General features: G+C 40.6%; 1 protein-coding gene across 1 annotated transcript; it reads right to left on the minus strand.

Annotated features, from left to right (window-relative positions):
* Nucleotides 1-14,152: 14,152 nt before the first annotated feature.
* Nucleotides 14,153-49,927, minus strand: LOC148522699 (alpha-1,4-N-acetylglucosaminyltransferase-like). Its single transcript, XM_088473855.1, has 2 exons — nucleotides 49,418-49,927; nucleotides 14,153-14,731 (listed from the first exon to the last, which is right to left on the minus strand). The coding sequence occupies exons 1-2, from the start codon at nucleotides 49,925-49,927 to the stop codon at nucleotides 14,153-14,155; spliced, it is 1,089 nt and encodes a 362-aa protein (XP_088329981.1).
* Between the last annotated feature and the right edge of the window lie 22,162 nt (nucleotides 49,928-72,089).

Raw genomic sequence — 72,089 nt, forward strand, 5'->3', positions numbered from 1 at the left:
TAGTGATGGAGATCCGGAGCAGAGTGAGCCCTGTGATGCTGTGAAAGATGGAGCAGGGTTGAGCCCTGTGATGCTGTGAGGTTGAAGCAGGGTTGAACCCTGTGATGCGGTGAGGTCAGAGCAGGGTTGAGCCCTGTGATGCAATGAGGTCAGAGCAGGGTTGAGCCCTGTGATGCTGTGAGGTTGAAGCAGGATTGAGCCCTGTGATGCGGTGAGGTAGGAGCAGGGTTGAGCCCTTTGATGCAATGAGGTCGGAGCAGGGTTGAGCCCTTTGATGTGATGAGGTCAGAACAGGGTTGAGCCCTGTGATGCAGTGAGGTCGGAGCAGGGTTGAGCCCTGTGATGCGATGAGGTTGAAGCAGGGTTGAGCCCTGTGAAGCGGTGTGGTTCCGGAACAGGGTTGAGCCCTGTGGTGTAACTAGAATCCGGAGCAGGGTTGAGCCCCGCGATGCAATGAAGGTGGAAGCAGGGTTGAGCCCTGTGAAGCGGTGTGGTTCCGGAACAGAGTTGAGCCCTGCGATGTGACTAGAATCCGGAACGGGGTTGAGCCCCGCGAAATTGGTGATGATAACTGTAACGGTGCAGTTGACAACTGTAAAGAAGATGGGTTCGATGTCCACAGGTGTGAGAGGCAACAGGCAAAGTAATAGTGCAGCAAAAGGTGAAACCACAGCAATGGAGCAAAAAGTAATACTTAGGCAATGGCTATGCTGAGCTCTGTAGTGCGGCTGGTAACTGGCATCAGAAGTTTAGATGGAACATGAGCAGAGATATAGCAAAGCCCACAGCAACCCACAGGCACAGCAGGGATCTGGCAGGAGTCCAAGAAAGACCTAAAAGTAACGTTGAACAGACACAGACAGTTAGTAACAGGCTTTATACTAGAGGTCTGTGGGCCTGATTCAGAGGCGCTCGCAAAAAGCGAGCGCTCGCTCTGAATCAGGGCGGGCACAGGTTTTTTTAGTTGCGGCCTCTTGGCCGCTCGCATAGCTGTGGGTTACCACCCACAGCTACTGCGAGCGGCCATGATGATGGTTGCGATGGTCAAGATCATCGCGACCATCGGGCTTGCAACAAGACCCTTGTGGTAGGGTCCCGTGGCCACAAGCCCCAGAGAGCTTCTGGCTCTAACAGAGCCGGAAGCTCTCCCACTGGTGATGTCAATGGAGCTGTCCACAAATTGCAGGCGGTCGCATGGGAATGCCTCCATTTGTGAAGCCACCCCCCCGTCAAGCAAACAAAATGGGGTCAGCTGTCGATCAACATCGACAGCTGCCCCTTTTGTAGTGAGTCCCGGAGCGAGAGCTTTTTGCGCTCGCTCTGGGGCTCACGCACGCGCAGTGCACACACCGTGCATATGCACTAGGCCACCATCGACCCACTTGCGAGCGCAATGCGCTTGCGAGCGGGTCTGAATCAGGCCCTGTGATCCATAGGAAGTTCAGAACATGTGACTCTAGGAATCCCACAACCTGACAACACCTTGGAAACAGATGATCACTTTAACTCTCTATTCCCTGTATGTGAATAACGCCAGCAAGCAGGATAGCTCCTCCAAGACCACAAAGGAACTTTGGAAAAAGTAATCTCTCTTTATGTACTGAAATAGTCGCAGTCCTGACAGTACCCCCCCCCCTCTTTTTTGGGTGGTCTCCGAACACCCACCAGGTTTTAAAGGGAATTTATCATGAAAATTACATATCAACTTAGGAGCATGGACATCAGAGTCTTTAATCCAAGATCTCTCCTCCTCGCCATAACCCTTCCAGTCTACAAGGTATTGTAATTGATTTTGATGCTTATGTGAATCCAGAATCTTATCAATCTCAAATTCCAAACCTTGAGCAGTTGTTATGGGAAGTACTTTAGGCAAGCTGTCATGAAATCGATTAAGAATCAATGGTCTAAGCAAGGAGACATGAAAGGAGTTAGGTACACGAATAGTTGGAGGTAACTGTAACTTACATGCCACTGGGTTGATAATTTTTATAATACGAAAAGGACCAATATACCGGGGAGCAAACTTCATAGTAGGTACTTTAAATCGAAGATTTCTAGTAGACAACCAGACACAATCCCCAACAGAGTATTTAGGAACAGCCAAATGTTTTGTATCAGAAAAGACCTTATAATTATGAGAGGCTTTCCTAAGACACTTATATATCTGTCTCCAAATTCCAGAAAAATGTTGGAGGGTAGCTTTGGCTGCTGGAACGTCCACTGTAGGAATTGATTGAAGCTCAGGAACTCGAGGATGCTGGCCAGAATTGGCGAAAAAAGGACTTACACCTGTAGCAGACGAATAATGAAAGTTATGAGCAAACTCAGCCCAAGGCAAGAAATCCATCCAATCATCTTGAGAAGAAGCAATATACATTCTCAAGAAGGTCTCCAACGTCTGGCTCACTCTTTCAGTTTGTCCATTTGACTGAGGGTGATATGCAGAAGAAAACTGTAATTTAATTTGCAATGATGAACATAAAGCCTTCCAAAACCGAGCAACAAACTGGACACCCCAATCAAACACTATCTCAGAAGGAAGTCCATGAAGACGAAATATCTGTTTGATAAATATTTGTGCTAATTTGGGGGCTGATGGAATTTGAGCCAAAGGGCAAAAATGTGCCATCTTGGAAAAAGGATCCACCACTACCCAAATAACTGTACACCCCGTAGACTCAGGAAGATCTGTAATAAAATCCATGGAAAGATGGGTCCATGGTTGGGTGGGAATGGGTAGTGGATGGAGAGGACCAACTGGAGACTGCCGGGAGGACTTATGTTGTACACACTTAGAACAAGAAAGTATAAACTTTTGGACATCTTTTTTCATGGAAGACCACCAATAGGAACACTGCAAAAATGAGTACATTTTACGAACCCTTGGATGTCCAGAGAAATGAGAATTATGAGCCCAGGAAAGAAGTTTACCTCGGAATTCTGGTGCCACAAATATCTTCCCAGGAGGAGGATCAGGAGAGATGGAAATTGAAGAAAAAGCCATAGGGTTTATTATAGGGTACCTTTGATCCTCATTTTGTTCTTTCTCTTCCAACATTGAGCGTGAAAGTGCATCTGCCTATCTTTATGTACTGAAATAGTCGCAGTCCTGACAGTACCCCCCCCCCCTTTTTTTTGGGTGGTCTCCGAACACCCACCAGGTTTTAAAGGGAATTTAGCATGAAAATTACGTATCAACTTAGGAGCATGGACATCAGAGTCTGTAATCCGAGATCTCTCCTCCAATGACCACAAAGGAACTTTGGAAAAAGTAATCTGTCTTTATGTACTGAAATAGTCGCAGTCCTGACATAAGGAAACCACAGCCAGTGCTTGTAGTATTTAATAAGTCTTAGGACAATTCATTAACAACCATATGAATGCTGGTTTGGCAATATAATATAACTGAGTAAGCTGCTCCTTTCAGTATAAACTACAAAATGAAGTACTGCACTCATAGAAACAATAGATATTGGAATGGCAGATATATCAATTAGGTTACATAAAATAAAACAAATCAAGGTCATTTAATTACTGTGAATGTACAGTATACAATAAAAATATAGTATTGCAAACTATTAATAGTAATGTTCACATAAAAATATATAAAAAAATTATTATGTCCTTAGAAACACAACTAAAAATAAACGGCAATACACTTCACTAATTATCCGCGATGTGCTGGCCAGAGAAAAATCCAAATCACAGAACTACACTTAGCCTATTTCTATTGATGCAAATCATGTGCAAAGGAGTTTTAATTACTAGTGAATTGTCCGGCATTGATACAAACTCACTTTCGGTGAGGATCCATATGTGAATATTGCTACAGAGTAGAGATGAGCGGGTCCGGTTCTCCGACAGCAGGTGGTCCCACTAATATCAGGTTACATTAAATGATACAGTATGCTTACCAGGCTGGCTCTATCACAGGAATTTTTTATTAAAATGGGAAGCAATTTATGAGTAAACTATGTTTATTCAAGTGAATTAAACTCTATAGCAATAATAATAATAATAATAATAATAATAATAATAAAGCCAGGTGCTATACTGATAAATTATTACAAAATGGAAATTAATAAAATAAAATACATTCATATACATATAAATATAAAATCGGCCACTCAATACTCAGGATAGACATGAAATTACATTGAATCATTGTAAATATATGCCTTATTGTAAATATATGCTTAAACAATAAAATGTCCAATCACAAACTTGTTTATTGTGGCTATAATCCTCTCATTTATTCATGATTTATTCAGAATATTACAATATTTTAACACCAATAAATTTAGCTTAATTTTTACATTACATTATTTGTACCATGTATTAAACACTAGCAAAATGATTATACAGAAAATGGGAAAATATTTTATAAAGTATACAATGTGGTTTATAAATTACATTTCTATACACAAATGGCATTAGTTACTGCAAGCAAATATCAATAACAATCAGTTCTCAGAGTTTGGTGAATTCAGGGCAGGATTGGGCAAATCACGCACCTAATAATGAATAGACCAGTTACTAAATATATACAGAAACAAATATTTCTGCATGTTTAATGAGCCCATAAGAAATAAGCTGTGAGCTGTGACACTGCCATGGAAGCAGTCAGTGTATAGTATGTCACTCATTCATAATGCACCCTAAGCGACTGCCTAAGTTTGCCAAATGGTAGCGCGGGCCCTGAAAATTTCTTAAATATACCAATTTTTTGTTAAAAAAAAACTATATTGAAAAATGTAACTTTAATTATCAAAATTATATTCGTTAATGGATGTACAGTAAACTGGTGATGGTAATGACAGTAGACTACTACTTGATAATACAGCTTATGAAGTATATAAGGAAAAACAGCAACTGTAAAATAAAAAAAAAACATGGCAAATTGATATAATATAACGTTCTACAAACAATATTGTCTATCAGTGTCAGAACCGGATAAAGAATATAAATCGAAGATTTTGAAGTGACTTTTAATATAATATAGAAAATATATTTATCCTCTTGTTCACAACCAAGGTAACTATGATTTATATAGAGACTGAGTAATATGCAATGCATTAATCAGTTCATTTGACAGTGGTAAAAAAATGAGTAAACAGCTTAATAATATTAGCACATAGTAAGTTTTATCTTAATTTTTATATCAAATTACAACATGACAATTTTCATATGGTTTTCCTAATATCTTACATTTAGGAATTGTGTGGGTGTGCTGCTCCACTAGTGTTTCTGTATAAGCAAATAGCTGATTGTTCCAACATTCCAAAGTTTTCCTAAAGCTAATTCTGAAATATCATTAGGCTTGGTTTCATTTGCATCAAATGCCATCTCCAAGTAGATATATAACTTTGCATTATTGATATTCGATTTATTAAGTGTCCAAAGAAAAAAACAGGAAATTGATTGCAATGTAAAGCTAGACAACTAAATGGAAAAGTAGTCTATTTTTGGAAGCACTCTTGTTCTACCAGAGTATTGATTGGTAAAATTGGCTCATAACATTTAACATATATACTTAGGGACATCATCACTTAATTTTCACAAAAGCAGGTGTAAAAGCACATTTTCACCTGCAATTGTGAAAATTAAGTATTCAGGCCATTTATTCAGAAGGTAAAGCAGGAGATATCACAGATATCTCCTACTTACCTTCTGTTTGCGGAATGGCCCGCTGTCCCCATACACTAGTATCACAGATATCTCCTACTTACCTTCTGTTTGCGGAATGGCCCGTTGTTCCCATACACTAGTATGGGGATCGAATTCATCAAGCTCCAAAAATATTATACTTTTGGAGCTTGACTGCGGGAGCATTCGCCATCTTCAGATGGCGACTACCCCCACTAGCGGATCGCTACCCGCTGTTCCCTATGGGAAGAAGGTCCGGGTTATGAGAAGGGATCCTTTCAGATCCCTCTGCCCCTGTCCGGCTCCTTCTGCCGGACGTCGGGGCTCTTGTGCACATGCGTGACCTGTAGGTCGTGCATGCACACCGCCGACACTGCCGTCACGACGTCCGAAAGGAGCAGTGAAGCCGCTCGCGGGGGAAGCTGATTTGACATCAGCTGCCACCGCTTCGGAGCAATGCTGAATTGCTCCGGTAGTCGCAGCGAGTTAGAATGTTAATTATCGGGGTCCGTTCGGACCCCAATAATTAACATCATGAATAGGCCCCAGAGTGTGTTAGGCATACTTGCCAACTCTCCCTGATTGTCAGGGTTTCTCCCTGAAATAGTAACAATCTCCCTGACTCCCTGAAGAGTCGAGCAATCTCCCTGATGGTACCTTACCCCCATTATGTAGCTGTTATTTAAAAAAAACAGAGATATGTGAATTTAAATGAGATGATTAGTATAATTTCCCTGCATTGGATATAAGGCACAATGATCCCTATGGTTACATGCATTTACTCAAATGTTGCAGTGTGTTTTCATCAATATGTAGATCTTACTAACTGCTTTGGGGCTCATTTACATTTGGATGTACTGTAAATCAATTTTATGACCCGCCTCTCAGATGTAGCAGTAAACGCCCACTTTACTGCCGTGCTCATAGGTGCTGCTTTCTTAATCTCCCTGAAATTCTTTTTCAAAGTAGGCAAGTATGGTGTTAGATAAGTGCTGAAACAAAGTGATGGAGGTTAGGGATAAAGGACAGCTTCAGTGGTCCCTCCACATACTTCCAAAAGCATCAAAATATATAGATATAACAAGTGACAATAGATAATCACATATAAGAATTAAAACGTACCAGGTCAGTTAATAATGTATACATTTCTTATCATATAAAATGCTGATACTAATTACTGGTAATAACACCAGGGGCACATATATGAGTATATAGGGCCTGATTCAGAGATGAACGCAACGGCGATTACGTATGCAGATTAAGGGATTGTTTGCCATTGCACATGCCTATAAGCCGCGCTGCATGTGCGCACCGATTACATTGCAATTATGGACGACCAGAGCAATCCACCGCAAAGTTAGTGACAGGTAGTCAGAGTTTGGGGGTGGTAACTGGGGGGTGGTCAATAAAACACAGGCGTGTCTGACTGTTTAAAGACTGTTACATGGGAGTGCATAAATTGCCCATTGCGATCTCCTACTCTGCGTGTCAGGAGAGCTTCCGAGTCTGAGGCTGGTCAGACCTGCTACAAGTGCAAGATGGCCGCTCGATGTGAGTCGATGTTACTGATATTTGTGCAGGTAGGAAAGTCGCTGGCACATGATAAGGCAGCAGTGGACGTCCATATGTTTGGGTAAGCTTTGTAACTATTAGCATATTTTCACAGCTGCGTTGCATACGAAATCACAGCTGCGATCGCATTAGCGTCCATCTCTGAATCGGGCCCACCCATAATTGTACACTTCGTTAAATGAAGGTAAGTAAGGTTTACTGTAGAAGGATACGCAGGATTTGTTTCGCAAATTCTGCTGCTCACCATGTACCAATATGTAGTGAATGGTAAGTAAAAAACATGTATTATTTTTATTATTATTATTATTATTATTATTATTATCCTTTATTAATATGGTGCCACAAGTGTTCCGCAGTGCCTTACAAAGTACATAAACCAATAAGTGAACAATAAACCAGTGACTTACAGTACAATACAATGCAGGACAAGGACATGGTTTATACACATTGCTGCATTAGTGATCATAACACTCAAAATAAGCTGCAGAACATAAGCAACCAAGTGTTAGGTGCCCTTGTGGGGAGTAAGGAGTAGATGAAAGCATAAGTAAGGAGAAGCACATGAGGAAAGAGGGCCCTGCTTGTGAGAGTTTACATTCTAAAAGGGAGGGGCAGACAAACAGGCATGACACAGATGGGGTAGACAGGGCGGAAGTAGCATATAGCAGCAGGTTAGGATGAGAGCTCAAAGGCTAGTGGCTCTTGAGAGTCTGTTGGAATATTTGTAGAGAGGTGGTGAGTCTGATAGGGAGAGGGAAAGAGTTCCAGAGATAGGTAGCAGCATGGGCAAAATTTTGGAGGGGGGAGTGGAAGGAAGTTGTCAGTTGGCAGGAGAAGCGGCATTCATTTGTTGAGTGTAGTGGGTGGGAGTCTGAAGGGAGATGAGGCCCGAGATGTACACATGGAGTAGATTGGGGGCTTTGTAAGTGAGTGTAAGAACCTTGAATTAGGTTCTGAAGGGGAGTCAGTATAGGGCTAGAAGGAGAGAGGAGGCAGATGTAGAACATTTGGAGGGGAAGATGAGCCGAGCAGCAGCATTGAGGACAGATTGGAATAAAAAGAGAGATACAAGTCAAGGAGGCAAGGTACAGGCGTGTCCAAATACGTTTTACCTCTGTGCACTACAAGTCACGTTAAACATGCGTGCATGAGTGCCATGTGACTTGGTAGCGCTGAGCAGTGTGATTTCTTTACCTGCAAATGCATCTGACTCACAAAGTGGGGCAAATAGGATGTACGAGCAGCTGCTGCTGATTAAAATGAAATCTGACATTCCTATATTCTGTATGTGATTGCCGGTGTGTCTGCATGCAAATTACTACATTACAGAATATACTGTAGGCATGCAGCATGTCATTTTTATCTACATGCGAGATGCTATGTTACAGTGTCACAGCCTTGAGCTTGTGCACCCTATTTGCTTTGCATTGAGAATAAAATGCATTTGAAGCTAAAAAGTCATGCGAAAAGATGCTCAATGCTACTGTCATACCAAAGCATGGCGTGATTAGAAGGGATGTTTAACCCCCAAGGTCAATTGTATGGGGATGCATCTGTAGGAGGAGGTTACAGTAGTCCAGTCTGGAGATGACCAGTGAGTGGATGAGGGTTTTAGTAGCCTCCAGGGCGAGAAAGGATCTGTTCCTGGAGATATTTTTGAGATGGAAATGGCAGGACTGCGAAAGGTGCTGTATGTGTGGTTTAAATGAGAGGGAGGAGTCCAGGATAACTCCAAGACAGCGCACTTTGGAACTAGATGAGAAGTTGTGCCGTTAACTGATAATAAAACTGTGATAAGTGAGGTTATGTGGGAAGGTGGGAAGATGATTAGTCCATTCTTAGACATGTTAAGTTTAAGAAACTGTTAGGACATCCAGGTACAGACAGCAAAGAGACTGTTGGAGATATGAGTAAGGAGAGAGGGTGAGAGGTCAGGGAAGGAAAGGTAGATCTGAGTATCATCAGCATAGAAGATGAAATTGAAGGTCAAAAAAGCTGATGATTTCACCTAATGAGGGCATATAGAGGGAGAATAGAAAAGGTCCAAGAACCTTGGGGAACACCTACTGTTGGTGGGGGGGAAGAGGAGTCATGAGAGAAGACAGAAAAGGAATGGTCAGAGAGTCAGAAGGACAGCCAGGAGAGAGCAGTGTCACATAGACCAAGCGGGTGAAGGATTTGCAGGAGAAAGCATGGTCCACAGTGTCAAAAGCAGCAGAGAGATCAAGGAGAATAAGTAGAGAATAGTGGCCCTTGAATTTGGCAGCAAGGAGTTCATTGCTGACTTTTGTAAAGGCAGCTTCTGTGGAGTGTCAGTGGAGTGGAGAGAACAGAAGTCAGACTGAAATGGATCAAGGAGGGAGTGAGAGGAAATAAAGGTGGCAAGGCGGTTGTAAGCAATAAGCTCAAGAAGTTTGGAGGCAAAAGGGAGAAGATAAATGGGTTGGTACATTAGGTTATTTTTAAGAATGGGGAGGCAATGGCATGTTTGAATGCAGAATGGACAGTGTCATATGAGAGGGAGAGATTGAGGAGGTGGGCAAGATAAGAAAAAGCAGAAGGAGAGAGGTAGTGGAGGAGGTGGAAAGTGATAGGGTCAAGAGTGGAGGTGGAAGGGGGGGAGAACTGGATGAGGGCCATGACTTCCTCTCCAGATATAGGGGAGAAGGATGTCAGAGTTGGTAAGATGGATGGGGTGGTCTGGGAAAGGAGGGGGTGAATGGCTGAGGTTTAGGTGGAATATGATGTCCTGACATATGGATTCAGTTTTATATGTAAAGTACGTGGTGAAGTCAAGGGCAGAGAGCAAGGAAGGGAGGCGAGGAAGGGGTGGGCAGAGGAGGGAGTTGAAAGTGGAAAAGAGATGCCGTGGTTTAAGGATAGGTTTTTGACATATGATTGTTTTGAGCGGGAAAGGGCAGCACTGTAGGATGAGAGCATCGATTTAAAATTAAGGAAGTCTGCCTTAAAGCAGGATTTCATCCACTTTCGCTCAGAGGTTCATGAACACTTTTGCAGGTATCTGGTGCATTTAGAATGCACTCAACTATCTTTTTGAAATAAAGAGATAACCACAGTTAAGACCAGTTTCTCACTCGAGCTATCATCTGTTTCCTGTGAGTCACTGAACAGCTGATAGATAGAACTGCAGATAGGAAAGAAGTTTTTATTTTTGGTTAGGATTCCCTTGTGAACCTTCTTGGAGGGGTTTGTTATGATATGCAGTTAGATTATCGGCGGCCGGGATGCCAGTGGTCGGAATACAGACAAGAGAAGCCTGACCCAGGACTAAAGTTAGGCATTGAATTCCCGATGCCTATATTTAGCCCCATGCCTGCATCCTGACAGCCTGCATCCCGAATGAAGGTAAGCAGGGAGAGGCTAGCATTAGCCGCGGGGGGCGGTTAGGTTTAAACACCCCCGGGGGGACATAGGGTTAAGCACACCCTAAGAGTGTTAGGGTTAGGCTGCAGGGAGGGGGAGTAAGGGTTAGGAACCACTGGGGGGAGGTTAGGTCTAGGCACCCCCAGGGAGGGTTAGATTTAGGGTGCGGGGAGGGGGGACAGGTTTAGGCAGGGACTTAGGGTTAGGCACCAGCATGGGAGTTTTAGGGTTTAGGGTAAGCAACACCAAGGGAAGGTTAGGGTTAGGGGGGTGGACAAGGGAGGGTTACCTTACTTACCAGCCCCAGTCGGCATTGTAGCTGATCAGGCTTTCGGCATCGGAATGAGAACCGCCGGCTATTCAGCTGCCTGTATTTCATACCGATTCCGTTTGTTACTGTACATACACTGTGTTATATATTCACTTTGTTTATTTGATATAAACAAAGTGCATATCAATACAGTTTAATGCACAAAAAAACCTTGACACATGTATCAGATATGTAAAAACTTTTCTGTATTCTACTTATTAATTTGTAAGATATTAACAATTATGCCAGATACAGTATAAAGTGTTTATACAGCAAGGAATACCGTTTTACAGGTCTGAAAAAAATGCACATCTACTTATTATTGCATGTATAGATAAAGGAATTATCTTGTGTTAATCCAGTATGACATAAATTGTTGCTAATTCATAGCACCCAGAGATACATGTCATTATTCTTGTTAGAAAAATTGGTAGTAGTAATAATAATAATAATAATAATAATTATGCAATCACTAATCGCTGACAAACTAGCACCATAGAGGCTGAAGGTGTATCTTAGCTTCTCTAATGTATTTTATTGATACAGTATAATTTTTAACATGCATTATCCAGATACAACTATACATAAAAGCTAATCTTTAATAGATCAAAAAAACACAATTGATCAAGAGTACAGTGTAACACCAAAAATAAAGTACTTTTCTTTTTAGTTGTCTAGCTTCACAGTATTCTCTTACTCTAGGGGAGCACTGCCATTACCTACTAAAAATATATTGTATCAGGTCTCTAGGGTTGTATGAACTTGGATCAGAAACCAGAGGTTCGGCTAGGATATTTGGAGAGTGTAAGAAGCTTGGAGGCTTGATGAGTCTCCTACTCATTTGGAAGATAGCTTGGTGCCAGCAGTGTTTACACTGAATAGGAGAGATGCAGTCAGGAGACTGTCCTGTTGATAAAATGGTTTGGGACTGACAATAATAGTCATTAATCCAAGCCAGGGAGCATTTTGCAGATTGATGAGGAGGGTTGCAAATAGAGTCTAAAGGCAGCAGACCTGGTGTGCCATCTGGCGAGGTTTGAAGTAGTGCTACAGACCCTGCACACAGTCCTAGATGGATGCTTGATCCCTTTTAGATGCACAGTGCAGAGGGGATGTAGGTACTTGCTCGATAGAGTCCACAGCTCAATAAATAACAGTTTTATGGAGGGGATGCACCCCATTGACTTGCTGGATATAGTGCACAGTGTAGAATGAATATTACAACTTGATGGCTGAAGTGCATAGCATAGAATGGATGCTCATATTTGCAGACTGAGGTGCACTGTATAAAATGGATGCTGGTATTTGCAGACTGATGTGAATTGCATACAGTGGCTTATGGTATTGACAGACTAAAGTGCACAGCAAGGAATGAATGCTGTATTGCAGACTGAAGTGCACTGTGTAGAGTGGACAATGGTAATGATAAACTGAAGTGTACTGCATGGAATGAATGCTGGTATTTGCAGACAGAAATGCAGGAACAGAACTAATGCTGGTCTTTGCAGACTGAAGTGCTGGAACAGATTGAGGGGTCTATTTACTAAGCAGTGTTAGGAGAAGTGAAAAGTGAATAGTGAAAAGTGATAAGGTGCTAGCCAATCAGCTCCTAACTGCCATCTCACAGGCTGTGTTTGAAAAATGGCAGTTGGGAGCTGATTGGCTGGCACCTTATCACTTTTCACTCTTCACTTTTCACTTATCCTAACACTGCTTAGTAAATAGACCCCTGAGTCACAGATCTAGGAATGGGATCACATCAGAAATAGTATCCAGGAACCAATAGCAGGTCACAGAAGTGAATTTGTTCTGGCAATGTACAGCTGATGTGAAGGATGGTCATGGAGATTTGCCGACCACCCAGCTGATTGGAATGCACCAGACTCATGGATATCTTTGGTGGCCCGCAGCGGTACCTAAGGGCAGAAAGAGTCAGCGTTGCATCAGATAACTGGGCTTGGAAGTCCAATGTGTGACACTGGAACTCTTAGTCCAAATATCCCCACAAAAGTAGTTGTTTTTTTTAAAACTGTAAATATTTTAGGAGTGTAAGGCATATATTTATGCATTAGCTGGGTTAAACCCCGAGGTTGGAGAAGTGGCCCTTTAAGAGTTATGTTAATTCCCTTAATCTTAGAGTGTTTTGCATTGATTTAGTTATATGCTATTGTCTTTATATGGGTACGGTTTAAGTGTTATATAACTTGTCCCTACATGCTTGTCTCTAAGTATTAGCCTCTCACTCTTCTGGAAATCCCGATCACTCCTCAGTTTGTGTTGAAGCTTTTTGTTTGTGGCAGAAAGAACTAACATTTTTAGTTGATTGGTTAGGTGTTTTAGATGGGTTCACTCTCCTTTATTCATTGGTTCCTGCCAGGAAATGGTACAGCCCATCCGAAGGTTCTTCTCAGGAGAGTTGAATACCGATGAATGAATTGCATGCATGTCCTTGTTATTTTGTCCATCCTTTGCTGTCCTCCATCATACTAACGTTAGTGATTTAAGAAAAATATAAATGCTTTCAAAATACATTTGACCTAAATTAATCTCAACTCTTGGATGGCATCTTAATTTTAGATAAGTTTTACAGTTAACTCTTTTGGGAGAATTGCAGGTATCAACCATTAGGGAGTTAAATAAACCATTACAGGAATCCCTTCCTCCTTGTTTGTATGTACAATAATTGCATGCAATGGTCAGTTCTCTTCTTTAGCCATTATGTGACTTACAATGTTCCTAATTAGAAGGTAATAATTAATAGACTGAAAATTGGTTTCAGTTATGGAAAAAGAAATATAAACACATCTCAAAATTAAGTGATTTTTATCGGTTCACTTGAATGGTTTTAGAATTAACATCAATTCAGTATTCATTGCTTTTCTCTAATTATAAAGTAATTACACATCAGTGTTGACTTCACCAAAAATGTTCAATAGCCCTACAACTGCCACTTGTTAATGAGTATTTATACTGCCAACAATAGTGGTGGCCAGCACTGGATCTCAAAGGGGACTTAGAAAAAATGGTCCCTACCCTAGAAGAGCAGGTTTTTGAAATCAGGGGAGTTTAAGTATTTTCTGTAGTGATTCCTTTGTCTACTTAAGATACCCAATAATATATACAGTATGTATAGTAGATCTTGAGCTGTATCACAAAAATGTATTGATATGTATTGCAAAGACCACATCATACAATTTAAACATTAATACAGTACATAAGATATGGATGCATCATCCCTGGCTAAATATAAGTCCTTTCATTCCTCAAAAGTGCTCCATAGGTGGAGGGGCAGTGCTGTTGATAGAGATGTTCCACCAGTGTATTACTCCCAGGTACCATGGTCTTACCTTTGTTGTTCCATACATGCATGGCATAAGACTTAGGAAAGTTTGAAAAATCCTTCCCCACCTCATAATACTTTTTCCAAGATGCATACAAGATAGGATAAAAGCGTATAGGATGAAAATAAGAAATATTTGCACACATAGCATCATCCTCAGATGTAAAAGTTGGAAGCCCACACAACTTTTTCATAACACGTGTGAGAACTCTTGGTCCTTTGTTTTCCCATAGGCTGCCTCTGTAATTCTTAACAAAGTTTTCCATTAACTCCCACGTCACGCTATAATGTCGGGAGAACCCAAAAACAGCGCTGCTAGTACTTTGGAAGTACTCACCAGCTACAAAATTACCATTAGGAATGGGTCGAATGGAAATAACATCAGTATCCATGTAAATGCCACCGTATTTCCACATCAGGGCAAACCTGCAGGCATTTGAGCTCACATAGGTCCAGTAACGTTCTCTCTTAGGTTTTACCTAGAAATGCAGAAAAAATCAGTCAGCGGTGGGAGAATAAAATATAAGACAGTTCTTTAAGTTATGAAAATAATTATTCAGCTCTCTAGATTACTGGACATAGAACATAGAATTTGTGTTGCATTGGATATCACATACAGAGGCAGCAACTTTTAGAGGCATCATTACAGGCTTGCTTGAATGATATATATTAGTAGCATAGATGACAAGAATTATGGCTGTTACCCTTGGGAGACTGAAAAAATATAAAAATATAAAAAAAATACTCTGATAATAAACATTCACGTTATTATTCAGCAGATAGAGATAAACCTTCTATGAAGTGAGGTTAGAATGTCATCTAATGCACTAACTCTGGGGACCCAAGACTAGTTTATTCAGTCTGCTACTGCTCTCCCTGTCCTGTTACTCTTATTTACTGCAGGAAGAAGTCTACTGTGACAACTATCTTTGCCTTCAAATTATTACATGACTAGTGTGGTCATTGGCAGTTTAAATAGAACAGAACCAGGTGGGAGGATAATTTATTTTCCTCCACATACTTTCACTAACTATACCTGTCACTGAGGTCTCAATAAGATGACTGTGGGTGAAAAATTTAGGGTTTGGGTACAGGATGCTAGTGGCTGGGATCCCAGAGGTCAGAATCCCAACGCCGACATCCCAACAGGGTTAGGATACAGACACCTGTCAGTAAGTAGTCTAACCCTCCCTCTCTCCCTACCCCTAACCCTTCCCCCCTTGGTTATTTAAACCTAACCTCTACATTAACCCCATGCATCCTCAGCTGTATAGATAATGTATGTGAATTTCCTTGCCATCCTGCAAACTACAAGTCCTAATCTATATTTGCACTGTCGCAAAATCAGCTTGCCTATCAAAATAAAGTATCTGTAGCACTTTTTGCTTGACTTTGCTAATTGTAGGGCTCAACTTAAGCTAAAGGAGGAAGTCAAATGGAGGAATAATAAGACTTAAGACAGAAAGTGAGTACATGATCGAGGGAGACAAAGAAATACTGTAGCAGATCATTTAAACAATTATTTTTGTTCAGTATTCACTACAGAAGGAGAGGGGCAAGGGCCACAGTTAAGTTGCAGGGTCATTCATAAAAATGAAAGTACATTTACAGAGGAGAGGGTCCTAACATAACTTTCAAAACTGAAAGTGGATAAATCAATGGGGCCAGATGGGATACATCCAAGGATGCTAAAAGAGCTTAAAGGGGTTCTGGTAACACCATTAACAGAATTATTCAACCAGTCGCTAGTATCAGGAGTGATTCCAGAGGACTGGAAAAGAACAAATGTATTACCACTGTACAAAAGTGGAAGCAAATAAGAAGCAAGTAATTACAGACCAGAAAGCCTTACATCAGTAGTAGGAAAAATAATGGAAACAATATTAAAAGAAAGAGTTGTGGAATATCTCAAATCCAACAATTTGCAGGATCCCAAACAGCATGGATTTACTTGGGGCAGATCATGCCAAACGAATCTTATTGAATTTTTTGACTGGGTGATAAAAGTAATAGATCAAGGGGGGCCATAGTTGTAGCTATTACTAGTCACTGTCACAAATTGTCTCCCTCTAGCAGTTTACCCTCTCATGATGCTGTTGTTCCAGTTCCCTCAGTTGCTAGGCGATCTGCACACCACAGGAGGTCATGTGTTATCCACAGCATGGTGTGATTGGTTCCTCCTCCTATTTGTGCACACTGGCCTTTTGCCACCTCGCTGACTATAGCATTCCTGTAGGTTCTCTCATCTCAGCTGCATGGTCAGCATTCTGTATCTCCTCATGGTATTGTACTCTGGTACCCAGCTGAATTGCCTTGCCACCGGCTCCCAAGCCTCTCCGTCAGCTCCGTAGCCACACCATAGCTTCTGTGCTGCCTCTGGCTCACCAGCCACTACATTGGCTTCCCAGCTGCACCAGCAGCTTCCATGCTGCCACCGGCTCACCAGCTACTACATCAGCTTTCCAGCTGCACCAGCAGCTTCCGTGCTGCCATTGGCTTACCAGCCACTGCATCAGCTTCCCAGCTGCACCAGCAGCCTTTGTGCTGCCACCATCTCCCAAGCCACTCCATTGACTTCCCAGCTGCACCTGCAGCATCCATGCTACCATCAGTTCTCTAATCTGCATTGCAAGTACACCAACTTGTGTATCGGCTCTCAAAGCCGCATCTAAAGTACACCCACTTGTGTACCAGCTCCCTAGTCACACCATCAGCTCTCCATCGCAAGTACACCAACTTGTGTACCAGCTCTCAAGCCACACCATCGGCTTTCAAAGCAGCGTCTCAAGTACACCAACTAGTGTACCAGCTCCCAAGCTGCACCATCGGCTCTCAAAGCCATATCTCAAATATACCAACACTGACTACTGGCTCAAAGCTGCACCATCTACTCTCAAAGACGCACCATCAACTCACTTATTTCTGCTATTGGCTTCTGCTGCACCATGGGTTCCAAAGCCGCATCATTGACTCTCAAAGCTGCACCACGTGTACATAATTCTTGATTCTGGTGCTTTCCACATCATCAGCTTCTAATCCACATCATCATCTCTCAAAGCTGCACCACTTGTACCCAAACATCTGACCCTGCCTCTCAGCTGCACCATCGACTCCCAAGTCACTTCATCAGCTCAAAAGTGCATCATTGGCTCCCAAGCCAAAACACTGACTGTACCTATTCCTGCTGTTCCTCTCACCATTGGATCCCATAGTATATTCGTGTGAACCACTACTTACCTGAGTATTAAAACCAGATGGCCATCTAAGTACCGGTGATCATTTATAGGTCTAAGGGAACAACGGGTGTCTTTTAGTGGCAGAAAACCTCACTAGCCTGGGTTCCTAGGGCATTCACATTGAGCAAGCTTTGGGATTCATGACAGTAGCTTATCTAGAATTAGTAAGGCTTTGGGCATGGTCCCACATCACAGAATGATAAACAAAATGGAAAGCTTGGGATTGGATTCTATGACTGGATAATGGAATGGATAAATTCTTGGTTGCAGGATAGGAAACAGAGAGTTGTAGAAAATGGAGTGTATTCACGGGAGGGAACGGTTACGAGTGGAGTACCCCAGGGATCTGTACTTGGGCCAGTGCTTTTTAATATCTATGTTGATTGCAAATGGTATTGAAGGGAAAGTATGCCTTTTTGCAGATGACACAAAAGTATGATGACACACCAGGTGGGGTAAAACAAATGACTGAGGATCTGGGTAGACTAGAGGACTGGTCAAGAACATGGGACAGATGGGCCTAGCTAGATTGTTGCTCATAGCGCCACATTCAGACTTCTGAGTCGCACCTTGGAACCTTGCGTGATGGCTGTACTGTGGTGCACCGTGGCATTCTTCAACGTAAGAGAATCCACAGCATGTAATACAGCACTTAACTGCTGGGTGGACGAGTGCTCCACTGATGAAATTTGTATTACTGAATACCATATTGTAGAAGTAGAAGGATAACTCTGACAAGCGGGCCAATCAAGTTCATGCAGTTTACAGTATTTGCATGTTGCATGTTCATACAACCAATCTTTTTAATACTGTAATCTTTTTAATGCTCGGGACGCAACATTACTGTAATTACTGTGTTGTTTTGACGGTATAACTGATACATTAACAAGATGCACACACAGCTTTCAATAAGACGGGATGAATTATTATTCACTAATGGTGGGGTTACGTGTTTACATGTACTAGTAAAATATTTTGAAAGGAAGACACATTTTTATTATTATCATTATTCTTATTATGTTTCCCTCACTGTACCCTCCCTAACTGCAGCAGGTGGGTGGAGTGCACAATGATTCAGTAGATGGATGTGAAAGCTTTCTTGGCCTAGTGGTAGAGCTGTGGTTTGTCACGGTCCAACGTTCAAATCCCACCACATCCCAATAATTGCTTTAGAATCATTCCTCTAGATTTTATTTGTTTATAAAGTACAGTGATACGCAGTAATTGAGTTTTAAATGCACCCAAAGGTGTAAGGGTTGAACGGACTTGAACGCAACCTCAGTTTTAAATAAGATCACATGATTTCTTGTTCAATAATGTTTCTACAGTTTAATGTCATAAAATGCTAAATCATGCACTTGGGTCTCAATAACCCAAAGGCTAAATGTAGTATCAAGGACACTATGGGCCGTATTCAATTAGCGACGAAAATGGTGATATTTTTGCCAAAAAACAGGCGAAAACGCAATTGGCGAAAAAAACTGGAGACAAGTTTTCTCCATTCCAGACAAGGTGAAAAAAAATGCAAAATCCCTATCTTTAGCTAAAAATCTGGGGTTTTCTTTCAGAACCCTTTGGACACCCCCCTAATGATAAATTACCCCAATTTTTTTTTTTAAGTTGCGCACTTTGGTGGAAAACGGCCAGGCAATATTGGCCTAAACCTAACCTTCCCCTTCCCGCACCCTAAACATAACTCACCTCCCTTAGTGCCTAACCTTAACCCCCCCTCTAGTGCCTAACCCTAACCAGTATCCCTAACCCTCCCCCTAACCCAAATACTTACCGCTGGGATGTCTGCACCAGGATTCTGACAGGTGTCGGATTCTGGCACCATCATTCTAAGCACCAGAATCCCTGCGGCCGATATTATGACTGCATCACGTATGGGGTGGTGGGTTAAGAGCATGCAGCTGGCTTCATTTCAATATAGAATTGTCAAACTTCGGTAAATAATTAATTACCATTCTGCTGGCACAGGCTCACAACCATTCCATGCTAGGATTTCAAATAATCACTTTGAACCTTTAATTTCAGCCAAACAACAGTCAGTTTGGAAGGTTGGTATTGTATTGATTACTGGTGAATGTATTTAGAGTATTTGTACAAGGGTCAATTTATATGTATTATAATTTATTTTATTTATATGTAATATTATGGTTCATTATTGTCTTACATAATTCTTTACTAGTTTATATTATTGCACTTTATCTGTTTAAATAGCTTGCAGATTACATCTGCACAGATTAATTTTAGATTTGTTTCTCTGCTATTAAAACACTTTTCTAATTGGGGTGTTATCTTTAGTATTATACATAAATTAACAGATTTTCATTGCATTTAGTGTATAGATAATTAATACTAATACATTAAAACTGAAACAAAATCAGAGTTGCTGACTCTGTTTCTGTCCATGAGTGTTTTTATTTACATAAAAAGCATTATTGTGAAATTTCAGTTAATAATACCAGGCATACATTTCCAGACATGCAGTTATCAGCCCGATCTACAGATTATCGTCGGACCAGCTGATATTTGCATAGTGGTGTATAGCCGTGACCAATAGGTGAATAGGTGTAGTACCTGGTAGATGGTGGGAAGGGTGACTGCAGGGAAGGTATCAGTATGATTTACCGCGTTCCTGACAGCGACAGCCCGGCAGGGGTGAAAATCCCAATCATCAAAAGGTAAGTATTCACTAACCCTATTCTACCCCCTAACCCTCCCTTAGGGGTGCCTAACCCTAACCTCTCCCCCAAGTGCCTAGCCCTAATCCCCCCCTAAGTGCCTAAATCTAACCCCCCCTTCCCCGCAGCCTAAACCTAAGTCCCCGGGGGGTGCCTAACCCTAACCCCCCCTTCCCCTAGCCTAAACCTAACCTCCGGGGGGGTGCCTAACCCTAAGTCCCCCCTGGGAGCCCCTAACCTAACCCTCCCCCCGCAGCTGTCCGCGTCCAGCTTACCTTCAATCGGTAAGCCGGATGTCAGGCTCCCGGTGTAGGTCTAATGACAGACATTGGAATTTTCGACACCTGTCATTAGTGCCTTGCCGGGATTAGACTGTTGGGAAGCCGGTGGTCGGGATTACATCCATCGGCTTCCCGACTGCAGACATCTTTGTCACTGTGTTTGTGTTTTTGTCAGACATACTAGCTATCAATTTTAATCCAGTGCTGCAAACAGGCTGTTGTGTATGTTTGTTAATGTGAACTTTCACTTGTTTTTCACAAGGACATATCTACTATACAGTGCAGTAAATATATTGTCACTTGTGTATGAAGGTAGATACAATGTAATTTTAAGATTATCTGTCCAAAAAATACTGTGACATGTCTGCTTTAGTTGAACTCCAAACAAGACCTATTTTCCTGTTCTAAAAAATATAATTGCAAAAAACATTTTTTATCTCCAGTCCAGTTTTATATTTCAATTTAAATCATATTTTTTAAACAGTGTGTGTCTTGGAGAGGAAGCTTATATTACTACTCTTACTGGGTGTTCGCTTTACCCCAAAATAAATAAAGCGACGAAAAATAAACAGACTTTTAATAAACTGTATGGCAAAGCTAACAGTCTTGTTATGAAACACCCCTGTATATATATATATATATATATATATATATATATATATATTAATGACCCATAGAGCCTTTAACAACCACCTGTTGTTCTCTTGGAGTTGAATACACTCGCTGGTACTTAGGCGGCTGCCAGGACTTAATCTCAGGCAGTAGGGTCTTATACAATACAAGGGTGATAACAGGATATTGAAAAAAGAGGAGCAAGCAGGGTGCGCTGACTGTATCTCTCCCAGAATAATAATCAGGAGTATGTACAAATAACAATTTATTCAATCTAAAATTCATAAATAGCACAAAACATATAAAAAAAGAAAAACATAAAAATGAATACTACATATAAATATTAAACATCAAAAGAGACCAATATAAAGGTCTTAAAACACCACATAGAATCCTAGGTGTAATGTTAAAGGCTGCAACAATGTTATTAGTATAACGCTAATCCAGATACAATTCTAGCAAATAGTCTTTGAAACAAAATAGCACTGTGTTATTATACAGAGTCACTTAATTTAGCATAAAGAATCCTCTTTGCATAGAAAAAAACAGAATTATATCCTTCTGGCCATATGGCAGCAAAAACAGTCACCTAGTTGAAGATTAAATATGATCCTCCAAATAATAAGAGAGATGTTTAAAGGGAATCGGTATGCAATGCCGACTGTCAGGATGCTTCCTGTCAAAATACCGAAAGCGACATCCCGATGGTTGGTATCCCGACAGGGGTTGGGTAAGTATACTTACCCTCCCCCTTCTCCCTCTAACCCTCTGTTCTCGTAGCCTAACCCTAACCCTCCCCACCCCGCACTCTAACCCTAATCCTCCCCATTAGTTTTTAAACCTAAGTCTCCCCTCTGTGTGCCTAAACCTAACCCTCCCCCCTTAGTGCCTAACCCTAACACCCCCCCAGTGGTGCCTATCCCCCCTAGGGGAGCCTAACCTTAACCTCCCCCCAAAACCTAACGCTAAAATTGCTAAGGTACCTAAACCTTACCTACCCCTCGCGAGCTAACAGCTAAGATGCCCCAGACTTACCTGGTTCGGACTGGCATCTGTCTGTGTTACCGTGTCGGGATTAAGATAGGCATTAGTATTTTGACTCCTATCTTAAATCTTCTCCTTGCCGAAAGCCTGACACAGGACTTAAGCTAGGCGTCGAAATACCAACGCCTATCTTAAGTCCCATGTCGAACTTTCAGCCTGGGGATTCAGAACGGCAGCATGCCATCTGCCAGTCTGATAACTACATCCCATTTAAAGCAATTGATATCAGCTCATTCTGTGGATTGTGTTAATGTATACTCTCTAATAGACTGGTGCATGGTCTTAACATATCACTGTGCAGTGTGCTTAACTGACCTTGATTGAATAATAGTCAGTGTTTACCTCCGTTACACTCACCAATGCCCTTCTTAGTTTCAGATTAACCTCTGTGAGTAAATGGCTTTAGTTCAGGGGAAATATTTCACGGCTCCACTGGTTAATAGAAGCGTGTGCAATATCCACTAGGAGAAGATCAGTCTCCAGCTACACGCTTGTGGCTAAGCCACCTTGTGCACTTAATCCATGATGACTGGCAGGCTACAGTTCCAGCTGGTGTGTGCACAGGCTCCTGGTGCCAAGCTGATATAATGAGCAGGGTTGTCTGTAGCTAGCAATCCACAGTTGGTTAAAGCAGGTGCAAGGTATCAGACACCGCTGTCTGTCACAGTCCGCAATATGGGGCTAGATGTATAGGGTGTACGGAGGTCAGCGTTTGTCAAGTGCCCACAGCATTTCCCCTTACAGTGTAGGGGTTCATCAGAGGATTGAGGATCAGAGGACACAATTCTGGCTTTTTGGTGTATTTATAGGTGATTTAAAGTCAATTTTGTAAATCATGGATTAATTAAAGGCAAAATCAACCATAAAATAAAAACTGAATCTCTATCAAAATCAAAACTCGACCAAACATCGGTAGTTTCTGATATCCCACTACAGGATCCCTTAATTTACTAACATTCGGATTGGAAATCGACTAAAAATTACTTTAAAAGTACCCAAACAATGTACCTTCCTGAGGCAGGTCAGTTTGGTAGAAGCATGCACAGATCACTATGGTCTGTGCATGGTTCTTAGGGTTAAATTAAACTATAAAGCTAAAAATAATTAAAAAAAAATGGTGTGGGGGCCCACCTAAACTCATAAAAAGCCCTGGACCTTTCAGACTGTTCTGATCATGGAAAATTGGGGAGAAAACTGGTATGAGGTTCCCCTTATTTTCAATGAACCAGCACCAGGCTGAACCAGCCAGGTGGTAATGCCACAGCAGGAGGACACACACAGCATGGGGTCCTCTTGCCAAAGCATTAAACCAACTCCAATCTTGTCAACCCAGAGATGGAAAAGCTCGGAAAGTGGGGACTCCTCCACAAAAATGGGATCCCCCCTCCCAAGAATCACACAGATGATCCAATTCTGCACACATGGATGCAGCTTAAATCAGTAATGCATGCAGGAGGTGTGATGCCTCCTTCTGCTTTACCATAGTGCTATTGCAGCTACTACCATGTTAGCAGCTGCGATAGCAATAGCATCTGAGGCTGAATCAACCCCTTTGTACAAGCATTACAACTGGGTCATCTGGGTCAATTTCAACACATACCATGTTTTGTGCACACAATAAAATTAATGGTTCAAAATTAACAGGTTTGAGCAGGACATGTTGACTTTGGCCTATAAAATATCTGTGTATTTTCAGCACTGAGCAACTGCATGCAGCTGTTGCAAGAACAGTATAATTTTCCATGCCACCAACTGAAGCAATAAGTAGTAACCATGTGGAATTCTATCCTTTATATGCTTCAGTGATGGTGGGAACAGCAACAATCTGTTACGAAACTCCCCTGCAGATGTATAAGACCCCTAGAGCCTCCTACTGAGATCTTCTGCCTATAACAACGACCCATTGTTCCTGTAGAGTTGAATACACTCACTGGTACTTTGGAGGTTGCCAGGTCTTAAACTCAGGCAGGAGGGGCTTATACAATACAAGGGTGATTGCAGAATATTGGCTGGAGTAAATACAGATACACTAAAGGGTCAGGGTAATTGCAGAACCAGAACCAGCATCAACAAGGTTAATTGCAGGATAGATTGTCTGGATAGCAGACAGGGGAATTAGCATACAGTGACAATTATCCACAACAGCAAGACATGCAGGTATAGCAGCAACACAAAATCAAACAAGAATACAAATGTAATGGTTTGCAGATATATAGTAGCAGCACGGAATCCAACACAGCATATATATTGAATGGCAGAGGTACTGTACTATAGTTTAAAGTTGGTTATCAGCAGAATAGCATTTACTGAAGCTTTTTTACTTGCAGAGATAAACAGTATGGATATATTCACACTTGTGCAAAGCAGATATTTGTATTTGCAGAAACACAACAGCATAGATGATATTCACTGTGTGGGCACAGGTACATATAACTTGCAGTTGGAAAACAGCAGATATTGAATTCACTGTGTAGATTTGGTAGTACTTGCAGTTGTTAGAAACAATAATTAAAGTTCCACAAGAATGTAGTAAACTGGAAACAGACACAATTGGGCATATGCAGAGCAGGAAACCAGAACAACAATACACATGGAATGGACCAAGGCAGCAGCACTGAGGTATAAGCTATCACTGGCGTGGAAGTGCAGCACTGCCTGGGTAATAACAAGAGCATGAACCAATCACAAGCTGAGGAGAGGACCAGCCCCTCTAATGATATATCAATAGTGGCTGCGAGAAAGGCACATACTGCCAGGCCCTGCCTGTTAAGTTAATTCAGACCCAGAGTGCTCTGTGGACACCTGGCATCTCAGTTGCTCGGCAATCGGTGGGACCAGTAGCCCATGCAGAAGTGTGACAAGGCATCCTGGTTGCCCAGCAACAGCCAGAACCCACTGAATCGATGAGCTGCGCTTGTGACTCATAACACAATCTATCATGAAGTATACATCAAGCCATGAGATAGGGAAAGGGAGAACATGTTACCACCTTACAGCAGCACACTATAGAACACTCTCAGTTTTATAAAATAAAATGAAACCATTTTAAATTGTAAACTGTGAAGAAAGTTCAGACACTGAAAGCCAGTCAGGTCATCCCCTTAATTAAACTACTGTAAAAGAAGCAGCTAGAGTGAACTGAAGGAGATGAAACTAAGCGATTCCACTAAGTATGTTTGACTTGGATATCAAGCTCTTTATTTGCTTCGCAAGAACTCATGGAACTCAAGAACTACATTTTGTCAACCATGCTTGATCCTAAATTAAGTCCTATGTACAGTCGGGTGCATAAATATTGGGACATTGACAGAATTTTCAGATTTTGGCCTCTATTCACCACCACAATGGCTTTGAAATGAAACAAACAAGATGTGCTTTAACTGCAGACTTTCAGATTTAATTTGCGGGTAATTACATCCAAATCAGGTGAACAGTGTAGGAATTACAACAGTTTCTATATGTGCCTCCCACTTTTTAAGGGGCCAAAAGTAATGGGACAAACTAAATAATCCTAAATCTAACTTTCACTTTTTAATACTTTGTTGCAAATTCTTTGCAGGAAATTACAGCCTGAAGTCTGGAACGCATAGACATCACCAGACGTTGGGTTTCATCCCTGGTGATGCTCTGCCAGGCCTCTACTGCAAATGTCTTCAGTTCCTGCTTGTTCTTGGGGCATTTTTCCTTCAGTTTTGTCTATATCAAGTGAAATGCATGCTCAATCAGATTAAGGTCAGGGGATTGATTTGGCCATTGCATAACATTCCACTTTTTTGCCTTAAAAAACTCTTTGGTTGCTTTTGCAGTATGCTTCGGGTCATTGTCCATCTGCACTGTGAAGCGCCGCCCAATGAGTTCTGAAGCATTTGACTGAATATATAATATTGCCCGAAACACTTCAGAATTCATTCTGCTGCTTTTGTCAGCAGTCACATCATCAATAAATACAAGGGAACCAGTTTCATTGGCAGCCATACATGCACACGCCATGACACTACCACCACCATGCTTCACTGATGAGGTGGTATGTTTTGGATCATGAGCAGTTCCTTTCCTTCTCCATACTCTTCTCTTCCCATCACTCTGGTACAAGTTGATCTTTGTCTCATCTGTCAACTGTAATGGCTTTTTTAGATGTTGTTTGGCAAACTCTAATCTGGTCTTCCTGTTTTTGTGGCTCACCAACGGTTTACATCTTGAGGTGAACCCTCTATATTCACTCTTGTGAAGTCTTCTCTTGATTGTTGACTTTGACACATATACACCTACCTCCTGGAGAGTGTTCTTGATTTGGCCAACTGTTGTGAAGGGGTTTTTCTTCACCAGGGAAATAAATCTTTTGTCATCCACCACAGTTGGTTTGGTAAACTGTGCATGTCCTTTTTATTATACAATATAATGGTGCTTACACTTGGTCAGATTTTCCTTCAGATCGTTAAAAATCGTTCAATCATTCATATCTGAATGAAAATCTGACATATCTGACATGTTTGTCAGATGAACGATGAACGATGCGCGTTCCCATTTGTCAGATAACGATATCTGACATCTGATGTGTTTGCAGTCAGATTTGTCAGATTTTCATTCATTTTAATACAGGCAAAAATCGTTCGTAGTTCGTAGTTCATGAAATCCTTGGTAAATCGTTCAAATCGTTCGTAGTTCATCGTTTGTAGTTCATCTTTTGTAGTTCATCATTTGTCTGACAGATCTGACCGTATGTATGCACCTTAATGCGGCCCATACACATACGCGATCAGCATCCGATACAATTCACCCTGCAGTCCCGTCGTCACCATTTCTTTTTTTCTTAGCACAGGATCTGTCGTAAGATCGATCCTGTGGCTCACGCGCTCTTTAGGGAATAGGGACAAACAGTCATTGAAATGACTTGAATTACCACATGATGGATTGCATGAACCAAAAAAATGGCACAATCTGCACATGATAAGATGGATCATCTGTGCTGCACATATGATCATAAGATCCGAATGAAGGACCCACGGGAGTGCGCATCGGCTCAAAAAATACACAATTTCAACAAGACTGAACCAACGGCGAGTCGAAAATCGTGTAATCGTCCAGAAATCGCGTAGGTGTATGGGGGCCTTAAGGGTGCGAAGGCCCAAGGACAATTCCATCGTGCACCACTTTTCATTATGAGCTTTGTCAAGATTGTGTGTGTTTGACAGGCAGCTTATATCACTATACTTTCCTGGGCTGTTGATGTTCTGTATCTTGCAAGACCATCCATCAGCAGCTTCTTGTCCAGATATATAGACCTCATATCTGGCAGCATCTCCAGCTTCTCTCAGATACAGAGTTGTATCATCCTCCTTATCATCCATTATTATGTGTGTTTGATAGGCAGCGTCTAACTGACTATGACGACTGATGAGTACAGATGGTCTGAGTTGTTCATTTCAGCTTTTCCTCCTTCAGTAGATGTTGAAGTATCAGTTCCAGCTCCTTAACTCTCTCCTAAAGGTCAGCAATATACATCTAGTTCTGGCATTGATGTTCTGTATCTTATATTTTGTATCTTTTATTTTTTATCTTGTAGTTTGTATCTTGTATTTATATCTTGTATCTGTATGATTTGATTTGATTGGGTCTATGATTTGGTGGTTGGATTCGGTGTGTTTTTAAACTCACATTTGCATGCTTGTTTTTTTATTTTTTTTTCCCCACTTACTAATACTTACTAGTTTTGTAGTTTTGGAATTTGTGCTGTTCTGTGGCATCACCACCAGCGGGCTCTGTGGCTCATTTCTGGGTCTGTTCTATGGTGTGGATTTCCTAAGACGAGTCACAGCTGTGTGATTAGCTTCAACAACTGTGCTGATTGCAATTTAAGCTCTCTCTCTGGGACAGGAGAGGGCAGTTCATTAATTTTTCTGGCCTGGTCAGTTATAGTCCTGATCTGGAGATGTCGGTTGCTGGCTTTGCTCAGTGAGTTGCTGCTTGTGTACAACTGATTCCTGCCTGTGCATTATGGGCCAGATTCAGAGATGTACGCAATGGAGATTGTTACGCAAAACAAGTGATTTTTTTTGCTATTGCGCATGTGCCAAAATTGTCTTGTGATTCTGCATGCACAGAGAACCCACTTTCAGGAAGTCAGAGTTTGGGGGAGGTAATGGGGGGTGTATCTTACCCATACTTTTGAAAAAGCATTTCAGGGAGATGGTGAAAGTAACACCTATGAGCACGGCGGTAAAGTGGGCGTGTACTGCTACATCTGAGAGGCACGCAATAAAATTGATTTTCATCTAAATGTAAATGAGCCCAAAAGCAGTTAGTAAGATCTACGTGTTGATGAAAACACACTGATACTTTCAGAAAATGCATGTAGCCATAGGGATCATTGTGCCTTATAACCAATGCAGGGAAATTATACTACTGATCCCATTTGAATGTACATATCTTGGTTTTTCTTTTATATATCAGCTCCATAATGGGAGTAAGGTACAATCAGAGAGATTGCTGGACACTTCAGGGAGACAGGGAGATTGCTACTATTTCAGGGAGTCTTCCTAACATTCAGGGAGAGTTGGTGAGTATGATCTTACCATCTAAATTATGTTATATGGGCATGCATAAATAAAATAGCCATTGCGATCTCCTACATAGCATGTGTCATGTGTCAAGAGAGCCGCTGTATTTGAGACAGGTAAGACCTGGCACACAGGCTGCATGGTTGGTCATTGTGCATCAACAGAGACAGCCATAGCCAATTTGATGCCTAGGCAAAATTATGGCTAGTGCCCCCTAGCATATATATATATATATATATATATATATCATGATGCTCTTAGCTTGCATGCTGAATGGTTGTCCTCCTGTGACTGGTCTTGACAAACCCTTCGGGGCTGAAACGACGACTAACTTTTTAATTTTGGTGACTTTTTATAGAACAGCGGTGAGTGCCCTCTTTTTGGCTTAATTGACCATACTTTGGATATATATATATATATATATATATGTACAGTATGTATATATATATATATATATATATATAAACGACCTTGTGGGCATCACACTCATTGAATGTATACAAAACACTGGTGTCCTCCATAGGTGACTCCAGCAGAGAGTTCCAATATGAACTGTGGAAGAACAGTGGCACTCTAATGGATACAGACAATAAGTCAGCAGGTATAATGATGCCGATGTAATATACAGCATTGAAATGTTGGAATTATACCTGCTGATTTATTGTCTGTATCTATTTGAGTTGCCGGCCTTTTTCCGAAGTTTATATATAACCAACAGTCTGGCACTCCCACAACCACTGTGAAATCCACCGGTGCCCTCTGGCACAATTTAAACCTACAAACAAGGAGTGGCACTCGGTGTAATTCCAATGAAAAAACTGTATTGATTTACATCAAAAACATGACTTCCGACTAGGGGTGAGCGGGTTCGGATTTCTGAAATCCGAACCCCCCCGAGCCCCCCCGATCCGAGGCCGATCCGAGTCAGGCTTGACTTTTCCCGCCTGACTCGGATCTGAAATCGAGGCAAAACGTCATCATCCCGCCTTCCGGGTCTCGCGGGTTTTGGAACCTATATAAGGTACCCGCGTCGGCGCCATTTTCTCACTCGGCTGTGGACAGTGAAGAGGGAGGGTGGGAGTTAGGGCTGGCTGGGCTGTGTAGTGTAGTGTAGTGTAGTGCAGAGTAGTGTTGTGCTGTGCTGTGCTGCGCTGTGCTGCTGTTGTCCATAGGGGCTGTGTCCACTACTTCAAAGTCCATAAGGGCTGGCTGTGTTGTGCTGTGCTGCTGTTGTCCATAGGGGCTGTGTCCACTACTTCAAAGTCCATAGGGGCTGGCTGGACTGTGTTGTGCAGTCAGTTGTCCATAGGGGCTGTGTCCACTCCAAAGTCCTGTGCAGTGTCCCAGTCCTAAAGGGGTGCTGTAGTGTTGTCCAGGGGGTGCTCTGTCCGTCAGGGGTGCTCCCCCCAAGTGCCAAAAAAAAAATATTTTTTCTGTGTTTGTGAATTGTGTGCACTGTGGCTGCACGTGCATCAACAAAGGAGCAGCACCAAGCATGCGCCTGTGTCCCATTAGTAAAGGGCCGGCTGGCTTGTCCGTTAAAGGGTGATGTAACCCCCAAAGTACACTCCAAACAAAATAAAAAAATATTTTCTGTGTTTGTGAATTGTGTGCACTGTGGCTGCACGTGCATCAACAAAGTAGTGCCAAGCGTGCACCTGTGTCATAAGTAAAGGGCCGGCTGGCTTGACCGTTAAAGGGTGCTGTAACCCCCAAAGTACACTCCAAACAAAATAAAAAAATATTTTCTGTGTTTGTGAATTGTGTGCGCAGTAGCCACACGTGCATCAACAAAGTAGTGCCAAGCGTGCGCCTGTGTCATAAGTAAAGGGCCAGCTGGCTTGACCGTTAAAGGGTGCTGTAACCCCCAAAGTACACTCCAAACAAAATAAAAAAATATTTTCTGTGTTTGTGAATTGTGTGCGCAGTAGCCGAACGTGCATCAACAAAGTAGTGCCAAGCGTGCGCCTGTGTCATAAGTAAAGGGCCGGCTTTCTTGACCATTAAAGGGTGCTGTAACCCCCAAAGTACACTCCAAACAAAATAAAAAAATATTTTCTGTGTTTGTGAATTGTGTGCGCAGTAGCCGCACGTGCATCAACAAAGTAGTGCCAAGCATGCGCCTGTGTCATAAGTAAAGGGCCAGCTGGCTTGACCGTTAAAGGGTGCTGTAACCCCCAAAGTACACTCCAATCAAAATACAAAAATATTTTCTGTGTTTGTGAATTGTGTGCACTGTGGCTGCACGTGTATCAACAAAGGAGCAGCGCCAAGCGTGCGCCTGTGTCATAAGTAAAGGGCCGGCTGGCTTGACAATTAAAGGGTGCTGTAACCCCCAAAGTACACTCCAAACCAAATAAAAAAATATTTTCTGTGTTTGTGAATTGTGTGCGCAGTAGCCGCACGTGCATCAACAAAGAAGCAGCGCCAAGCGTGCGCCTGTGTCCCATAAGTAAAGAGCCGGCTGGCTCATTTCTTAAAGGGTGGTGTAACCTACAACGTGCACTACTCTCCAGCAAAAATAAAAAAATATTTTCTGTGTTTGTGTGCGCCTTAGCCGCACGTATATATCAAATCAATATAACATAAATGGAGGACCAAACTTTCTCCGATAAAAATAAAATAGGGACAGATCAAGAACCACTTCCTCCTAGTGCTGAAGCTGCTGCCACTAGTCATGACATAGACGATAACATGCCATCAACGTCGTCTGCCAAGGCCGATGCCCAATGTCATAGTAGAGGCCACATACAATACCAAATGACAAAGTTCAGGAAAATGACCTTAAAAAAAACATTTAAATCATCTGAAGAGAAACGTAAACTTGCCAATATGCCATTTATGACACGGAGTGGCAAGGAACGGCTAAGGTCCTTCCCTATGACTAGTGTGTGTCATAGTAGTATGATTAGTATGTTCATGACTAGTGGTTCAGCTTCACATGACGATGGAAGCCCTCCTCCCGCTAAAAAAATCAAACGAGTTAAGCTGGCAAAAGCACAGCAAAGAACTGTGCGTTCTAAGAAGATATCACAAATCCCCAAGGAGAGTCCAAGTGTGGTGGCGGTTGCGATGCCTGACCTTCCCAGCACTGGATGGGAAGAGGTGGCTCTTTCCACCATTTGCACACCCCCTGCAAGTGCTGAAAGAAGCACCCACAGTCCACTTGCTGATATGAATTGAAGATGTCACTGTTGAAGTACAACAGGATGAGGATACTGGTGTAGCTGGCGCTGAGGAGGAAGTTGGCAAGGAGGATTCTGATGGTGATGTGGTTTGTTTAAATCAGGCTCCGGGGGAGACAGTTGTCTGTGGGATGAAAAAGCCCATCACGGTCATACCTGGGCAGAAGACCAAACATTCCACCTCTTTGGTCTGGCAATATTTCTATCCAAATCCGGACAACAACTGTCTTGCCATATGTACCATATGTAAAGGTGAAATAAGTAGGGGTAGGGACGTTAACCACCTAGGAACATCCTCCCTTATACGTCACCTGCAGCGCATTCATAAAAAGTTACTGTCAAGTTCAGAAACTTTGGGAAAGACTGTAAGCAGTCCAGGGACACCTAAATCCCTTTTTCCTGTTTTATCCAAGGAATCGGCGGTTGAGGAGGGTGAGGACGACATCTTGCCTCCGTAGAGCCAGTTTGCGCAGGGACACATTAATTGCCAGCTTGTTTTGTGGGGACCCAAATGAACCATTAATTTCAGCCACAGTCATGTGGCAGACCCTGGCACTGAAATGATTGGTTTGTTAAAGTTTGCATGTCCTATTTATACAACCATAAGGGTGGGTGGGAGGGCCCACGGACAATTCCATCTTGCACCTCTTTTTTTTCTTTGCAGTATGTACAGTTTGGGGCCTAGTTTTTCAAACTGACATCCTGTCTGCCACTGCAGTGTCACTCCTAGATGGGCCACGTGTTTGTGCCGCCCACTCGTGTCGCTTAGCATAGTCATCCAGCTACCTCGGTGCAACCTTTTAGCCATAAAAACAATATTGTGAGGTGTGAGGTGTTCAGAATAGACTGGAAATGAGTGGAAATGAAGGTTATTGAGGTTAATAATTGAATAGGAGCATAAAAACCCACAAATTCTGTGATTTTAGCAGTTTTTATGCTTTTTTAAAAAAAAATAAAGATCCAAAACACAAAACCCAGAACCCAAAATACGGAAGGGTGGTTTTGGCAAAACCAATCCAGATCCAAAACACGAAGAAAGATCCAGATCCAAAACCAAAACACGAAAAGTGGCTGGTGCACACCCCTACTTCCGACGTTTCGGGGCTCAGACGCCCCTTTGTCAAGGTGAAGAGATGAGATATATATATATATATACCAAAAGGGACCCTTCACTCGCATTCATAGAAAGATAATCGTCGGGGTGCTTCCAAGGACACAAGGTCCCTATACAGTCCAAGAAATATATCCAATAAGGAAGGATGCACTTTCCTTTTAAAAACGATGAAACTATTTATTCTTATTACAAAACATCTTGATAGCCACAGAGAATCGGTAGTCGCGGTCGACGTTTCGGTTCCCAGATGAACCTTTCTCAAGACCTTTTCAACTAGTAGACATCAAATATGAAATGACAAAAATCTGTGGAAATGACAAGAAACACAATAACCTGTCTAGCAGGCTCCAAAATACTTAAAGTCACATATACAGCCGTGCTTAGGAAAAGACACGTTACCTGACAAAAAATCACCCAGTGTCAGTACAGGTAACCTTATCACCCCCTGTGTGCAAAGATATAGATAGATAGATAAATACCTCTGCACTGTTTGTATTTGCGTAATCACCCCAATTTACATAGGCTCCAAATATATCCACAATCCTGTGGATGAACAACAAGTTCAGTATTAATATTTACTGAAATGCTGACATAAGTGACTAGTATGTAGTACAATGTGGGGGTGATAATATCTACCTAGAGGCTCATCCAATCAACATACAAAGCCCACTTGCTGTTACACTGCTAGTATGCAGTCATCAATTTCTGCAAAATGACAGAAAGAAATTATCAAAACACATGTATCAATACAGGCACGCTGTAATGGCAGTGCTAACATGTACAGGCTTACCTTACTAATAGACAGCTAGTGTATAGGCATAGAATTAATAGCCAGGTTGGATGTGTGGTGGGCGCGTGTACCGCCGGCATCTGCAGCATATCAGCTGTCAGACGCCGCTCGGCTATTAAACCCGCTAGCCGGAAGTGTATGTCACATGGTGGTCACTTCCGCATGTCGGCCTGATACGCAGACAGACGGTGGCCACAAGTGGACAAAATAGAGAATGCAGATTATGCGGGGATGGCTAACAGCGTGATATACTCCTATTATTGATACTAGAGAGGGGTAGTACGCCCTCTATCCTAAACGGTGTATATGTTATAAGTATTAACCAGGAGCCTGCTATGACTAACATGCACTACTATAAACATAAGATAAATAATAATTTAACAATATTTATTTTCTATATAGTATTGCCAGTGGAGACAATATTAATAATAATATAATATAATAAGTACAGTATAACATTCATGCATATATCACTCATAAATACATAAGTAATAGAGTAAGAGGAAATTCTATGCATAAAGTATAGATACAAAGGGAGTGTCACTTTATTAAAAGATGCAATAAAAATGCCTAGGGTTTAGAATTTTCAAAGAAAAATACCTAGAGGATTGTATTCATTTAAACCTCTAGGGGTCACCGTATCTAATTCATGGATCCAAAAGCTTTCTCATTTTTTTAACAACAGGAGCCTATCTGTCCCTTGTTTAGGAGGGATCCAATCAATGAGTTTACACCCGAGTGTCGCCAATTGATGGGATTTTTCGAAAAAATGTCTAGCTACCGGCTTATCGCTTTTGCTAGTTAGATATGCTGCCCTAATGGAGGCCCTATGGTTGGGCGCAATGTAGTCTGTACTTAATTTGAAATAACCGTCCCGAATGTGGATGCGGGAAAGTCAGGCCAACCATCATGGAGGTACAAGTCACACAGCCGCCGCATGAAAAACTACCCGGTCTCTTTATCATAATTTCAGAGACATCATTTGGTTTACCAGGGTAGAGACGTGGTCTCATCAATATTCATCTGAAATTTGGTCCCCTCTTATATGCCATCATCGGTGGTGCCATTTTGTGGAACGGCAACATCTTGTCACTAGTTATGATGGGCCAAAATTTCTTAAGGGATTTCTGTGTTGATTGAGCCTGGGCATCAAACGTAGTGGTGTAAATGAGACATGGTTTGTTATTACTCCTTGTAGCCCCTCCAGTGTGTTGAGCCTGGGCAGTGTCCCTTGCCTTCTGTAAGTAATTAGACAAGGTAACTTGTTTATAGCCACATGTAAGGAATCTCTTAGTCATCTCAGCCAATTGTAATTTCATCTTCTCAGCTTCAGAATTGATGCGTATAACGCGTAAGTATTGCGACAATGGTAAGCTGTCTTTCAATGCTGTAGGATGATGACTCATGGGTAGTAAAGCTAAATTCCTATCTGTGGCTTTCCTATATAGGGAAGTAGTTAGTTTACAATCAACAACACCAATAGTGACATACAAAAATTGGATTTCATTCATACTCAATTCATGTGTAAAACGAATCGGTGAATCAAGTTTATTAAGATTGGCTACCATTTGTTCAAAAGAATCGGCTGTATCTTGCCAAATGAGAAAGATATCATCAATGAAACGGTGGTAGAACTTAATCTTATCGCCGTATTTTGAGATAATATGTTCTTGTTCATATTTTGCCATATATATATTAGCGTATGATGGAGCTAGATTAGAACCCATCGCAGTCTCTGAGATTTGCATATAATAACCATCCTTATATTGAAAGTGATTATTGCATAACACAAGTGTAGCTAGTTTTACTAGAAATTCTGTGGGTCTACGTGTGTCGGACCTAGTCATTAAAGCTTCCCTCAATGACTCTATGCCTTCCTGGTGAGGGATCACAGTGTAGAGTGATTTCACGTCCATGGTGGCTAATATTATATTATCCAATCCATCAATGTCCCTTATACATTGTAACAGATGTCCAATATTCCTAAGATAAGTAGGATGATTACACACTAGTGGCTGTAGTTCACTATCTACAAAGATGGCCAGTGGTTGAAGTACAGACCCTTGTGCAGAGATGATTGGTCTGCCTGGTGGTTTCACAAGTGTTTTATGGATTTTTGGTAGTGTATATATTATGTGACTTTGGGGTTTATCCGCCGTAAGATATTGTAATTCATCGTCATCAATCCATCTTTGTGCATGAGCATGGCTGAGAACATTATCAACCTCAAGCTTAATGGCATCAACTGGTCTATGAGCCAAACTGATATATACCTTATTATCCTGCAATTGGGACATAATTTCGGCATCATAGTCTGTCCAAACCTGCAACACCACTGCTCCTCCCTTATCAGCGGGTCTGATAACTAAATACGGATTTTCTTTCAGGGATTGTAATGCTCTTCTATCACCAGGAGATAAATTGTTATATACTCGAGGGGCCTTATTTGTGATCATTTCATTATTTACTAACCTAAGACAGGTTTTCAAACTTGCATTGCTTGAAGGTGGGTCAAATGTGGAGGGTCTTTTAAACCCCATTATATTGTCAGTAGAGCCTTTGTTAGAAAAAAACTCTTTTAATCGCATGTTTGTACCAAATCTATATAGATCAATGGTGTTATTGAAACTGCTATGTCTATAAGTTGGTACAAAGGTTAAACCTCTAGTTAATACCCTCAATTGGTCCTCATTGAGCATAATGCTAGACAGATTGAATATCACATCAGCCTCTAGAGCCTCCTTCCTCTGCGACGCCTCCTTGTGACCACCCCTCCTTGGATGTGGTCTCCGGTTATGTCCTCGTTGTTGTCTGAAGGGTGGTAATCGTGTTGTGAACCTGTTTCTAAAAAATGACTACTAGTTTTTTGCGTTTCTTGATATGCATCTGTATCGGAATAGATAGCAAGGAACCAGACTCTGCCGGGTATTGTGGCAGTCGTCAACGTCTATATGTTCTAGCTTGTGGTTTAGGCCTAGAGTGTGGAGTATCGCCCAGCAACCAATGATAAACAGTGTGATTTTGATAATCACTCTTAACAGTATTACATTTTTTTCTCTTAAAAGAGGTTAAATCCCTTCTATAGTTGTCAATCTGTGTTTGTAATCTCTCCAGCCAGTTTGTGCCCTTGTCCTCCTTCAAGGTAGGCAAGGTAACAATCTTAGCTTGTTCTATTTCAACCTTGACCTTCTGTAATTCACCTCCTACTTCCTCAATCACAAGGACCATTAAATCCAGTGAACATTTGTTCAAAATAGCCTCTAGGTAGATATTATCACCCCCACATTGTACTACATACTAGTCACTTATGTCAGCATTTCAGTAAATATTAATACTGAACTTGTTGTTCATCCACAGGATTGTGGATAGATTTGGAGCCTATGTAAATTGGGGCGATTACGCAAATACAAACAGTGCAGAGGTATTTATCTATCTATCTATATCTTTGCACACAGGGGGTGATAAGGTTACCTGTACTGACACTGGGTGATTTTTTGTCAGGTAACGTGTCTTTTCCTAAGCACGGGTGTATATGTGACTTTAAGTATTTTGGAGCCTGCTAGACAGGTTATTGTGTTTCTTGTCATTTCCACAGATTTTTGTCATTTCATATTTGATGTCTACTATTTGAAAAGGTCTTGAGAAAGGTTCATCTGGGAACCAAAACGTCGACCGCGACTACAGATTCTCTGTGGCTATCAAGATATTTTGTAACAAGAATAAATTGTTTAATCGTTTTTAAAAGGAGAGTGCATCCTTCCTTATTGGATATATTTCTTGGACTAAATATATATATATATATATATATATACACAGACAAAATAATACACGTCTGTGCCAACGTTTTACAGTAGGCTGGTGTAGAAAAAATGCTGCACAGTAAGAATGGTTTCAAAAAGAGAAGTAGCAAATGCAACACTCCACATAAGGGGTATCTCAATCAGTATATATATATATATATATATATATGTATCCCTGCATTTGCTATAGATTATATCTTAGCATTCTATTCCTATATAATGCGATCATTATATAATATTATTACTAAGCTTAACATTAGCATGATTTATATAGCTCTTTCCATGTATTGTTCCTCTATAATTATGTTTGCTTACAGATCTTACTGAGTTATTACTTATGCATAGGGATGTTACATTAAATGATTTTTGCTCATTGATTGTTTATTTTTAATGCGTGTGCGTGACATCATGCTATTTACGCTAGCATTTTGTTTTATAGTTACTAAGGTGATGGGTACTGAATTGTGGGAGTGATGATGTCACGCATTGTGCGTGACATCATGCTATTTATGCTAGCATTTTGTTTTATAGTTACTAAGGTGATGGGCACTGAATTGTGGGAGTGATGATGTCACGCATTGTGTGCCGCCGGCCTGGGTGAGCAGTCCCGCTTCTGGTACAGACGTCCACATGGAGCACGGGTGATGGTATTTAAGGTACGAACCTTTATTGCTATTTTAGTCTTATGACAGTACTGATGTATCTGTGGAACTGAAAAGTTGCTGATACTATTCCTGATGAAACACTAAAGAGAGTTACAAGTACCCTGAGTGCCGTATCTGGATGTTAATGTAACCGTAATTCTAGTGTTCTATGGGTTACTAAACTAGATGTGCCTCCACCCAAGCTAGTAGAAGATATAGACAATGGTTTGAGGGGCTAGCTTGGGAGAACCCCTATTAGACCTGAATAACTGTGTTACTTAAATTTACCAATTCTATTTTATACAGTATACTCGGAATACTTAAGAAAACAAGAATACAGATGTATAGTAAAATAACATAGCGTTCTCTTTACTTTTATTTATCAGGAACTCTTCTTTCTTTGTTGAGGAAAATATTAAAAGGTAAGTAAGAACAGTATATAACTACAATGTCATTAAGATGACAATATATTATAATATTAGCATAAGATCAATAGCTGTACATAAATATTCACATAAATAAATTTTGCCTTACATGGAACAGTTGTCTATATAGATTAAAAAAAATGAAAGCTTACATCCTAACAATTACTACTAATTACAAATATATATACACAGAGCCCAGAAAGTTCATAAATAAAAATAATAAAGTGAGCAATATTGCTACCACGCGGTTATTTCTGTCGTTGGTGCACTTAGTATTTATCAGGGGTGGAGGATGACGTGCATAAGCTGTATTGTCTTCTTGAAAGAGCTCCTCAATAATAGGATGATCCTAATTGTAGAATGGAGTCTTTATTCCGTATGCAAATGATGTACAGTATATGCATACAGAGTTCATCAAGCTTGGGTAAATAAGCTGTAAATGTATCAATCCTGCAGTAGATTGTGTGTTGACTGTTTGCAATAGTTGCTGCTGCACTGACTGATAGTGGCTAGTGTATTAGGGAGCCTGATACTGAGTTCATCTGTAGTATCTCTAGGGTACCATTCATCTGAACACTGACTTGTCTATATTAAAAGGATCTGCTTCAGCGCTGTCACTCTGCTGGATTTCTCCAATTCACTTCCCTCAATCCTGCCTCCTGCTGCAACAGGCTACTGCAACACAACAAGTCCCAGGGACTGGGTCCACCTCAGGAATCTACTTTCTCCCCTTCTCTGGCAGTAATGGGCTGAAAGGCATCACCCGAAACCTGCACCTCAGTCAGAAGGTATGCAGCACTTCTTTCTCCTCAGCCTCCTCTCTTTCTTGGTCCCAGGTACATAACCGCACTCCAACTGCTGCTGCCTAACTGTCACTTCTAAAGGTGCATACACATGGTCAGATATGGCAGATGAACAATTAAACAATTTGTAAACGATTGAACGATTTGTGACTATTAAAATGAATGGAAAACATCCAAAACTGATTGCAAACACATCAGATGTCAGATATCGTTATCTGACAAACGGAAACATGCATCGTTGCTTTGCAATTCTGTTCTATGTAACCCTGTATATTCTGCCTATCTGCATTTTCTGTTCCTGGTAATGTTTTTTAGTACTCACCCAGCTGCCCGAAACTCCACAATTAAACCTGCATTCAGATGTGTGCTATTTTTATGTCCCTTCAGTTATCAGGGTCTGTCTTATTCTCTGTGTTTGGGTTCTGTGCACATTCTGAGTCTTAACAAATACTTAGTACTCCACCTCCATTGACTTGTATTGGCCTGAGGCCTGTTATTTGCTGTTTGGAGAAGTGTGATGGCAATATGTTATATATTCTACTAGGCTTTTACTTTTGGGCTATTAGTTCTTGATTAATGAAAACATTCTATAAGATTGTGTAATTTATTAAACAGCCATCCTGTCTGCCACTGCTGTGCCACTGTGTTTCATAGATGCATTATATTCTTTTAAACTACCATGTGTTTGTACCGCTGCGCTGGCACTAAAGTTGAGTGCAGACTAATTGATGTGTACCCAGCCGATGTCATAAGCGGCAGGACGCGGCAGGACCCAGCAGGGGTCCCGGTATTGACAAGTGCATAAATACTTGCCAACGGTTCAGCAGCGACATCGCGGCAGCGGGGGCCATGCTGCTTTTGCAGCATGGCCGCCGCTGATGATGTCGCATGTCTTACCTGCAGTAGGTCCGACAGGCAATGTCTCTGACGATGTGCGGAAGACATTGAGGATACATAATAGACGATTTGCACTAATTGTTATTCCGATGCATCGGAATCGTCTAGTGTGTACCCACCTTTAGTTTAGCTAGCCAGCTTGTACAGTCTTTGGGCACTATTGATGAAAACAATATTGTGAGCTGTGAGGTGGTAGAAAGTGACTGTAAATTAATGTTATTGATGGTAATAATACTTTAGGAAGAAAGACAGATCCAAATTACATAATTTTAGCTGTTTTTATATTTTTTTTAAAAAGAAATCCAGATCCAAAACTAAAACATTTAAGGGTGGTTTTGCCAAAACCAAAACATTATGATGATTTAGGGGCCTATTCATCAACACTAAAATAACGTTTTTAAGGACATTTTCCTTAATTAATGTTATTTTAGTATTCATGAAGATACTTAGCACTAGTTACATTAGTATGGGGATATGGATATTATGGTATTCATCAAATTCCGAAAACTATGTATTTTCAGAATTTGATGTAGTTACTATTCGCCACTGTGAGGTGGTGAATAGCAGGTAACACTTACCTGCTTACAGCTGTGCAGGTCCCCCGACATCTCCCTCTGGCGCTCTGGTGCGTCCTCTGGCTCCGTCTGCTATGCGGTCATGTGTTCTACCAGCAGAACACAATAAAGTTTGGAAAAAAAGCACAAGTAGCCCATCGGGTTGTTTGTGCTACACAGCTCAGCTGATCCACAGGCAGCTGCATCTCCTGCCTACGATACCCGGCGAGCTGTATGCACTTCACAGCCCAGCTGATACACCACCAGCAGCCGCATCTCCTGCCTATTACATTCCTTCACGAGGTATTCCTTTATTCTTCTCTATCCCTATAGCGCTCTCTCACTCAAGCCGGACTGAAACGCCTCCTCTGCAATGCATTTACAGTAACAGAGGGGAGATACTGTCAGGAGCGGGGACAGCAGAAGCGCTCTTAAACTGTTGTTTCCCTGGGGACAATGTTTACTTCTCTCTCATCCCTTGTTTGAAATTTATTTGACAAGGGACAGCAGAAGCGGTATGACATATCTTCTCCCAAGGATTTTCTTTAAACTTTATGATTTGGTGATTCTTATTGTACATATCTACTGAGATATCAAAAGGTTTTTCATTTATCATCAGTTATTATCATGACATTTATGCCTATAATATTTCAATTTATGTGATTTAATCCATTGTCTGTGGCTCCTATGTATCAATTATTCAATAGTGACCATTGCAAGCACTTAACACTTTAATTAGAGGTATGTTTATAAATGAATTCTTGTGAATCAATTTATTATTTGTGGTTTATAAGCATTAACTATGTGATATTGATTATTATAAGCACATTGTACTTTAATTACATGTGTTCACAAATGAACTCTCACATGGAATGATTAAATTGGAGTATCAACTCTAATTATCTACTAATTATTTTGGTTACTGAGTCCTACAATTTGGTTACCTTTGTGATTACTACATGAACTACCTTCAGATCACTAATATGCAGATATATACAATTTTTTGTTTTATATATACTCTTGGGTACTGATTCAGATTCTCTTATTAAGTACCTCATTTAAGTGAGCACTATCACTTGTCAGAGTGTAGTTAAATGACAAGATAGATTCTTAACTATCTTTGATGCTCTCACATTTTATATACATTAAGATTGCTTATTGTGATATGCTGCTACATCTCTTTTTGATGTGTTTACTTTAAACCAATATTTGGTGGATTCAAATAACCAGGAAAAGGGAAATGGAATAACGGGTCGCACCAAGGCTAATATCCACGCAGAACTGCCCTGTTGTTAATCTATATGTAGTAAAATACTAATAATCACACAGGGGTGCTACTCAGGGATGAATATACGAATATCACAACAAGAGAAAAAAAGAATCCCCATAAGAGTGCACTATTTCATGCCAATATCAACTAAAATATAACTTTTATTAAATCGTTTAAATATCCACTGTAGTGGTAACATTAAAAACACAACAAAATATGCAAAAAAAGGGAAAACAAAATTAAAATAGTACGTTTGATACAATCTGGTGCTCAGTCATGTGTGTCCTATTCATAAATACTCAATGGTATACCAAATGCTGACCTGTAACGGTGCCTAATGATAAATAGTAGATATATATGGGCAACCTAATATACCTATGTTCCTAAGTGTGGTGTAACTTAATACCTATATGCATGGAGTGCAAATGATATATAATCACACTCTCTGACTATTTCTCCTGTAATACGATCAATGCTGTAGATAGGGAATTAGTACTTTCCACACCTAATGTACACTCTATATAAATGTGTGACCATAGATTCAATGGGCACTGAATATACTGACATCACTTATCATATGGTAATTGCTATGTCTATATCGTGATGACACTGCCAACTCAGACAATATAAACTGTCTGTAGTATGAAACAATCCTGTGTGTATAACTGATATACTTTATGTAGCTATCATATGCTCTGGCAGCGTGAGCGGCTATAATATCAAACACTCCCAGTTAAGAGTATCTAATGAAGCTGCCGCGTGCTCTGGCAGCGTGGGCGGCTATCAGCTGGAGCCCGCACTGACTCTGCAGCGTTGTGCAGCTTACAGCTCCACTCGTAGCCCCCGTAATGAATGCACAATGTAGGACATAGGATTATATCGACATATTGTTGCACCTTCAACTACACATTTGGAAACATATTTAACACATTTTCAGACTGGCACAGTGAACGTCTTGTTGTTTCTTAAAAATATATTCACAAGCACTGCAATGCCCACATTTATGTGTACCTCTAGTATGGGTTATATTCTTGGTCTTCTTCTGCCTCAAAAAATGGCTATGTGACAAATGATCCCTCAAATTTTTGGATCTTCTCCAACTCACCTGGACTTCGTCTCCTATGTGTTGGGCCAAATCGTCATCAGTTTTTAATACATGCCAGTATTTTTGTAAAGCCCCTTTAATCTCCTCCCATTGATCGCAGTATGTTCCAATAAATCTAATGGGCTGAGATTCTTTGGGTTTATCCAATTTCTTGGGAAAAATGAGTCTATCTCTATTAGTGTTCTTGGCCTCATAGTATGCTTTTTTTATGATGGTATTACTGTATCCTCTTACTTTAAGTTTAGACCCCAATTCTTCGGCTCTCTTATCAAATGTACTTTCTTCAGTACAATTGCGTCTCATTCTTAGATACTCCCCTTTAGGGATATTTTTCTTCGTCGCTGGAAAGTGTGAACTTTGATAATTTAATATACTATTAGTTGCCGTTGGTTTTCTATAGATGTCAGTTGTTAATTTTCCATCTTCATTGATTTTAATAGTGAGGTCTAAAAAGTTCACTTTTACCTGATCCATTTCAGAGGTCAGTTTTAGATTAAGCATATTGATGTTCAGTTTGTTTATAAATTCCTCCAGTATTTGTTGTTCACCCTCCCAAACTATCAGAACATCATCTATGTACCTGAGCCAAATCAGTATCTGATCCGTATATCTCATATTCTCTTCAATAAAAACCACTTCACGTTCCCACCAACCTAAATATAGGTTCGCGTACGTCGGGGCACACGTCGATCCCATAGCTGTGCCCCGCACCTGAAGATAATATCGTTCATTGAACGTGAAGTAGTTTTTAGTAAGAACGAATTTTAACAGTTCAAGGAGAAAATTATTTAATTCGTCTTCTTTCTCCATATCAAGAAAATATTTTACTGCTCTTAAACCATATTCATGGTTGATACTGGTATATAGGCTTTCTATATCACAGGTTGCCAAGACAGTATGTTGTTTTACGACTGTATTCTCAATTTTTCTGAAGACGTCCAGGGTATCCCTGAGTTATGAAGGTAGTTGGGTGACATGTTTCCTTATATGCTTGTCAATAAAATTACTTGCTTTTTCACTCAAGCTGTTAATCCTGGATACTATTGGTCTTCCTGGAGGTACCTTATCGTTTTTATGCACCTTAGGTAACATGTAAAAGGTAGCAATCTTTGGATTGTCTACCCACAAATAATCAAAATCCACTTTAGTTAGAATTCCCTCTCTATATCTTTTTGTAATCAGATTTTGATAGGTTATAAGGAAATTCTGAGTGGGATTAAATATAAGCTCTTTGTAGCAAGAAACATCTCTCAATTGCTTATAGCTTCATCCAAATACATGTCCTTAGGCCATATCACAACATTACCTCCTTTATCCGAAGGCTTGACTTCAACATCATCCCAATCCTGGATTTCTTTCAATGCTTCATATTCTTTTATATTCAGATTATGAGCTTGTGTCGATTTCTTAGGGCAGATTTTATCAATTTCTTTAGAGACTAACCTGAGGTAACTTTCTACTTGTGGGCATATCTTCATATCTGGTATAAACGTGGACTGTTTTTTCAGAATAGGTCTTTTATTACCTATTTCTAATGACTCTCCTAAATTTTCTTGCAGTAGTTCTTCCAATGTATCAATGGCGTTACACTCCTCTATGGACAAATTATTTCTCCAATCACTCTCTTTGTCTGGTGTACCTTTGTTCTTGAAAAATTTGTATAAAAGTAACTTCCTCACAAAGAGATTAAGATCCTTCTCTACTTCGAATCTATTGATGTTACTTGTTGGAGAGAAAGATAGACCTCTATTCAATAGGGAAATATGTTCATCTTGTAATGTTTTATCTGACAGATTGATAATTCTCAACCTATCAGTAACACTACCTAATATTTGTGATTCCTCCTCTGTCATTTCGGGGCATCTTCCCATTTCTTCTTTATCTCTTTCCTTTTTAAATCCCTTACCCCTTCTCCATATCTTCTTTCTCTTGGAGGTTCTTCCAGGATATCTCCAACTTTCCCTAAAAAATTACGCCTTCCAAATGATGTTCCTACAATCTCACCATCAGAAGAATCCATTTCAGAGGTAGTATAATTCATTGATGCGTCTTGTTTATCCCTCATCCTTTTATTACTACTCTGCCATTTGAATACTTGATTCTGGGCATAATCATTTTTATCCCTTGAGAACTTTCTTTTTTTCATATCTATGATGTCTTTTTCTGATTGATCTATCTCATTTTTGAATTTTTCAAAAGTTTTTTGGAATTTCTCTATCCCCTCAAACACCTTGAGTTTTTCTCCCAGTGTCTCAATATCTTTGGTATATTTCTCCAATAGAATGGTATCATGTTTCACTATAATTTGCATAATCTCTTTAGAGCATTTAAGTAGTGCAGATTCCCATTCTTTTTGGAGTTCAACTGTTGCTAATTCATATGCTGGAAACATTTTAGGTCTTAACCCACGTGGTGTCAAATTATGTTTGAGATAGCTTTCTGTAGTTGTTTTGTTACAAAATAATTTGGTTTGTTTGATCCATAGATGTTTTAACTGATACAAATCATCTAACCAATGTTCTGCAGTTCCCGACTGTAGATTTTCCAAAGAAAAGTCATCTTTATTCCCATACATTTGAGTATGCCTGTTTCCTATTTCCCGACAGATGCTAAAAGTGGGATTAGTCATATTCCAAAAGATAATTCTTATATCTTAATTTATAATTGATAGAATTCAATAATGCTCACTAGATATCCGATGTTAATAATCGTATTACAGGAGAAATAGTCAGAGAGTGTGATTATATATCATTTGCACTCCATGCATATAGGTATTAAGTTACACCACACTTAGGGACATAGGTATATTAGGTTGCCCATATATATCTACTATTTATCATTAGGCACCTTTACAGGTCAGCATTTGGTATACCATTGAGTATTTATGAATAGGACACACATGACTGAACAATATTTGGTGGAGCAATAATTTTGCTCACACATTTGACAATTGAAGAAGGTGTTTTTTAATCCCAGTTTTCCTATCAATTTATGATTTATTTATTGGTTATTATAACACACTAGGAATTGGGTACCAATATTTTCGCCAAGACTGTTCTCTTATGTATAATTCATTGATGTACTATGTTATTAAATATGTTTATTTTTGAGATCTCAGGTACTTAGATGTGTATCTATCAATATACTCTCTGTTTTCTCTTTTTTAAAATTGATTAGTAAAAGTTAAGTATTATCTATTTAAACAACTTATTTCTCTGTTGTCAATTATTTTTTTTTTCATTTGTTCTATTCAAACTGTCTCAAGAGTGCACCAGTAAGACCTTTTTGTCCTTTTGCTTCTTCGCATAACTGTTTAATTGTGATTTTTACAAATTTGTCTGGTAGCACCACCAACCATAGTATAAGTCTTATTATAATTTATCTTAGGTAAGACCTTAATGTTGGTTCTTTGATTATTATTATTATTATTATTATTATTTTGGAATTGATATATGATCCAACTGGTTGTCTAGTGCGGACCCCACCCAAACCCCTTTTTTCAGAGTTCTAAACCTAATTGCCTCCAGGGAAAGTTTAGTTATGATGAATAGGCCCCTTAGAAGCAAAAACAAAACAAGGGGGTCTGGGCACATCTCTAGTTCCTTCACAAGGAAGAAATGGAGAAATGTTTCCTCCATGCATATACAATATTGTGAGCTATGAAATATCTCACAGTGTATTGCCACGATATCAGATGGATTTCAGGCTGTCTGACAGACATATAACCTGACAGTGTATGCCCAGCATTAGCCATACATTGTAAGTTTATCTATGAAGTGTAGTAATATTATGATTGCTATCTAGCACTAGGTGGAGAAAGACAAATATAACATAGTTACTAAGTATATCATGCTGCCGGTATATACTACGCATAATAACAAGCTGTTAAAACTTCAAATTGTGATAATACTGTCTTCTTCTAGGTGATATTTTATGGTTTCTGTCTTTTAATTGCCATTTTTCCTTTGAACTGCTATTTAAATATATACCATATACAGTCAGGTCCATAAATATTGGGACATTGACAGAATTTTCATATTTTGGACTTTATTCACCACCACAATGGTTTTGAAATGAAACAAACAAGATGTGATTTAACTGCACATATTGAAACTGTTGTAATTCCTACACCGTTCACCCGATTTGGATGTAATTACCCTCAAATTAAATCTGAAAGTCTGCAGTTAAAGCACATCTTGTTTGTTTCATTTCAAAACCATTGTGGTGGTGAATAGAGGCAAAAATCTGAAAATTCTGTCAATGTCCCAATATTTATGGACCTGACTGTATGACTTGTCACTTATTCATAAGGACAGGGCTGTAATAACTAGGGTGGTGCAACCTGTGCCATGGCACAGGGCACCGCAGGGCAGGGGGCGCTGTTTGGGCCTGTCAATTTTCCTTTTTATTATTATTCTCACCTGTAGCTTCCTTTTCTTTTATCCCCAGTATCTCCAGGCCTCCCCTATCTATTCCCTGGCCCTTCCCCATTAGGCCATAGCCCTTTTTCAGGTGCACTATCTTATGTCCCTATTTAAAAATGGGGGGGCCTACAATGCTCTTTCTAGCACAGGGCACCAAAAAGTATAGTTGCAGCTCTCATAAGAAGCAATCCCTGGTAGGTTTCTAGATTGCAATACATGACTACTCTATTTATGTTTTGGGAACTTTCAGGCTACTGATCTGTTAAATAGTATTTAATTGAGACTCACTGCAGGCTATTTATCAAGGGATCATTACCTTCAATTTCCATCCACTAGTTACTGGTCTTAATTGCCTTTTCCCTTGGGATCAGTGTGACACTGGTAGTAGATGTTTAATACCTGTACAACACTGTATATATTGTTCAGTTTTCACTAATTAATAGAATAAATACACTCATTATTTACTCATTACTTTGTGCCATCAATATTCTCACATATTATAGAGATTTATATCCGATAATTTAATTCCTGGAATAATAGCAGACAGAGATTTATAATATTTGTGGTACATACCAAAGAGTGATTCCAGGAATAAAAAAAAAACACTAATAAAAGTTAAATTTTAACTTATTAATTTTATTTACAAAAGTGTGCCCCCCAAAAGAGTCTCTTCTCTTTTCTGCACTTCACAAAAAAAGAACATCTAGTTAATTCATTTTATCATGATATTGTATTAATATTAACCTATCATATTGAATTGTTAAGGGGTTCTGGCTGATTTTTGGATTAATTTGACTTTATGCACAACATATGTCAGCTGTCTTCTATGAAAGGTTCATGTAATGAGGGCCTGATTCAGACCCGTAAGCTATTTGCGGCCGCTCGCTCTCAAAAAGGGGCCATCTATGCAAAAAATGTGCTCGCTCTTTGCGGTGTAAGGACCCCTCTATGTCTTAGCGGGCGAGGGCTTATTGTGCTCGCAAGTGTTTAAAGACGCCCCCTTGCCACTCGGAACAAACATCATCTCCGGGAAATGTAGGATTAATCGGGACCATCGGGAGCCATCGGAGCTGCTCGCAGCACTTAAGGTATACCTAACCTCCCGCAAGTTCATGGAAAAATCATCCGAGTCATATGTTCAATGACTCTACTTTGCTAATTATGCACACCCATTAAACTCAGTTTGATGGTCGGGCACGCCTGCGTTCGCACATCTACTCCCCCGTTCACAAGCATCTTCCCCTGTTACCACCCACAAACGGCAATATCGGTCACTCAAAATAGCGGCCCGACTGTGGTCTATGGGCGAGCACTTTCCCATCGCACTGACTGGTTCGCGCACGTGCATTGCGAATTATACGCATCATAGTGAACGGGTCTGAATCAGGCCCAGAGTCTGTTAAAAAATTCCAGAGGAAATGGTTGAACACACTATTATTTGTAGAGCATTGTTCTATAGCATAATCATAATATTAGTGTTCATTCTAGCACCCTGCAGTTCTTCTTTCCTGCCTGGGGTGTCGCTCACTGCACTGGTGCTTCTAGCACACTCCGCTGATTCAACAAATTGCTGAGATACAGACCAGAGTGTGCTAGAAGCACCACAGCAGAGAGCGACACCCCAGGCAGGAAAGAGGAACTGCATGGGTTGTGACAGGTGCGGGGTGCTCGAACGAACACTAATAATATAACTACTATCTGATATACAAATAAAAATCTATCTATACTGATACATACCTTTTTATACCATGGGAGAAGAGGCGTGTCTGTAAATAATTCCTCCATCCTCAGAGGGAAGAAGTAGATGTTATGAAAAGATGAGAGAGTTGGAAAATGTTTCCGAGTATTGCTCTCCTCCTCCTCTGTGTTTATGTCACTCAGTCCTTTCATGAAGTAGACGATGGGTCTGTCAGAGTAGACACGAGCTGCTGACTCAATCGCACACAAGACCAAGGATGGTGGTTCCATTCTGTCAGTGGTTTCCATGAGTAGGATTCCATTACCTTGGCGTAGAGCAGTGTTTGGACTTACAGAGATAGATTTAGCATTTTCTGGTCCACTGTATATTCTATCATTGTTGGCTATACGGAGGGAACTATTCTCTCTGGTTAATGATCCTGATATTAAGTCATAAGAAGTGAGGAAATGCATGATGCGTTCGGTTTTATGTTTAACAATAGTTTTATAAATATAGACAATGGCTGCTATTAAAAGTAAGTTGGTGAATAGCCTCTGTTTCTTCAACATAGTTGGGATAGCGTATGTTTAACTGTAGAAGGAAACAAAGATACGTTAGATGAAGAAGGAAGACAAAAAAATTACTATTTTCATTTATATGTCATACAATAATTCTTGAAAATTATTCACTCTTGTACCACATAGAAATTAACTTTAAGTTGTGTTTGATCTTGTTCTTTCAAGACTTTGTTCAGTTTTTTTATGTGTTTAATTCTCCTTCCACTGTCTCAGACCATATGCACACTCACTAATATCATCACATTATTTGATCATCACCTGCTCATCACCTCACTAATATCATCATCTAACAGTATGTGATCATCACCTTATCACCTGCACACTCACTACTATCATCAACTAACAGTATGTGATCATCACCATCACATTATCACCAGCAGACTCACTACTATCATCAACTAACAGTATGTGATCATCACCATCACCTTATCACCAGCAGACTCACTACTATCATCAACTAACAGTATGTGATCATCACCATCACCAGGAGCGCCGAGAGGGGGGAAAGGGTACAAATTAACCTGGGCCCAGGCTTGCTGGAGGGGCCCTGTGGGGGCCCAGCACTGCTCCCCCCCTCTTACATCACAGCAGCCCAGCACACACTGCTGCTGGGCTGCACTGGGAGACTGCTCGCGGCTGCTAAGAAGCAGCCACAGCAGTCTCCTATCCAGGTGGGGGGAGCGATCAAGCTGGCCGCGCCCCCCACTGGTTATGCGCCGGGCTGAGGGGGCTCACTGCAAACTTTTTTTTTTAACCTAAGGGGGTGTGGCCACGTCTCGCACGATTAGGCCACACACCCCTTTTACCGGGGCCAGGCGCAGCTCTTGGCGGGCCTGACCATCACCTTACCATCTGCATACTCACTAATATCATCAACTTACAGTATGTGATTAAGGGGCCTGTTCATTATCACTTAATTTTTACAAAAGCGCAATTGTAAAAATTAAGTAATTGGGCCATTTATCGAGAAGGTAAAGCAGGAGATATCACAAATACTGTATCTCCTGCTTACCTTCCTTTTGCGGAATGGCCAACTGTCCCCATACACTAGTATGGGGACAGAATTCATCAAGCTCTGAAAATACAATATTTTTGGAGCTTTATTGTGGAAGCATTCGCCATCTTCAGATGGCAAATGCTCCCGCTACCTGCTCCTTCCCTATGGGAAGGAGTCCCAGGACATGAAGAGGGATACTTTGGATCCCTCTGCTCCTATCCAGCTGCTTCCACCAGACGCCGGGGCTCTTGTGCGCATGCGTGACCTGTAGGTCACTCATTCACACTAGTCTCACTGCTCTGAAAGGATCAGTGAAAGTGTTCGGGGAGACAGCTTTTCAGATCAAAAAGAGTTTTGCGCTAATGTTATATTAAGTATCACTATCTCTATTGGATATGGTAGAATGAACGATCAAGACTCCAGTCAATTTAGTTAGTAAATCAGTTTATAATATATATAAAAAATGTAACAATAGCAACAATAACATTAAAACAAAACTTTGTATAGATTAATCTCCTATTGTTAGCAGCATATTTAATAAATTCTTGTTAAAAAGAGAAACATTCTGGATTACCTTAAACACTTTAGTTCCAGCCGGAATGAATGAAGGTTATGAAATTACGCCTTTTATTGAATAATGGTACATTCGGTTCTGGTGTAATTGTTAGCTATTATCTGAGGTCATTTTGAAATCATGTGGCACAATGACCATTCAGACATACAGCTTCCTTGTTATTTGCAACATATATTGGTCTTAGACGTAAGGTTTATATCACATTTTAGTCTTATCATGTTTATTGGATGCATTTTATAATGTATGCTATTATTTATATGTTATGTATTGTATAGATGTATATACAAGAACAAACCATTGGTGAGTGTTATTAGAACTAACATCTAGTTTTAGCTTTTTTTCTGATATGTGCGTCAACACATTTTTATGTGTAAAGTCGTTTTTACATGTTATTTTTTCTATGTCATGTTTACATGTATTCAGTTAATCTCTCATCATGATGTGGGTCCCTTTTTGTGAGTCATTTGCTCTGGGTATTTTGAATGCTATCATGCGGTTCATCTGTTATGCATATTGATCACTATGAGTACTGATTGTAATATATGTTTGCTATACACAGATTAATAGACTAGCAGATTGAAGATCTGTCATAATATAACTTGAGATACATTTGTTTTATGTACATCGATTTGGATTCACCTGTTTGTGTGCACTATAACTAGTATTTATGATGATATACTCGCTATTTTATTCTTAGTTACGATATCCACATGCGTCGGTTATTTACATTACTAAACCCGCCCCCTCTGCCTGCTGATTGGCAGACCATAATGTAAATACTACCTTCCAGTGTCAGCTAGGCCAGCCCCCTGCCAAAGTCTTAATGACAAAAACGAGTTAGCGTGTGGCCTAGTGACGCTTTCTGTTGCCATCCAGAGTTGTCCCTGGTTCTCCAGCTTCGGTGTGGGTCCGGCACGCTGATCATTCTACGGGAGTCAGCGGTGTGGGGTGTGATGCCTGTCAGGATTCTGGAGGACAAGCAGCGCTTAGCCTGGTTGTTTTATTTATGTCCATGTGGTAACCAGCCCACCCTGTTTTTAACATTGGTATGAGCACCAGCCATGTGAAACGTGTTTTACTCTAGATTTCATGTCAAAATACAACCTACTTTATGCACTATGGAGCGCCCCTTTATGCTTTGTTTCTACAGATTCTGTATGTCCTGAGGGATCCAGGAATTTCTTATATAAAGGGAGCAGTGGTCTCACATTACAAGGGACTCCAGTGCAAGGACTTTTTGTCTATATATAGTGTGCTGGTGCACACTTATTTATTCTAAACATGTACTGTGTATTCAGCGCCTTTCATTTTGATTGTTCATATACAGTGTATATATATATATATATATATATATATATACAGTCAGGTCCATAAATATTGGGACATTGACAGAATTTTCAGATTTGGCCTCTATTCACCACCACAATGGTTTTGAAATGAAACAAACAAGATGTGCTTCAACTGCAGACTTTCAGATTTAATTTGAGGGTAATTACATCCAAATTGGATGAACGGTGTAGGAATTACAACAGTTTCAATATGTGCCTCCCACTTTTTAAGGGGCCAAAAGTAATGGGACTATCAACTCAAAAGCTATTTCATGGACAGGTGTGGGCTATTCCCTCGTTATTTCATTATCAATTAAGCAGGTAAAAGGTTTGGAGTTGATTCTAGGTGTGACATTTGCATTTGGAATCAGTTGCTCTCGACTCTCAATATGAGATCCAAAGAGCTGTCACTATCAGTGAAGCAAGCCATCATTAGGCTGAAAAATCAAAACAAACCCATCAGAGAGATAGCAAAAACATTAGGTGTGGCCAAATCAACTGTTTGGAACATTCTTAAAAAGAAAGAACGCACCGGAGAGCTCAGCAACACCAAAAGACCCGGAAGACCATGGAAAACAACTGTGGTGGATGACAAAAGAATTATTTCCCTGGTGAAGAAAAACCCCTTCAAAACAGTTGGCCAAATCAAGAACACTCTCCAGGAGGTAGGTGTATATGTATCAAAGTCAACAATCAAGTGAAGACTTCACAAGACTGAATATCGAGGGTTCACCACAAGATGTAAACCATTGGTGAGCCACAAAAACAGGAAGACCAGATTAGAGTTTGCCAAACAACATCTAAAAAAGCCATTACAGTTCTGGAACAACATCCTATGGACAGATGAGACAAAGATCAACTTGTACCAGAGTGATGGGAAGAGAAGAGAAGGAAAGGAACTGCTCATGATCCAAAACATACCACCTCATCAGTGAAGCATGGTGGTGGTAGTGTCATGGCGTGGGCATGTATGGCTGCCAATGGAACTGGTTCCCTTGTATTTATTGATGATGTGACTGCTGACAAAATATAATATGCTCATATTCAGTCAAATGCTTCAGAACTCATTGGACGGCGCTTCACAGTGCAGATGGACAATGACCCGAAGCATACTGCAAAAGCAACCAAAGAGTTTTTTAAGGCTAAAAAGTGGAATGTTATGCAATTGCCAAGTCAATCCCCTGACCTGAATCCGATTAAGCATGCATTTCACTTGATGAAGACAAAACTGAAGGGAATATGCCCCAAGAACAAGCAGGAACTGAAGACATTTGCAGTAGAGGCCTGGCAGAGCATCACCAGGGATGAAACCCAGCGTCTGGTGATGTCTATGCGTTCCAGACTTCAGGCTGTAATTGCCTGCAAAGGATTTGCAACAAAGTATTAAAAAATGAAAGTTAGATTTAGGATTGCTTAGTTTGTCCCATTACTTTTGGCCCCTTAAAAAGTGGGGGGCACATATAGAAACCGTTGTAATTCCTACACCGTTCACCCGATTTGGATGTAATTACCCTCAAATTAAATCTGAAAGTCTGCAGTTAAATCACATCTTGTTTGTTTCATTTCAAAGCCATTGTGGTGGTGAATAGAGGACAAAATATGAATATTCTGTCAATGTCCCAATATTTATGGACCTGACTGTATATATACATATATATATATCCCCAGTAGCAGTGGGAGTGTGGAACTCCAGGTTTTCACAGTTCTACAGACCCATCTGCAGTTCATCAGTGAGGAACAGGAAGAGTTTAAAACTCTCATACCCCTAGTGCTCTGGGCCCTGATGCTGACCAGTGGCCAAGTCGTAGGAGGTGCCAGGGAAAGGGCTATGCTGGAAGAGCATGGGCAATTGTGGCTGCAAGCAACTTCCTACTACTAAGCATGAGGAGTGCTGGGACATTCAATTTACTTGTTTATTTATGTTATGCTCATGTATGCTAAAGTGCTGGTGCCATTAAAGTCACTTCTTTACAGAGTACCTGCCTGTCTGGAGTCTCTATTTCTACACCCAATGTTAGTATATGGTATCATGTGTAAGGAACACATAAAATTATTTTGTATTAGTCTCCAAGTGCCGCTGATCACTTCGTGTATATATATATATATATATATACTGTACATATAAAATATATCTATTTTTGAGGACATTCTTACTTTGCAGCATTTTTTCTACACTTGCCTAAAACGTTTCACATTATTGTATTATTGCGAGTGTATTTATATATATATATCCATATATATATATATATATATATATATATATATGTATATATATATATATCTGGCCGGCTTGTCCGGCATCAGGAGCAAGGAGCGTCAGGTGTGTGAGAGTTTTAAACCCTTCCTGTGCTCCAGTGATTATTCCAGCTGGGTCTGTGTAAATGTGAAAACCTGGAATTTCACACCTCCACTGCTAATAAAGAACACACAGGTCTCACTCCAGCCTCCCCTGGAGTGAGCTGATCCCACAGGAATGTGGGCAGTTCAAATGATAGACAACCCCTTTCACCACAACATATATATATATATATTTTACAAGGATGGATGCATTTATTATATTTATAAATTAAAAATATACAAGCTGCAGCACCATCACACTCATAGTCAATGGGGCATTCCTTAGCTCTTCCCTCACCCTCACATACACACACTCACACCACACAGAGCCCAGGATCACCCAGCCCAACCTTCCTTTCTCTTGTTCCTCCCAGTCCCCATCTGCCTCCTGGAGCCTGGTGAAGAGCGAGAAGATGCTCTCACTCTTCACCAGGCTCGGGAACCATTAGATCCGCAGCCGCACGGTGGCTGGGAGTTACAGTTAGTGACACACAGTCCGGTGACCAAGACGACCCCCCACACACTCCCCTCACCCTCCCACCCAAACTGCCGACCCTGTGATTTTTTTTTTTTTATAAAAAGGTAAAAAATAAAGCAAACGGCTCCCCCTTTCTTGGTGCCCTTGGTTACTTAGTCTATCTATGAAGAAAAGAAACACCCAGTGCTAACAGATTGGGAAAAACAGGCACTACTGCAGCAGTGAATAAAAAAGAGGTAATTGCCAACCTCACTTTGGACAAATCATTAAGCAGCTTACTGTACTGATGCTCCTTTGTAGGGATAATGGATTATACCAATGATGTTATATAAACATATTTATATTTATAAATAGACAAAAAAGTACATATGAAAACAAAAGTATAAAATAATCCTCATAAAATCAATTATAGCAGCTTTCACAGGAATAGGTTATTGTTCACAATACTCAAAGAATTAATACAGTCAAGAAAAAATCCAAATATAAACATCTGAATGTGAACATAATCCTTCAGTCACAAACCAATTATATTGTGGCACACTATTAAAAAAGAGAGCTGATTAGGCTCATAAGAAGTCAGGAAATATAAATGGTTAACCGAATTGTTGTAGGGCTTGTTTTTGAATTGAGTTCAGCAGATCTCCTTGAGTAATCAAAGGCTTAATATATTGCTGTTATGACCCATAGGCTGAAAAGCGAGCCAAAGCTCTAATTCACACACAAAGCCAATACAAAGATGCAAATAAAGATATCAGGTTGCAAAAAACTTGTGTGCTGGGAATCTCTCCCAGCACAAACGGACACAGGCCCTGATTCAGAGCCGGACACTCTGAAAGAGCGCTCGCTCTGAATCAGGGCGTTTTTTTTTTCTTGTGTGCGGCTTCCTGGCCACTCGCATAGCTGGCCACCACGACCATCGGGGCTTGCGATGAGACCCTTGTGGTAGAGTCTCGTGGCCGCAAGCCCCAGAGAGCTTCTGGCTCTAATAGAGCCGGAAGTTCTCCCACTGGCATCACTGGTGACGTCAGTGTGGCCGCCCACAAACGGCAGGCGTTCTCATGGGAACGCCTCCATTTGTGAAGCCACCCCTCCGCCACGCCTACAAAACGGGGTGAGCTGTCGATCAACATCGACAGCCGCCCCTTTTGTAGTGAGCCACGGAGCGAGAGAATTACTCTCTCGCTCTGGGGCTTGCACACACGCAGTGCGGCCGCTGTGCATGCGCAGAGCACACCATCGACCCGCTCACAAGCGTGTCTGAATCAGGCCCACAGTACATAATATACAGAACCTACGCTGACAGCTTTGTAAATTAAGTATTGCCAGCAGCAAAGTGCTAGTTTGCCGAGAGAACCACTCTCAGTCAAAAAAGACACAGTGTATTTGCGCATCGGATCTCTAATCATCCTATTCGGTTGAGGTCTGCTGGTTACTTCACCTTAATAGCTGCTAGTCCTGTACAGACCAACTTTATCAGCCTGGTCTCTGATAGTGATTGTAGCCAGCAACTGGGAAACAGCGTGGTGGTATGAAAGCAGCCACCGATTGGCAAAAAAGATCACTAAAGCCATGATGACTATGCTAGCATTAGATCTGCAGCCAATATCTGCCATCAATGCCTGTGGTTTTAGAAAATTAGTTGATTTCCTGTGTCCCCACTAGCAAACTCCATCTCAATGCTATTTTAGCAGAACAGCAATTCCTCACCTGTACCGAGGAAATAAAAAAAAATCTTATTCTTGGACTAGAAAATTCCATTGTGTCAAGTATCCACTTAACCACAATATTTATTTATTTATTAACAGTTTCTTATATAGCGCAGCATATTCTGTTGCGCTTTACAATTGTAAACATTAATAGAACAAAACTGGGTAATAACAGACAGATATATAGGTAGGAAGGCCCTGCTCGCAATGTGGACAAGCAGTACTGGTCAAGCGAAAGATTACATGACTGTGACAGCCCACTACAGCAGTATCTAACACAAAACACAAGCATATTCATAGGCAGGCTACTCTCTGTATAACTGCCTTCACTAAGAGGCATACTGATATCCCAATTTGACAATATGCTATCCTAGATGGAATCATAATTTACTTTCCAGAAAGATTCCAACTATTACAGATTTGATAACAAACCTAGTAGATTGTTGCCAAATTTATTGAAGGGCCGTCACCCACCCATTATTATTAATTATATCCATCACCCTGACGTACTTGTGTACAGACAGGTGTGCTGATTACTGACATATTTAGATATTTTTAAGCACAACTACATTCTGACACCCCCCTTTGGTGGAAATGTGGGAGAAAGCTGGCTTTTGGAATGACTTATGACTGCTACTCATGCGTCCTCTTTGTTGGCCTCTACTACTACGGAGGAAATTGCCAGGGTCATTAAGGCTTTGAAGCCAGGCAACACACCAGGTCCGGGTGTCCTCACTTATGATTTTTATAAAATTCTTTCCCCAAAAGTTTGTGAGCTTCCCAAAGTTGTTTCAAATGCAATCTTGTCTGTTCAAACTCTTCCTGCATATTTCAATTCGGCTAGCCTCAAAGTTATAACTAAGCCAGTCCGTGACCTGGAACTTCCAGTTTCCAGTTGATATCATTGCTAAACACAGAATATAAGATTTTTATAAAAAATTTAACTGATAGACCGAAACTTATTCTCCCCTTTGCTTTCGGAGTAGGTTGACTAAAAGACTGGAGATGTATCCTATTTTCATCTTCGTACAGTACTTTCACAATTCCCTATTACTAGGTCCTCACTTAAGTACTTAGGAGCTTTGAGCCCCGTTTCTCTCATTTTTATTGGAAAATTTTCTACATACTGTATTATAAACAAAACAACAGCAAATTAAAAAAAAACATATAAGTGTTTGCCAGTAAAAAAGGAAAAGAAAAGAAATTGGTATAATTAAATATCAAAATATACAGTCAGAGAAATATCAACAGTAAGCCGAATCCAAAATCACAAATATAACATATAAACAGCTTGCGCATGAAGGTAAAAGAAAACAACCAAACAAAAATAAATCAAAAGGGGTCAAACCAAGGAGAAAAGGAGAGGGAAGATAGAAGAGGATAGATTACACGAAAGGATCTCCAACAGGTCTACGAAGGCCCAGGAAAGAAAGAGCCCATCTATCCCATAACTTGTGGAATTTAGAAAGGGTCCTACGACTAGTATAAACATACCGTTCAAGGTCAGTGGTGTCATTAACAAGCGCCCTCCACTTGTGTATATTGGGAGGATCTGACGCACACCAGGACCTGGCAATAATTACTTTTGCTAAAGTGGATAAGCCTAAAACATAACGATAAATATTTGTATTAAACAATTCCTCAATATCAATGAAAATAGACAAAGTTTTGCCTCCGGGGGAGGTAATGATGGGTAAGTAATTTGCATATCTGACCATACTAAGATCCAAAAATCATTAACCTTAGGGCAATCCCATAAGAAATGGCAAAAATCACAATCAAGAGCATGACATTTGGGGCAATTAGTTGGAATATTAGTATCAATATGCGCAATAGAAACAGGGGAATGGTAGGACCTGTTCAAAATAAAGTAATGGATTTGGTGGAATTGAACACAAGGGAAAGTGTACCTTATAGAACCCAACAACGGAGACCATTGTTCATCTTGAAGAGAACCCAAATTAAATTCCCATTTATTCCTAAGGGGGAGAAGGGCGTCTGGCAATTTACGAGAAATAAGATCACTATAAAGATAGGAGACCGTCTTATGAACAGGTAATTAAAGGAGTGCAAATTTAAGAAGAGAAGGTGATAATAAAATAAGATCTGATTCAAACTGAGCGTGTAGGGCATGACGGAGCTGATGGTATCTATAAAACGGCGTACGAGAAAGGCCAAACTCCATACAGAAATGATCAAAGGAGTGGAGCACCCCATTATGAAACAAATGACCAAGGGTTTTGATACCATATGAAATCCAAAAGGACTCCAATCCCAGCACTCCCAGTTCAGAAAGTCCACCAATAAACCAGTTCCACATCTGGATCCACACCCTCATCCCCAAATAATCCCTGAGCAAAATGCCAAACCAGTCGAGCCTGTCAAAGTAAGGGGGGAGATCGACCTGGCAATTTTACAGAGAATAAAATTTGTAAAGGAGCTAAAGGGGAGCCCATTTGCCCACTAAGAAATTCCGCCAGAGTGATGTCAGTACCAGCAGATAAACAGGGCACCAAGTGCGACAGTTGTGATGTCATATAGTAAATACATAAGTTAGAAAGGGCCAACCCACCTGAAGATTTAGATCTACATAGGGTATGGAGAGCAATCCATGGTCTCTTATCCCCCCACACAAAAGAAAATAGAATAGAATCGATATGGGAGAAAACTTTATTGGGAATAAATACAGGGGAATACTGTAAAACATAAAGGTATTTAGGCTGAATGGACATTTTAAATAAATTAATGCAACCTGTGACTGTTAGCGGAATGTCTTCCACACATGAATCTTATGTTTAAAAGCTGAGGTAATGGCCATCACATTAAGTTCTACAAAATCAGCAGGATTAGATGAAATGGAGACCCCCAAATACCGAAAGGAGAGAGTCCACAGTAAAGGGCAGGAGAGAAATGGGGGAAGAGGCAGGGAGCCATTCAAATGAAAAATACTAGACTTTACCCAATTAATTAGCAACCCCCCCAAAAAAAACAAATCCTTAACGTCCATCAAACGTTCTAAACCTGGGCCCGTGTCCGCCAGAAACAACAGCATATCATCTGCATAAAGAGCTATTGTGTCAATTGCACAGACCACCCACATACCATGAATAGCTGAATCTGAGCGAATGAGACATGCCAGGGGCTCGATAGCCAGTGCAAACAATGGATAAAGGGCACCCGTAGCGAGTGCCACTCCCAAGCTTAAAAGAAGAGGAGATACAAAAATTCACCAACATTCTGGCTGCAGGGGAAGAGTACAAAAGACAGACTCAGCTAATAAGACGAGGACAAAAAACAAACTTAAAAAAGACCTCCCATAAACACTACCATTCCACAGAGTCAAAGGCCTTGGCTGCATCTCAGGAGACCACCACCGCTTCAGGAGCATCACTATGGGACATTTGCATATGATAAAACAGACGCCTAAGATTTTGAGTGGTGGATTTACCTGGTATAAAGTCAGTTTGGTCAGGGTGTATAATAGAAGTAATAACAGAATTAAGATGAATAGCCAGAAGTTTAGGCAATATTTGAATGTCAGTGGTAAGAAGGGAAATAGGTCTATAAGAGGCATGGAGGAGATACTTCCCAAGCTTTGGGAGCGCTATAAATAAGGCCTCCAACATGGATGGTGGGAGACAACCAGAAGTCAGAAAAACATCAAAAGTCTCAAGAAGACATGGGATAAAGAAGCTTTTACATTTCTGATACACCTCTATCGGGACACCATCAACTCCAGGAGCTTTACAGTGTGCAAAGGAAGAGATAGCAGCCTACAATTCCTCCTCTGTAAAAGGAGCATCTAACCAATCCATTGCCTCACTCTCAAGACAGGGCAGACGGATTGCCTCTAAATAGGCATGTAGCTGGGAGGGAGAATATGATACCTTAGTAGCATAAAGAGAGAAGAAATATTGCAAAAATACATCTGCTATAGAAGGAGCAGAAGAAAGCAACGTTCCAGAGGAATCAAGGATACCCGAGACCATTCTGGAAGCATCATCTTCTTCTGCCAAAAAGGCTAAATAACTCCCCCCAACATCAGACTGTGAATATTGCTTATGACGCTAAAATTAACAGTTTTCGCTTGGATTTATCAAACAGGTGATCCAACCACTCCTGCTGGGCATGAAGCATAACCTCCCAGTCTGAGATCTCTTTGGACAAGAGGTACTGGGCCTCAGCGCCCTTATAAGCAGTTTCCAAAATCGTTTCCCGCTGTCTATGATATAATTTAATGTTAGCAATACACTTAATAAAAGTACGATAAGTGGAAAAAAGTAGAGAGAGAAGGATAACGAACACACCAGACCTCTAACCAGCCCAATTCAGCAATCAATTTAGAAAAGAGATGGGGAAGGAGGTACAGTAGAAAAGGACCAGGGACGGAAACATTACGTTATTAAAATCAACCAAGCAAATGACAGGGGTAGAGGGAGAAAGTACAATAAAGGCAGCAGTCTTACCTAAAACCTCATTAGAATATGGTGGGGGGATATAGACCACAAGTATATGCACAATCAAGGAATTAACAAATGCTCTAAGGAAAACATATCCACCCAAGGGATCAAATGGGACTGTATCAATACTAAAATGAAGACACTTATGAACCAGGATAGAGACATCTCTAGAAATATGAGAAAAAGTGGAATGGTACATCCATCCCACCCAGGGTTTTTTATATGACTATCAGAGAGGCGAGTCTCCTGGAGACAAACAATATCCACATTCAGTTTTTTAACCTGTGGCAGAACTAAGGCTCTTTTGACCCTATCACTAAGACCCTGAACATTCCAGGTGAGCAAACGAAGCCCTCCAGAATTATCCCCAATAGCCATAATAGTAAATCACATAGGAGAGCAATAAGGATAAAGAAACAGACAGAAAGGCATTAGGGATACCTTCACACGCAAGTAAAACACAGGCCAGCACATATGCCATCATATCAGAATAACAAAAAAAGTGGCAACACATATAGAAATAATTCAAATAAAAACAACATAAGAAAAATAACACACTAACCCACACCCATCCTGCATACCCTACCAGACTTAAGGTATACCTAATCCTGAAAAATAAAGAAAAGAGAAAAATTCCCTAGTCTAGATGAACCAAAATAGACTAGATTAAACAAGAAATAACTTGCGTATCTAGGGCCGGTAGACAAAACTATTGCTAGCAAGGTCCTCCAAACAATTAGAGCAGAGCGGTTACCCCTCAAAATAAACTGGAGCCCACTGTACTGTCCCAACTCCCCCGTTAACAGAGAATAAATGGAAAAAAAAATTGCAACAAAACAGTAGATGCACCACAATATGCAATAAAGTACATTAAGTTATAAAATAAAATAGGGAGAGCAATTAAGACAGGGGAAACCAGTAACTGACTCGCGAAAACCCCAAATCGGCATCAGGAAACAGCAAATGAGTCCAAGGCAAAAAGTCAATATGGAGGCCGTGGATGTCCAGCCAACCAGGCCTCAGCATCTGCAGGTGTGTTGAAGAAATGAGTAGTGCCATCAGCCACCACACGGAGGCGAGACGGAAAAATCTTGGAGTATTGGAGTTGGTGCTCCCGTAATTTGCGTTTATCAGCTTTTTTGCACCTCAACAGCAAAATCAGGAAAAATTGAAAAAGAGTGATTATCCAACTTGAGAAGACCATGGAGACGGACCAGCCACAAGACCGCGTCATGGTCTTTGTAATAAAGCATGCGGGTAATAAATGTACTTGGTGAGCTTCTGGGGGCAGCGGCCCAGCAGGCACATGGTGGGCCTGTTCAACAGAAAGCTGCGATAAAGAAGGTATCTTTACCAAAGAGTTTCACCAACCACTCCTCCAGGAACTCCTCAGGGTCAGAACTTTCAGACCGCTCCAGAAGGCCCACAAAGTGCAGGTTATTTCTTCGGAGGCATCCTTCCAAATCTGAGATCTTGGAACGACAGGCAGCCACTTCAGTGGAGAGAGCCACAATATGCCCAGGTATTGGCTCTGTAAGATCCTCCACTGCAGAGATACGATGTTCAGCCTCACAACTCGTTCCCTTGTTTTCTGAAGGTCATGACGGAGCAAGGAAATATCAATCTGCGCTTCACCTATTTTGTCAGTGACCCTCTTTTCGGACTCTGCAATAGCTTGTAAGATATGTGAAAGATGAGAGTCATTTGCAGAGTCAGACATAGTAGCAGGGGGAGGAGGCAGCGGAATGACAGGGGGAGGGTCTTCCGGTGGAGAAGGATTAGGGGTACGGGCAAAGCATTCCAATTTAGAGACAGCCCCAGAAGAATGGCCGGATTTCCCCATTATACAGTAAAGGGATCACCAGAGGATACTGGAAAGTAGAATATTAATGCAAACAGGAACTCCAGGAAATGTAGAAAGATCAAACTGCAGTCCAGCAATAAATCAGGAGATACAGACAGCACAGCAGGAATCCAGAAGGGTGAACTACAGGTCACAGCCAAGTATCCACAGACATTAATAACAGGCTTCAGCAAGTCTGCACCAATATAAAGCAGGCACCTCTGCAGGGAGATCAGGCAGCAGGGGAGTGAGAAAGTCACACACTTAGTTCAGGTAATCACTAACCCTTAAACTTGCAGCAGCAGCAGCACTACTGAGTGTCCAGATCTAAGATGGCCACCATCAATGGGAGACACCAGGAGCCAGCACCGCAGCCTGAAGCAGGGAAAAACAATCCAGTCACCAGTCCACTCAGAAGGAGAGAAGAGTCTTGTCCCCAGAGAATTACCAGAGCCAGAGGGGAGAAAACTGCTGTTAGCAGCCACTATGCAGTGGCAGTACAAACTCGCACTTTCTCGCACTTTTAAAAAGTGTGAGTTTGTACTGAAACTCACACATTCAATAATCAGCAAACTTTTCAGCTCGAGGCTACTACATATGCGAGTTTAGGACTATGTAAACTGACACCTTTTAATGCAAGTAGCATTAAAAGGTGCAAGTTTTAGAGAAGCCTTCACAGATCAGTGAGATCCGTGATGGCTTTTGTCTGTATTTTAAAATACAAATGACGTGCACCTCCCTCCCCAAAAGCCTTGCCAGCTCCAAGCTTTATAAAGCCTGTCCTGGGGCCAAAATATGTAGGGGGCCCCTGTATATTAAGAACTAGTACAGGGCTTTGCAGAGCCTTTGCTGGTTTTGGAAAATCAGGGAACAAAAAGAGTAGGGGTCCCCTGAAAATTCCAAAACCAGCACCAAGCTTTTTCTAGCTGGAGATAATGCCACAGCCAGGGAAAACCTTTCACCGGCGTGCCCCATCATTGAAAAAGCCGCCAGCCTATCAGCGGGCATCTACGTCGGAGCAGCTCTCTGATTGGCTGAATGCGGTCAGCCACTGATCCCCATAGACTTCTATGGTGAGATTTCATCATTGATGAAATGGGAGTCGCTACATTGTATCCACAAGGTTAATTGAGTTTAATCTTGTGGTTACATCATTGATACAATGTTGCGAAGTCAAGGGACCCCTACTCATTTTGTCCCCTGATTTTCCAAAACCAGCACTAGCTCTGCAAAGCCCTGTGTTGGTTCTTAATATACAGGGGACCCCTACGCATTTTGGCCCCTGTATTTTTAGAACCAGGACAGGCTTTATAAAGCCTGGGGCTGGTTATGGTTTTGAAGAGGGGGTGCACCTCAATACTTTTTATAATTTAAAACATTTTACATAAGTACACACAGAAATATGCATGTATGTCATGGATATCTGCATGTTTCTGTGATAATCTGACCTGCTCTGGATATACTCGCTAGCCTGAAGCAGGTCTATTATTTGGGACCTTTTGGTTATCTTTTTTTTGCGAGTCTAAAACAGACACCCTATTACATTGGGTGAGTTGATTGTTTTCAATGTGAAAACATCTTCATGCAAGTTTGAGAATGGAGATTTTTAGTAACTCTTAAAAATGCAAGTTTTAGTGAACTGACACCCTATTATATTGGAGAGTTGTGAAAAATTGCGAGTTTAGCACAAAACTCGCAATTTACCAAAACTGACACCCTATTACATTTGGCCCCTAGTGTCCATTTCTAAACTCCTTGCTAATTTGATGTAACTCCCATTATTACTTTTGGGTAGAGCAAAAGATAATTTTATTTAATATAAATTTTTCTTTATTGAAGCATCAATATTAAAGAAAAATAACATTTAAGTTCATACAAATTATTGTAAAAATTAATATACAAACATATCAGAGTCCATACATACATCAAGAACTTCGAGAACAAATAATAGCAAGATCACTGCATTGAGTCATACATGTTATGAAAGAAAAAAAGCCTGAAACAGAGCCCTAACACAATTGATCCCCTAGAGGAAAATTGGGGGGTCTTGGAGAAGGGTTTCATACAATATAGTGTTATGGAAACATTGAAATATAGTGCATGTCTCCTTTTGCAGAGAGACCTCCAGCCAATCCATATGAAAAATACATTTCTTTTTAAACAGTTTAAGGGTTGGTGAAGAACTCTAAATCCATAGGTGGAGCAGCCAATGAAATTGCTAATAGTAACTTCCTAATATCTCTAATACCTGTGGGTAAAATCTAGAAAATTGTCCATTCTGAGTGGGGCATAATTAACTAAATAATTAGTGGTGAAACACCAAGCGATGTAATCAGTGGTGAAACATGGGCTGCAAATGACAAGGGATTACCCCCCAAAAAAATAAACAAAGATCAAATGAAGCACAAGTTAGACTAGCAACCCGCCCTGGCTTTGCTCGGGAGCAAATTCACCTTGCCAAGCACCTTGCATCTCATAAAAACCTATGCCATTTCCCAACAGTACCTTGCATCTCACTAACCCCCTACTTCTCACTTCTGCCCCCTATATCTCACCAGTGTCACGTCAACCCCCACTGCTGCTGCCCTGCAGATGTCTGGAGCCCGGCCACTGCGATGTGCTAGGAATGGCAAGTGGAACATGGCTGAGAAATTAGTATTGCAGCTACTGTAAACATTATCAGCAGCATGTCCCTGGGGCTGGGGCATATTTCCACAGGCTCCATGCGCACCCCTCCCCAGCTGCTGAACTGGGGAGGGGTGCGCATGGAGCCTGTGGAAATATGTCTTCTTTGCACAATGTACCTTGTATTTCGTGGGCTCAAAAACAGTTCTGACTTCCATGGAAGGTGGCTCTGTTCACCAAGGGTGTGTGGCTGAGCGGGAACATCACACTGGATAAGGAACACTTCACAGTGGAGTGGTAGCCAGAGTCTGGCTGGAGGTTCAGCTTAGGGATGGACAGTGGAATCCGATGATTACTAACCATCAATGTTTTTGTTCCGACGGTAGTGTTATTTTATATTTGAGGTTGGCGGTCCAATGTTTACCACTATCAAATGGAAATCATATGATGATGTTATGATGGTTGGGGTTCTTTTAATTTCTGATAGCTATGCTTCCCCGGCTCCTTCCTGACTACAATGTCTGCATCAGGGCTTCTTCATGGGTTTGTTGGAGGCTGTCTCTCACTCTCTGTCTGCCTCAGATGTAACCCTGCTCAGTCCCTGACTCCTTCAATGCTCTAGGCTGCTGCTAAGCAACAGGGCATATTGCTATCTCTGATTGGCACTGTTTTAGAGAGCCAATCAAAACACAGTCACTCACACACACACAGAACAACAGTTTTTTCTGTGACTTGCTTCATTCCCATCCTCAGTTTTAGATGCTCTCTTGCTGTGTCAGCACCCTTACCAACTCCTATACAGCATCTTGGAGCAAACATTTTTTCTGTGACTTGCTTCACTAAAATTATCACTGCTCAACTCCCTTTAGTCACAGATGAATGGTTCATACACCCAAGCATTTCTTGACCGATGCTGTATAGAATACTGAAACCCTATCAAAATCCATCCATGTTTCAAGAAATTAGCCTGAACAAACAGAAAGACCCCTAAACTGGGGACTTTATTTTATATATAGAGAGATTAATTATATCATACTACAACTCACTATTGTGATCAATAAATTAAATTTAAAAATAACAAAATAATTTTCATCATTTTAGACAACAGTGGTTAAAGGAATAATTAAAAATGCAAATAATTTAAAATCACAGAATCACAAGTTAAAAATCAGGCTTAAAAATAAAGCATAAAAAAAAGAAATTCTCACTTAAAATTGATTTATAAAGTCCTTGCCAGAGATACTCTCCTGTTTTCAATTGTATTACAGCACTTTCAGAAAACACTTAAACATCTCCATGTGCAGGTCTGCAGGAGGTACATCTGAAAGTTTTACACAGAGCATTTATCTCTCAGGCTATATATGGTCTCTGGTGAATGAGGTCGATGCCCTAAATATCTCCATTTACCATAATTTTTGGGCATGTGGCAGAATTGGAAAATGTCACCTCCCTGACTAGGGCCCTTCTCCCCCGATTGCTTAGTTTAGATGGCCGGCCAACTCTAAGAAGAGTCCTGGTGGTTCTGAACTTCTTCCATTTACAGATGATGGAGGCCACTGTGCTCATTGGGACCTTCAAAGCAGCAGATATTTTTCTGTACCCTTCCCCAGATTTGTGCCTCGAGACAATCCTGTCTCAGAGGTCTACAGATAATTCCTTGGACTTCATGCTTGGTTTGTGCTCTGACATGCACTGTCAAGTGTGGGACCTTTATATAGACAGGTGTATGCCTTTTAAAATCATGTCCAATCAACTGAATTTACCACAGATGGACTCCATTTAAGCTGTAGGAACTTCTCAAGGATGATCAGTGGAAACAGGATGCACCTGAGCTCAATTTTGAGCTTCATGGAAAAGGCTGTGTATATTTATGTACATGTGATTTCTTAGTTGTTTTTTTTTTATAAAATTTGCAAAAATCTCAAAAAAACTTTTTACACGTTATCATTATGGTGTATTGTGTGTAGAATTTTGAGGACAAAAATTAATTTATTCCATTTTGGAATAAGACTGTAACATAACAAAATGTGGAAAAAGTGATGTGTTGTGAAAACATTCTGGATGCACTGTAGATGCTGGCTGCAGGGTGCTATTATAGGCACCCTGCTATCCGGATGAGGCTAGCAGAAAAAATCTCAGAGGGCCAGACTACATGATTCCAAGGGCCTTATATGGGCCCTGGGCCTGAGGTTACCCATCCCTGCTTTACAATATCATACTAAGATATTACATCATCAGCTTGTGCTTGATTACTTAATAGCCGCACAAAGTGTAATGTGTCAGATTGTAGGTCCAGCATGCTGTAATTATGTAGCAGATAATTTTAGTGACCTTATTGCTGCCCATATTATAAAGGTACATGAACTTAAGGTGAAATTCAGAAAACAACATAATGATCCAGAGTATGATCTGGATGCTGGGAGTTGTTTTTAATGGTTAAACCCAGCCAATTAGTTTAGTGGTATAGGAGGCTGGTTCTCATGAATATTATCAATTATTGCTAAATGACTCATCCTGCTGTTAATTATATGTTGTTATAAGGCTTTAAATTTGTTAGTAAAGAAGATATTGATGCTGAAATGTTTATTTTCCAAAGGGACCTTAGAAACTGCCAGACCACAATCAGTATATCTGGAACTTTTTCATCAATTTCAGGATATGACTCCACATCATTCTATTGTGAAAAGTATCATACAAGATCCATAGGAGCAAAGAGGTGTCCCAATTGTTATGATGATGTACTGTAATGAGATGTCAAATGTATGGGAAGAAAGAATTCCAGGGAATACAGGTCAGAGACAATGTAGGGTGGTGGTGCCACCCGTGGGTGATGCTCCTGCCCTGTGTGCATTACATGCACTATAGGAACCTAAACTTGAAGGACATACGGATTTAGGGAACAGTGATCTCTATACAGGGATGTGAATGGATGTCACTGAAAGGTGCCATCCCATGCCTTATGCCTTTATGGTGTAAGCTGTGAATGTAATGCACCCCTTGGAATCAATGGTAAGGTAAAGGAAGGAACCAGATTAGGAATAGAGATTTGAACAAAAAGAGGGGAATAATAAAGTCAGAGCCATGATAGCTCATGGAATCCATTGCTCAAATTCTCTGACTAGACTTAGCAAGTAGTTATAGTGTAGTACAGAATGATGTGTAAATATGCCCACACAGTGACAGCTCAACAGAATCTTGTGGTCAGATAAGTTTTAGGATGTTTCAGCTAGTCTTAGGAAATGTAGTAAATTTTAGCAAGTTTCATTATTTCTCAAAGCATAAGTATAGATAAGCATAGCAGTTATGGCTAGGAGGATAACGGCTTAAGACAGAATAATTAGATTAGCCAATAGAATTGCAGTTAGTACATATTAATCAGGAAACGCCTTATATGATATGTAAACTAGAGTGCTATATAGTGGATGTTAAGTTTCAGCGTGATTTCAACCTTACATAAGCTGCAGGGTCGTGTCCGTTTCACTTTCCATGGCCGTGAATGCTATCTGTTTGCTGAATGCCTGTTGATACCTGTTGTGGTGAACTCTTGGGGGTCTTGAGAAGCCCCCTTTGATACTATTGTTATTGTATAATTTGTTATTCTTGATGTCTATTTTATGTCTAAATACGTTAGATGTTTTCTTTGTTTACTTAATGTGAAGTGTATTGATGTGACTATTTGCATTACTTTAATTGTTCTATTACACAATACCCTATGTGACTATATGTGTATCATCTATCCAGACTTTTTTATAACTGCTATGTTGTTTACTATATGTATCTGGCTGGCAAATAAATAAAAAGTGTTTGGAGACAAAAGAGACATACCAGTGTCAACCAGGGATGTGAGAGCAAAGTGGCTTTCCCTGCTAAGACTGTGCTCAGGATTTGTCAATTGTGATAACACAGGTAGCAATATGCAAGCATTACAACTGGGTGTTTTTTAACATATACCATGCACAGGTGCATGCAGGACATGCTGTCTGGGGCACGTAAAATTTCTGGGCATTTTCAGCATTCAGCAACAGCATGTTAAAAAAGCAGCAGCTGCAAGAACAGTTTAATTTGCCATTCCACCAACTGAAGCAAGAGGTGGAATTCCATCCTTTATATTCTTTAGCAACTGAAGGAACAGCAACAAGCCATCCAAACGTACACAAATTTAGCCATTTCATAGGTAGAGGGCAGGCATGTTTCCATAGCTCAGCACAGTTGACATAACTCTCTGTTTAATGAAAGCTACTGAAACCATTTGAAATTTTAACCAATTAAGTGACTTTAATTACTGCTAATCTGAGTCAGGTCATACTCTTAATTATACTACTGGAAAAGCAGATAGAGAAGCTGAAGGATTAGATGAAACTAAGCGATTCCGCTAAGTATGTTGGACTTGTATATTTAGTTCTTTATTCACTTCACTTGGGCCAAAAAGTTTGCAACATCTTGCCATTGGATCACTACATTTTGGCAACCATGTTTGATCACCAGTTTAAGTCATACGTAATGTCCAACTGACATCATTGAAGAGATCCTGGTGAGCAAGTTGTCAACTTAAGGGGGACTTGACACAATGAGATCTTCTGCAAATACTGCTGCCAGATTAAAAACTGACCTTTTGCAAGTGACCCATTGGTGGTGTTGATGAGTCAACTCAGCGCACCAGAGTAAAACACCATTATGACATCTGGTCAGGCTTAAAACAGTTACCCACAATTGTTGACACCTCTACCATGACTCAATCTGATACAGTAAGCTTCAATAGAATGATGGAGTATTATTTTAATGACAATCTACATATTAGCATGCTTTACTTAAGCTTCCCAACCTCCAGTGTGTACTCAGAAAGAGTGTTTAGCACAGTCGGAAACCTTGTGAGCAATCAGCATATAGGTTAATTCCTAAAGATATGGAGAAATTGATGTTCATAAAAATGAACTACAAATTCTATGAAAAAGATGTTTGCCACCAATTTCAACAATGTACATAAACTTCTATAATGGTTGATTCCATTGGGGAATCAATATTGTTTGATGATGATAATACCAACACTAGTGAGAGTGGGGATAAAAATGACATGAATAACAACACTATTAGCTGCCATAAGCCCATTGGTAGCTTGTTTTGTGGGGCCCAAACAAACCAAGCAGTTCAGCCTCCAAAGTGGCACTCCTTGTTGCCGAAGTGCTTAGCTTGTTAAACTGTACATGTCCTTCTTAATATATAACATAAGGGTGGGTGGTAAGGCCCAATGACAATTCCATCATGCATCATATTTTATTATGGGCTTTGCCAAGATTGTTTGTGTTCGACAGGCAATGTACTGTATATTACTATACTTTACTGCAGAGTTCATGTACTTTTGTATCTTGCAATTCCATCCATCACCAGCTAATCATCCAGGCATATAGGCCCTGTTTTCTGCAGCTTCCAGCTGATAGAAACTAGTTCCATCATTTGATTTGACTAGGCTGTTACTCTGCCATAAATTCTGAGGAATCAATCTCATTGGAATTTTTGGTGGTGTTTTCCATTTCTCTGATTTAATTTTTTTAAATGTTAAATTATTAACACTAAATCAAATCAATTAATCAATCCAGCTAATTTGGAATTTTGTTTTTAATGGATTGTTCCATTTATCTCTTTTTTATTTATAGTTATATTCTGTAATCAATCAATACTTTATCTGGCTTCCACTAATACTACAACATCCACTGGCCTCGGACCTCTGATCTAGTTCTTGATTAATGAAAACATTATATACCATCGTATAGATTATATTAAACTGCCATTTTATCTGCCACTGCTGTG

Source organism: Taudactylus pleione, unplaced genomic scaffold (assembly GCF_031769625.1).
Source record: "Taudactylus pleione unplaced genomic scaffold, aTauple2 ptg000142l, whole genome shotgun sequence".
In the NCBI taxonomy this organism is placed as follows: Eukaryota; Metazoa; Chordata; class Amphibia; order Anura; family Myobatrachidae; genus Taudactylus; species Taudactylus pleione.

Coding starts and splice junctions, on each gene's coding strand:
- LOC148522699 (XM_088473855.1), bottom strand. CDS start 49,927: ATGTTGAAGAAACAGAGGCTATTCACCAACTTACTTTTAATAGCAGCC. Junction 14,732..49,417: donor TTCTCCCATGGTATAAAAAG/GTATGTATCAGT, acceptor CTGCATTTCTAG/GTAAAACCTAAGAGAGAACG.